This window comes from Echiichthys vipera, assembly GCF_963691815.1.
Source record: "Echiichthys vipera genome assembly, chromosome: 18".
Taxonomy (NCBI): domain Eukaryota; kingdom Metazoa; phylum Chordata; class Actinopteri; order Perciformes; family Trachinidae; genus Echiichthys; species Echiichthys vipera.
This window is the reverse complement of record NC_139843.1, coordinates 7,177,688-7,245,522: the sequence shown is the minus strand read 5'-3', so window position 1 is coordinate 7,245,522 and position 67,835 is coordinate 7,177,688. Positions and strand designations below refer to the sequence as shown.

The window sequence follows — 67,835 nt, the reverse complement described above, 5'->3', positions numbered from 1 at the left end:
GAGGGGTGGATTAAGTTTGTCCGAAGAGACTGGCAGCCTGGATGCTCATGTTTGTTAACAGAAAAGTAGACGTGTATGTTCTTTATACTCGCGGGCCAGCTCTCATAGAACCATGATATGATCTTGCGAGCCAAATATAATTTCACTGCGGGCCAGATTTGGCCCACGGGCCGGAGTTTGCCACCCCTGGTCTATAGGCTACATTGTTTTGAGCATCACAACCTCTGTGAAATGATGAAATTTTATCAATTCGGTCACAGTGAAGAGTTTATGTTTGAATTATCTTATCCACACTCAAGTTAGCATATTAGTTAGTTAGCAACTCCATTTTATCTCCATTTTTGGTCTCCACCAACTGAGCAAAATATCTGGCTCTTTAGCTGCTGAATACTATATATATATATATATATATATATATATACTATATCATTTTGAATGCATGACATGTTCATTCTTGAGTATTTCAACACTCTGGTATTGCTACTTTTATTTAATTAATACATGTTAGTAGCAGTAATCAGAGTTAATTAAAGTGAAGTCTCTCTTTATATCAAGCGTCAGGGAGGAATTTTCATTATCACTTAGGATACCAGCATGGAGAAACAAATTCATTGCCGCAGAAGAAGTTTTCATGCTGGGATTTCTTGGACTGATCTCAAGTCTGCATAAATGAGGCTCTAGAGAATCCTGATGTTTCTTGCAGCTGTCAGAGCGCCGTGCCTGCAGTCGAGTTGATGAGGAGGAAGGCCGTCTACTACATTAATACTAACCCACAAATTCCTGCTCCCTAATTAATGCAATCAAATCATCTTTGAAAGTGCTGTAAAAAAAAAATACTGAAACAAGGTTCAATGCAGACATGTTGATAATTCTCTGGTGATGATACTCATCCCATCAACTAGATCCTCTCTGCTCATTTCCTCTTTACCCCCTGGGGACTCAGTATAGGGACGCCATCATATCCCAGCTAAGTAGTTAAATGACTGGATGTTCCCTAGTGTATATATACTGTATGTCTCAGGAGGTTGGTGGTAATTTAAGAGGTAAAGCATCAGCTGAACATGGGATCCAACAGTTTTTTCTAATAATGTACATAATGCTAATTATTGGCATATATGGTAGCTGTGATCAACGCTGGTCTCTTTTGCCTATTGTTATGAAGGAGCTGCAGGGAGAAACAATATTATTATTCCCTTTTTAGTCACCTGAGAGTGAGACATATTTAATTTGTTTTTATACTCCCAAACTTTTTTTGGCTTTCGAATTAACTGTCATATAGGAATTTGAAGAACCAACTAGTGCAGGAAGGGGGAAACTCATCTCATCTCATCTTCATCCTCTTATCCGGGGTCGGGTCACGGGGGCAGCAGCTTTAGCAGGGGACCCCAAACTTCCCTTTCCCGGGCCACATTAACCAGCTCTAACTGGGGGATCCTGAGGCGTTCCCAGGCCAGTGTGGAGATATAATCTCTCCACCTGGTCCTGGGTCTTCCCCGAGGCCTCCTCCCAGCTGGACGTGCCTGGAACACCTCCCTAGGGAGGCGCCCAGGGTTCATCCTTACTAGATGCCCGAACCACCTCAACTGGCTCCTCTCAATGCAAAGGAGCAGCGGGGGCGGTGTTGGAAAGGGGAAACTGATTAGAACAAAACCAAGGGTCCAACAAAGACTGAAAGGAGGCTAGGACACCAAAAAAAATAAAGAGTCTGCGCTTTGGGCTATGACACACAATGGCATTGGAACTGGAGCTGCATTGTTTGGAGGATCACAGCATATGACGCTAGAAAAAGTGTTTTTTTTCCACTCAGGTGTTCTTTGGATGAGCCTGGGCCAATTCTTTCTCTCTTCCCTCGATGGTGCGCCACTTATTGAGCCTACTGGCAGTTGCTGACCAGATTTTACTGCGCCTGCTGTGTCACGACCCAAAGCTCAGACATTGTTTTGTTTTGGTGACTCAGCCTCTTTCAACTAGTCTTGCTTAAAACCAGGACATGTATATATAAACCAATCTGAAGTGCAGGTGGAGAGATGGGTGGAGGAGCTCAGATGAGGGGAATGAAATGATTTGACGGGAGAACAGGAAATGAGCTGATTGGCTGTGAAAAACTCTGGGACTAACAAAGCTGATTCAGAGCAGGTGTGAAGAGGAGCGAACGGTAAAACCCCAAACTCAGTCCTGTCTACAGAAAAAGGCGGAGGCTGTCTGGACACAGAGCCGGACTGGGGCATTAATCAAAGCCTGCTACAGGTTCGGTGAGCAGAGAGTTTCAATGGACGGATGATTTCACATTTTTAAGATGTTTTATTTGATGAATTCTCAAAAGCCAACAGGTTCGAAAATATGAAGGATTATTCTTGGGGGGAAAAACTTAAACACAATCATGAATTTGTATATACATTTTTTTTTTTATTTATTAACTGAGTCATCCATAAATCTTCTTGAGAGCTGTAACCAATATCTGTAGTTTGGACTTGGGTAGATAGAGGGCGAGGCAGTAATGGATGATGAAAGGTGACTAGCTGTGCACTCCTCTGACAACCCTGTCTCCTAGGGAAATGTATTTTTGTTTGTTTCAACATGTCCTCCTACCAGTGTCAGGCACACGTGAAACATGTCCAGTTATTAACGCGTGCAAAACTTCTTGGTAAGGTTTAGGTAAAGATCTTGGGTTGAGTCAATATAAGAATATATGTTAAGTAACTACGAACTTAACCTAGTTTAAGTTAAGTTTCTTAAGCTACATAACGTATGTAGGTTAAGTTACAATAAGTCAACACTGACTTTTGGTTTCACACAGGACACAAACTTACCGACCCTCTAAATTTAAAAGACTCTAAAAATCTGCTGTTTCCACCTTGACAACAGTACAGCTACACCACACGTCGTTTCCTAGCGTGCATGTGATGCCTCGTCCTCCTCTGAGAGTAAGAGACCGAGAAAAAATATAAAGTTGCCGTTGCAATGCAATCATTTTGTTATTTTCATTCTTTAAACGTCACCAAGGTTGGCATGTAGGATTGGATACAAACAGCAGCGGGTGAATGTCCAGTGTTTGGTTGACCCATGCATACACCCCCACATCTTCCTTATGTGGACTTTGTCACTCTTCATGCTACGTCACCTAGTTTCCTCCTTTGCTCCCATCATTATTACTACAGCCACTAGTAGTCGCTGCCACTACAGACATAAATACAGGTGTTTCTTTTCACCTGACTAAAAATGACAGGAAAACTAAATGGCAGTTCAGTCTGATACGCTGACTTTTGGTTTCGCACGGGACATGAACAGTCCTGTGTGTGTTTGACCCATCCATCCACCCTGACGTCCTCCTTATGCAGACATATGTCAAGAACAAACAGAACAAAATACGTTCCCCTTGAAATATAATTGAGAATGCAGTTAGCTGAATGGGCTTGTCATGCCTTTCTTTCACTCATTTGCTGGCATGGTCACACAGTAATCCTGCCGCTCTTTTCTCCCATCACGTCTTCATCATGTTTCACTGCATCTGGATGGTTAGTTTTTTATTAGACGGTACATTGTAGGATGAATTAGGATGTGCTTAGTCATATCGATGCTGACGCAGGAACAGTCTGACGTCCCAGTGAGAGTGTTTATCCCACAAGGCAGAGCTGTACCCCATCTGGAAATCTCTGTAATGACAGAAAACATGTGCATGCACCACTCGCTCAATCTGCACACCTGAATATAATTTTGGAAAGTACAAACACAACATGATGGAAGTCATCTTTTTTTAAAATTCAGATGCAACACACTGTGACCACGGTGCTCACATCCTTTCTGCGTTGTAATCACTCTGTTATATTGCTGCTAATCTGGAGCAGACACGCCCACCCCGTCAACATCCCAACCACCACCCCCACCACACACACACGCAGCCAATCTGAGGCACCATTACGATGCTTTATTCCAGAGATTACACTGTCAAATGAACACTTGACCTGCTCTCTCCAATCATGATCCACACAGTCAGCAGTCATCTGTTCTCTCTTGCATCGTTACTATTGTTTGCAATCATCCTCCACAATTACCTTTTTCCCCTCCACTGCTCTGTGCCCTTAAATGTTATATTTGGAGTTAAATGATCACTTCTGAAATATTACTTTTGCTTTGTGAGTGGTTGACAAAATCAGCCATACTCCACCCAAAACTTACTGTCATTTGCATTGTACTGTTTGCAAATGCATTGAGCTTGAATTTCATTTTCTTAACAACTGTCCCCAGTTTCCTTTGGTTGTTGGAAAAATAAGCAGTAATTTACAGAATCCATCCATCATCTTCAATCGCTTGTCCCTAACGGGGTTGCGGGGGGGCTGGAGCTGATCCCAGCTGACATCGGGCGTGAGGCGGGGTACACCCTGGACAGGACGCCAATCTATCGCAGGGCAATTTACAAAATGATTTGAATCAACAAATTCTACTTTGTTTGTGCAGCACTAAATAGAGTGATTTTATACACTTATTATTCTGCATAAACCACTGACTTAAAACTGAGCATAAAATTGTGATCTTTACCAATATCCAAGAATCTCCACATAATCTTTATTTTATACTCACTCAGGGTAATTACTTTGTGTGTATTTGCAGCTTGGTTATAAATCTACCACAGCATATGAACATTTTCTGATCCACAGTCTTTAATGATTTAAAGAAACATCTCACAACCCTGAGGATATTAAGTTGTCTCTGTCTACAATATTGTAATAATAACAATAATCACGCTCATCTCAGGTTCTAAAATTAGCAATATGCACAGTGTTGGTTTGTAAAAGAGTGGTTTGAGGTTTTATACATGTTGTTTTTCTGCTTCAGCTATACATAAGGGTTTAACAGTTCTAATTATTAGTCTTTTATTCCACTGGTGATTCAAAATATAATCAGATGCTGTTTGTCTCATCTCTGCCATTTAGAATATGTTCCTTTATGGCTGCGTGGGGGATGTTTGATTTTAATATCATACTGGCACAAGTGGGTGGCGGGTTAATGGCTGCTCTGTGCTCACATCAAGTCTTAATGATTTACTGGAGACAAAGTGATTCAAAACAAGAGGAAATAGGTAAAAACAATCCTTATGCAGTGAGTTAAAGCTGGATTATCTCCCTGGGGGATCTGCATGAATAATATTTTCGATTATAAGATGTGGTTTTATGTGTGCCCTCCAATAAACCCAGGTCTATATGGACTTTATACTAAGCTGAAATGGTCGAATGTTTAAAATGTCACTATATGCAGATGACTATGCTTAATATATTTCTACATAATTGAGTTTTTAAAAAGGAAAATGTGCATCATTTACCTTTTGCAAAACAAAATATATTTGACAAAATGTCTTTCCATTTAAGAACCAAACATCCACAAAACAAAAGCAAACAACAGCACATATCTACAAAATAGTTGTTTATAAAGGCAGCTCCATGTCCATCATTCCAGCTATAACCTTTTATTGACTGAAGGTTATTCTATCAATAGCATCTAATAACAGGGATGGTTGTCTTTCAAAGGTTCAAACTAGATATCTATTTCTAAGGGCACATAAAGCCCTGGAGCTGAAAACCTTATTAAGATGAATGATTGATATGCTGGAAGCATGAACAGTGAGGAGAGTTGGGACACATTTAACCCAGTGTTGCTTTGAAAGGAGCTTTGAATCAAAGCTGGGAGCTGTTGTTAATTATCAGAGTGTCTCTGATGGCCACAGATGAGACCGACACTCTATATGAAACCCAAAGATGTGGAGATTTTTACTTGCAGTAAGAAAGCCCACCTGCCTACTTCAAAGGTATTGATTCAATCAGGAAAGATCTTCAAACAGCTTTTCAACATTTAATTGAAAAATTACGATGCAAATGTTGAAGGTGTAGTCGTTGCTGTGTATGATGAGTGCCCAAAAATTAGGTGTTGATTATGGCAGTGACCCATTTTAAAAGAGGGTTACAGAGATGTTTAACCATTTTAGAACATACTTTAGCTATGACATTCATTTTATGTTTCTTTTTATTTATAATTACTAAAGTCCCAGTGAAATAACACGCACTATTGAGACTGTCCTGCCAAAAAATCACCCCAGGAGACCACTATTCATGTCCTGTGTAGGTACGTACTTCTAGGTTAAGTTACAAACCTGACATAGTTGCATCACGTTCCATACTCATGTACGTAAGTTACATAAAAACATATTTATTTAAACCAAAACCATAATTGTATTTAAATCTAACCAAGTAGTTTAAAAGTTTAATTAGTTTACTTTAATTAATCACCAGTTTAAAACTGCAACCTTTACGTTTAGGTATGAGGACGTGTTGATCTGCTGCCACCAGCATAGGCACTAATTTAGGAAATGCTCCTGTTGGTCTTATTAGAGGGTCAGAACAAACAACCTATGTGGTCGTATGGGTTGGAGGACGTGTTGACGAAATATGATTTACCTTTACCAGCTGCAACATTAAAGTGATGCACAAATTAATGCATCATGAAGTAGAATAATATAATGTTATTCAGAAACGGGCCCTTCTGCACAATGCTAATACTTTTGCACTTTTCTTTTTTTTACCTATTTAAAAGATCTGAGCACTTCCACCAATGTTTTAGTAATGCATGTAAATGTATTTGATCTACTGATGACAATTAGTTTAGCATATGTGCATATGTCATTAAATTAAAATGCGTGGAGTTTTACATTTGCCCCAGCCATAGAAGTTAACAGGTTTCAGCAGCAGTTAGTGTTAGCTTTTGCACTTGTTGTATTTCTGTGTAGAGGCCGATGACAACCAACCACATGGAGAGCGGCTGGCTAAGTAATGTAATGTAGTGTAATCCCAGTGATGAGGGCAGAGGACCTGTGTGTCAGTTTTGACATTCTGCTTACAGTCTGTGTGTAAGTGTGTGTGCATGCGTGTGTGGTGAATCAGAGATGTGTAGAGATGGAGAGGTGATTACAGCCATGACACTGAGGGTTGGATTATGGAGGATTACATGCATGTATACTTTCTCACACACACACGAACACACACACACACACACACACACACACACACACACACACACACACACACACACACACACACACACACACACACGCCTCATGACACAAAAGTCTAAATGCATAATAGTTATTATGATGAATTATGTCAAAAACATCATAAAAGTAAAGCAGCTTGTGTGCTTTGACTGTCGCTTTCTTTCCTTTTATTCTCTCGTCCTCTCTTGCCCTCTTTCTATCCCTCCTTTCCAGGCAGTAGGCTGCCAACATGGCCAATCCCAGGGGACATCCTCCTCCCTTTCCTTGGCCACCTCTCTTCTTCCTCCTCCTCTTCCTCCTCCTCCTCAACTCCTCACCGCTCCCCTTGCAGGCTCGGCCGCTCCTCGTCCACCCAACCATCAACGTGGCCGTGGTGTTCAGCGGCTCCAGCTATCAGAATGAGGTCAGAGGTCGTCTCAGCGGGGAAAACTTCGTTGACCTGCCAGTGGTGGTCAGCCCAGTGACCGTGCTGGTCAACGACACCAACCCCCGTGACCTGCTGACACGCCTCTGCGATACCATGGCAACGGAGAAGCTGCATGGCGTAGTGTTTGAGGATGATGTGGGCTCTGGTGGAGATGCTCAGGTAAAAATGATTTATGTATTGTCCTGATAAAACATCCTCTCCAGAGTAGCGGTGTTCAGTCTCCCACATCCACATTCCCTACAGCTACACTAGGCAGCATATTTATGAAAAAAGCACCTTTCCTGTGAGCTTAAATCACAAACTGAGCGGCAAAAAAGAAGAACAAATTGAGATGCCAAGCATGTACATCTTTGCTCAAATGAAATTACGTTGTAGGTATGACTTCTGATTGTAAAGAGACAGGAAGTGACATCAAATCATAATCACAAATTGAAATTGTCCCCTAAGGGACATGCTCCCTTAGGGGACTCTAAGCTCTAAGCTCTAAGTATTGTCACTTTAAATACATTTGTAAACATTCTTGTGTAAAGGCAAATTTGCTCTACAATACTAGTACACAAACTTGTTGTGTTACAGCAGGGGTGCCCAATCCTGCTCCTGGAGGGCCGCTGTCCTGCATGTTTTAGGTTTCTCCCTGCTCCAACACACCTGAGTCTAACGATTATAAATCCTGTGACGAGCTTCAGCTGCTTGATAATGAGCACATCATTAGATTCAGGTGTGTTGGAGCAGAGAGAAACATATAAACATGAAGGACAGTGGCTCTCCAGGAGCAGGATTGGGCAGCCCTGTGTTACAGTAACGAAAGTAGATGTGATTTGTTAACACTTGAAACCAGGACATGCAGCTTTACTGTGTATGCCAACACACTGCTGCATTTCTTGGTATTTTACCTCCACCTGTAAATTAGTAAAACAGTGTGAAACCATTGGTAGGGCTGTGTATCGCGTCAACTGCAACAAACAAACCATAGATGTAATCATAAAAAAATTGCTGCATTGAGCTACAAGAGATAAAGAAAACTCTTTTAAGGACTTCTTGACCATGACTGAAAGCTCCAGGAAACTTGTGAGTGGAAGGAACTTTCAGTCTTGAGTGACATTTTGGTTTCACCATAACAGCTTTAGTTTAAGAATTTAATCTGAGTTTAATGTCATTAACTGTACAACCCGATCAAAATAGACCGGTACCACCACTGGTGCAAAAAACTTCAACTTTGTTTCGACCAACACTGAATCCGTCTGTTTTTTTCTTCAGGTGGCAGAAGTGGCACAGATCCTGGACTTCCTCTCCACACAGACGGCTCTGCCAATCGTAGGCATCAGTGGCGGCTCTGCAGTTGTCATACCGTACAAGGTACTGTCAAAATAATGAGCCCATCACTTCAGCATTGGCCCATCACCGCCCTGGAGCTTGAACCGGGGCTTGAATAGTCTGCTATGCAACAGGGATGACACACACACACACACACACACACACACACACACACACACACACACACACACAAACTCACACGCACAAAGGTTGTGTCCCAGAGGTATTGATATAACATTTATCACCAACACTATAATTAGGGATTTAGGAAGCAAGAAAAACAGATTGGAGTAGAAAGATGAACAACAACCTGTAATATAAACCCTGTCAGCAGCAGCACCCACTCAAAGCCTCCTGTCTTCGTGAGAACTCTCGTCATTCAGCTTAAAACAACTTAAGTAGGTCAGAGCGGTGAAACCTACTTTGGCAAATAAACTGGCTGCATGCAAATATTTGGATATGAGCAATACAGACGGGTGAATTATCAGCAATGACTGCAGCCATCGACCCTCATCAGCTCCTCTAATCCCTGGCTGGGAAAAGTCGGAGTTGTGAGAAGGGAAACTTTGCAAGGGGAGTTAAGTGCTATGGGCGATCTACGCCTCGATCAATCATCCCCGCACACTTGAAGAGCAGCAGGTTTTTCCTGCTATGATTTAGCATGTATCTCACTGATGAATGGAGATGGAGCGAGTGAGCCGTGTGGTTAGATTGTAAAGAGGAGATTGATGACACCAGGCGGATTCTTAATCTATGCTTTCTCTCTACTTTTGAGTTGCAAAATGGCTTCATCCCCCCTTCCTCTCACGCTCTATGCTTTCCGCCTGTCTTCCCTTCCTTCCTTTAATTGCTTAACTGCCATCATCAACACCTTGTATTTATAGAGCCCACTCTCACACATAGGAACACACATGCAAATGAACACCCTCACATATTAGAGCACACAGGCAGCCAAATGAATGCATTCCTACACCTTTCCACCACATCCAAAACAAGCTGAACATTGTAGCTGTGCGGCTGCGAGGGCTGGATTTCAACCCCCAGGCAACATTTTGTAAACTGCACATTGCACGTTGTATTAATCAGCTTCCTGTTAATCAAAAGGTATCTGCAGATGTCACGTCATAGATGGGTATTAAACAGGAGGAGCTGTAGCTGCAGGAGGGTGATTGATTTTCTGTATTTTGATGGCGGAGCGGGAAAGGCAGAGTGAGTGTGCGAGAGACAGGGAGAGGAGAAAGATGCTCCGATGAAGCTTTGCTGACAGCTGCCTGAAGGCAGTGTTTTACTGTTAACAGATAAGTCTCTCTTCCCTCTTTCATGAGAGAAATAGTCATTCTCCTTCCCCTGCTTCTTTCTTTCCCTACCCTGTGTCCACTTCTCACCTTGTCTTATTTCACCCTCATCTACATATTTCCCACAAGTCTCTCTGTCTCTCCATCACCTTTACTCTTTGACAGATTTCAATCCAGTTTTTTTGGGCTCTGTTGTGCGCTGGCTGAATCCATTAAGGCTGTGACTGGAAGCGAGAGGCCCGCTCTCCTTTCTGCTCCCTCTGAGCTCCAGGACCCCATTAAACTGTTAATTAGACCCTTCAGGAGGCTGAGCCCCCCCACAGCTCTCATCATTTACACAGAAATCCAAACCATTAACTCTTCTTTTTCTTCTATTTTTCTGTAGCCTTGATTGACCATATTCTTCCCCCTACCCATCGCTGCTTCCTCCTGGAGGAAAAGTCCTGATTTTTTTTAAGTGTGGTACTTATCCATATTCAGTGTATTACCTGGCTACAGTAGCTGGTGGTAGCACACCCCTAGTTGGTTGAGGCAGGCTGGAGGACAGACAGGAAAGCTAAGACGGGGGCTGCAGCTAAACGTATTTTAGCCACCTAAAAAAGGTTCATATAAGTTTGTGTGAAAGCTATATTTAGAATATCTTTATATTTAAGTCATTATCTCTCATGGTCTCTTCAAAGCCACCAAACTCTTTTGACAAAAAACATATTTTTACCTCAGAGAACATAAGTTTGAGGTCTATCGGCTGTTTCAGTCGTTAATTTGTTTGTCAGTTTTGTTAGTTTTTAATCCTTCTAACATCCACACACACAATAATACAAACAGATTAGCTAATCAGGGCAGCGGTAGACCAGCAACTCCTGTGTTCTGCAATGTAAAATTACTGTTTACTGTCAATGGAGTCTGGTGGGGGCAGCGGTGGCTCAGTGGTTGGAGCAGGCGCCCCACATACAGCAGTGGCCCCAGGCTCGACTCCAACCTGCAACCCTTTGCTTCATGTTGCGCCCTTCTCTCTCTCTCTCTCTCTCTCTCTCTCTCTCTCTCTCTCTCTCTCTCTCTGTCAACCTCCAGCTGTTCTATGGCTACAAAGGCAGAAAAAAAAAAAAAAATCTGGTGGCTTTGACGAGAGCATAGAATGGCTTCAGTTCTCCCCTTGTAAAACAGGACTATCTGACAGCAAAGTAAAGCTGTGAAAATATTTTAAATGTAATGTCTAAAACAGATTTTTAGGTGTTCCTGTTTTGCTGCTGCTCCAAACTATCTCTTTCAATTCGCAAGTAGGTGTTTGTATTCACCCCAGATGTGCAGATCTCTGGTTTGTTGTTTTCACTGCAGATCGCGGCATGTTCAGTCTGGCTTATTTCACCTCTCTGCTTCACGGCGGCAAAAGACAAACGCACAGATGGGACGTTATCTCTCATACTGATCGACCATTTCTCTGACGAGCCCAAAGTGTTGAGTGACACTTCTCTGTATAGCACAAAGAGTAAAAACACTCTCCTCTGAGGCCTGCCTGTCGAAGGCCTGATTCAGCCCTCCTCCTCACACTCCCCTTCAGTCTCTTTCTCTTTCCCTCTCTTATACGCTCCTTTGTTGCCAGCCAGCAGAAAGGTTGTCAGGGATGTCTGACACAATGGGACAGGTGGATTGGACAGAGAAAGACATATGTGTGAGTGCATGATTCTCTGAGGGGATGAAAGAGTGCTTGATTATCAATAGCCTGATGATGATGAATATCTTTGATGGCGGGTTTGAAAAGAAGCAGCCTATTTATGGTTCCTGTCTCCGTGATCTCTCTATGGCAAACAACAAGGAAGAAGGGAATGAGACAGAGATGAAAAGATCGAAGAGAGGAGAGGAAGTGTGTCTTTTGTCAAGTCGGCGCACACACATCAAGCGAAGGCGAAGAGGAGGAAATGAGAGCGCGTGAGGAGCGGCTGTTAACGACGCTGTTCAATAGGGCCTGCAAGGGAAGAAATACTGCGACGTGTCTCTCTGAGGAGTCGGAAATCAGAGGTTGAGAGTGTTTTTGTCTTTGTGTATGTGTGTTCTTGGCTGGCTGACACATTACATGGCCAAAAGTATGGAGATACCCAAACATTACACCCAATATTTTGAAAGCTGGCTGCAGGGATTTTCTCCCATTCAGCCACAAGAGCATCAGTTTGTTTTGTTTCTTTATTTACACAGTTACACATTAAAAATCTGAAAGCTGCCCAGTACATCCACAGTCTGATCTGCTGGCCACTAAGTAGCTCCACTGGAGCCGTTGAGGTTAAGCTCGAGGGCACCTCAGTGGCCACAACTTGGCTCAAGGTCAAGGCTGTGTGATGATTAGACCTGGTGCTCACTGAGCGTTTCATCCCAAAGGTGTTGGACGGGATGGAGGTCAGAGCTACGTGCAGCCCACAAGTTCTTTCACACGCCAACAAAAACAAAAACCTTCCCTAAACTGTTGCCACAAAGTTAAAAGCACACAGTTGTCTAAAAAATATCCTTATGGTATCCTTAGGGGCAGATGTGGCTCATGAGGTAGACAGGTTGGCGGTTGGATCCCCAGTTCCTTCTGTCCACACGTCCAAGTGTCCATGAGCACTAAATACACTAAACTTCAAGTGTCTTGATCATTGGTGAATGTGTATATTATGTATTATGTACTTATGGGTGACTAAAAGACATTTTGAGAGAAAATTGAAAAGAGCTTTTTGTGGTAAGGCGCTATATAAATGCAGTCCATTAACCATTATGTGCTGTAGCATTAACACTTCTCTTGATGGGATCATAGAGAGCCAGTGTAAAAGTTCAGTCTGATATATCTTATTCCTCTGTGCCATGGAGCTAAAAACACATTAATGAACTGCCAGTGGCTTAGATGTGAGTGACAACACCAAACAACTAAAGAGGTTAGAGTAGTTGCTGCTATAGCTTCAATTATATCAGAACTGGAGAGTATTTCTTCAAAACAGCACTGAAGGCTTTTGATTTACCGACTGCGACTACATCATATTGTTCGTTGATCTGATTGGATAAAGTTAGACCATAATAGACGGTGACAGACAGATGTTCCAACCAATCACCTGCTTTTTAAAGCGCCCGCCCCTTTCCAAGTAGTTTCCAGTGTCGGCGTCTCAGATGATTCCGTATAAGAAACCATCTGGCCAGTCAGGTTAATATACACGACCTGCTGCCATAAATACTCACTAATCCTCGCTGAAAATAGTCCCAACGAATGCACTACTTACTCTAGACAGGAACAACATTTGCTAATAACTACGTTCCCAGCTGTTTTGGGAAATCATTTTGCCTGGTTTGTTTGTTGCTGTATTTTTTTAAACAGAGCAATTTATCTGTGACCCATTTTGAAAACGTACATCTCCAGCATGTCTGAATGCTGCCAAAGAACAGACTCTGGAAGTTAGGAAAGGAAGCATTAGATGTGGATATCTGCCCCAAATTTCATGGCAATTCATCAAACAGATCAGTCTGGACTAAAGTGATGGACCAACTGACATTGCCTTGTTTAGAAACAAGTGCAAAAATACAAAAATAGGAATACACAGTTTATTACCATCATGCATCCAAAGGTAAGCAATGAAAAGCCAGAACACAGCCCGAGTCCAACACATCTCATCTCATCTCATCTTCATCCGCTTATCCGGGGTCGGGTCGTGGGGGCAGCAGCTTTAGCAGGGGACCCCAAACTTCCCTTTCCCGGGCCACATTAACCAGCTCTAACTGGGGGATCCTGAGGCGTTCCCAGGCCAGTTGGAGATATAATCTCTCCACCTGGTCCTGGGTCTTCCAAGAGGCCTCCTCCCAGCTGGACACGACACATCCTCATACCTAAACGACAGACGAGGTGGTTTGACAGTGGCTACCATAACGACATATATGACATTTCTATTTATCGTTAAAATAGTGAAACAGAACTACTTTAAGTTTAGGCCATAAACTTCTTGGTTAGAGAAAAGAAAAGATCATTGATTGTCCTAAAATGAGTCGGTCAAAGTTGGTCCTCCCTATGTGGATTTCCGAGCTCTTATACTACATCACCTTACTTTCTCCTTTGTTCTCTTCATAATTAATCCGGCCACTAGAGGTCCCCGCTTATAAAGAGTTTTTGTTTTTTCAGATTTTTGGGTGAGGAAGGTCTGCCGTCATGTGCAGGTAACTGTCCAAATTGTATGTACTTGGAATAAAATACCTTATGCAGCTGTTTTTGCCAGTTCTGGGGAGGTAAAACCTGCACTCTGATGGAAGCCAGCTCACTGTGTAACGCTGAAAATACACCGAGCAGCAGCGAAGTGTGGCCGGCGGCGAGCTGTTATGCAATGTCTATGAAAAGTGAGCTTGGCTACCACGATCTGCAGCGAAGTACGGCCAGATAATACCTGCAGCCAAACAGTGAACACATTCCTGTGACATGTTGACATGTGTTTACAAAGAATGTCTTACCGCTTGAAACACATGCATAATTGTTGCAGCGGTTTGGTGTGTTTAGCGAGGAGTCCAATAAAATGCCTTCCTGTGTAGCTCTGACTTTACACGTTCAGGGTCGGTTCTTCATAGCAGACGTACGCGACCGCATTGACTGCCAGCAGGATGAGGGTTGCCAACACATCAAGGAACAAAAACAAAACCATTCATGGGTGCGCCCCCCCAATCCAAATATGTTTCGATACGGTTTTGCCGGGTCTGTTTTGTGACACAAAACTTTAAACCAAAAGATTGGCGTGTGAATCTGGCATGTATTAAACATTTTGGAGAGAACAGATTAATTCTCTCCGGATGCCAACTTGTATCTTTTACAGTAAATCTCTCTGTTTTCGAGGATTCATTCATTCATCTTCAACCGCTTGTCCCTGTCGGGGACAGGACGCCAGTCTATCGCAGGGCACATAGAGACGAACAGAGACAGACAACCACTCACACATACGGGCAATTTTGTTTTTGAGGATGACACAGTAAATGTTTGATCACTCACAAACTGTTTTTTTTTTGTTCATCACAGTTAAAAACATGAAATGGAAATGAAAATGAGCGATGGTGGTTGTACACTCTGATAAAGTCTGGAACAAACAAAGCCGACAGCTTTATGTGTTTGCAGTAAACAGGAACAAAAGTGCCTTTTAAGTGTGCACGTAATGGATTTTTGAAGCAAAGAAACGGTTGAGGTTGAGCATTCCAGCGTATAATCATTTATTACAACTTAAAGCTGTCAGGAGAAGATTATATTCCAGGAGTTACAGTCTCAGTCCTGGCTGCAGTCTAAGGTCACACTAGGTTTCTGACATTGGACCGGAGTGATCCAATGAGCCAGACGTGTCTCATTGGATCATACTTTCTTTTTTTAGGGGGGTCTGTGCCCAGAATGACCTGCTTTCTCTGTGTGTCCTGCTGTACTTCTGTCTCTTCCCTCCGCTCCCTCTCTTCTGTCTCTCTTGGCCTCATGGTCCAGAAACCAGAAACTCCATAAACAGGTCATGAGAAGCCCAGATTCGCTGCAGTATTCCCACTGGAAACATTTTTTTTATCGCCGGGAGTGAAAGCCCGTTAATGGCCAGGCCACCTCCAAGTTCCACAGCATGGATGGCCTAATAATTTCAGTAAGGTAGTCAGTCAAACCACTAATGCTGTGGCTTTAGATGTCAAAACAGAAGTAAATTGGTTGTTGGAGTGTTTCATTATGTACCCGGGGGGAAGGTTTCCCTCCATGGTTGGAAATTCATCTGTTTAGCACCTCTGCCAACATATTCAGGACACAAAATGTTCACAGAATTATGTGTTATAAAATTCGTCTTTGATTTAAAGGGTCATTCATTCATTCATCTTCAACCGCTTATCCCGGGTTCGGAGTCGCGGGGGGGCTGGAGTCGATCTCAGCTGACATTGGGCGTGAGGCGGGGTCCACCCTGGACAGGACGTCAGTCTATCGCAGGACATATAGAGACGAACAGAGACAGACAACCATTCACACCTAAGGGCAATTTTGTAGAGTCATCAATTAACCTAACACGTGCATGTCTTTGGACTGTGGGAGGAAACCGGAGAACACCCACGCAGACACGGGGAGAACATGCAAACTCCACACAGAAAGGCCCCAGCCGGGATGCGAACCTGGAACCTTCTCGCTGTGAATCGACAGTGCTTACCACTACAACACCGTGCAGCCCTATTTAAAGGGTCAGTTCACCCAAATTGCCAAAAAGCAAAAAAACAAAAGTGTGTCTTTCCACTTCGTATTAACCTTTGAGATGGTTTTATGTGCCAAGGCTTTGAGAAATCTGTCACTGAGAAAATATGCATCAATGCTAACCTGTCACTAATCTATAAATCACACGCAAAGACTGACTGTATCACAGTACTGCTGTCACATAAGACAGGTTCAACCCCTCTACACAGTACGTGACATTTATGATGTGTTTTTGTGTCTACCTAATATCACTTCATGCACTATATAGACTGTGAGATCAGTGTTTTTACAGTATTATCCATACTGGCGACTACAAGTCAGGATGTTTCAGCCCACTTTCTATGATAATCATTCTTGCAGCAGGCTGTGTGAATGTCGATTCATCACTTTGGTCCAGACTGAAATATTTCAACTCTTTGATATGAAAAAAAATCAACTCTTGCTCCCAATCTCACTTGAAGCTCTTTTATTTCGCCAGCGTTTCGGTCTACTGACCTCCATCAGGACCCAGTATTTTACTTCTGTTGTGTGACTTTCTTTTAAAAAGTAAGCACAGTCTGATCACTGATCACAGGTGTGTGTGGTTGTCAGAGGAAGTGACATCATTAAAGACAGGGAGAGAACCTTAACAAGCATAATCCATTTTGGACCGCAATAGACACATGTAGTAATCTTGAAAATAAGAAAAAAAAAAGAATCAGATACAAATAAACAAATATTCTTCACACCAACATCCTTTAAACACAGGGTAGCCCCCTGTGTTTAAAGGATGTTGCTTAAATCTGTCAGGCCCAGGCAGGAATGAGGACTCAGATGCGGAGGTTCGCGGATCAACACTGACCTTATTTGCTTGATGACAGGAACGTGGCACAGAACAAAAACCACAAACAAAAAAATCGCTCCGCACGGGAGGAACAAAACAAAAGTCGTCAGTAATGAAACAAAGTACAAAATAAAGTCGAAGAAACAAAAGGCAAAGTGAACAAAGTAATTAATTAAACAAGGACGCTCCAACCAGGAGGGAAAAACAATGGAAAAACGAGAATTCAAAAACACTAGACTTACTTTGACAAAACAAGAAATACTATCAACCGAACGTGGAAACAATAAACTCGAGGGCGTGAACAAGACTGTGAGAAAATACGCTGGATACATTCGACACAAGGTACGAAACAATCTGGCACGGAACAAGGGGGAGACAAGGACTTTATACACATGAGGGGAGGGGAACCACAGGTGGAAACAATGGAGAATCAGGGAATGACGTCAGACCGGTGACACAAGAGGAAGAGCAAGTGACCTGGAACGAGAGGAGAGTTATCTTTCAAAATAAAACAGGAAATTCACAAGACAAAAACCCAAAGACATGACAGACCTCACCGCGGCGTGACAAAATCCTACTTTGCCGATCATCTGCCTTTAACTCTAGCACCAGTCAAAATAGTTAGTAAAAATAATCAAGTGACGTCATTATGCAGAACAGCCCCTCTCAGTATGTAGGCCTACTGTACAGTATTGTTTGATTGTTATTACTAATGCATTAACGTATAAGCAGTTTTTCAGTGTTGGAGATGATCATTAAGTATTCCATATACTGCTCAATAGAGGCTCTGTATGCAAAACCTCACTTTGCAAAATAACTATGGTGGCCAGATAAATATAGTGGAGAAGTAATTACCACAGATGTGTAGTAGAGTGAAAGTCTTAAAGGGGATAGTAACACTTAATATTAAAGTCTTTGTAATAAACATTAGCTAATGGGTAGGTTAATTGGGCCTTACTAGTCCTTGTAAGATGCTTATAGACGTTATTATGTCTCCATAAGAGTGTATAAATGTTAATAATTGCATCATAAACATGTTTGTTATTAGATTATAAGATATTTAGCAGTTATAAACAGTTAGCTACAATGCCTTGTTAAGGTTAAATCCTTTATAATGCACTTATTAACAGTCTTTTTAAAGATAATGACATGCAGCAAAGGGTTGGAACTAACTTTACAAAAGAAGCGTAGAATGACGTACTGTATTCTGTACATGTGAACCCATAGGATGTGTGTGAGCATCTGTGTGTGCGACCCACACCAGCGTCTCCGCGGGGGGTTCAGCACGGAGTTCTCCCCGGGGGAGGAGAGGAGTGTGTGAGCAACCACCATGTCCACCGTCTTCCTGTCACATTACCATACGCTCCTGCAGTAGGACTGCTAATTACGTCTGTGTGTGACAGCCGCACTGCCAGGGTGGTGAGAACAAGGTGGCTGGGAAGTGGAGGACGAGAGGGAGAGAGGGTGAACTCTGTCTCCTCGTGTGAGCGCTTGAGTGTGAGAGTTAGACACGGAGAAGAAGGTGATTCTGTTGCAATTCTTGCTTGATTTCACTGTGAAAGGGAAAGTCGACGGCTTTCATCACATTTGCTTCTGAGTTTGTTTGATTTTTCACAATTTAAGATACTGCTAATTGGATGATGAAACACATAGTGGCCCGAGGGAGGTAACTACATTATTTGCTTGTTTAATAGCTCAGACAAAACTAATTGGATTTTAATTATACTTCTTCAAACAATGCACCTCACTACTCCCATCACATGAAATGGGACACTATAGTTAACCAGGGCTGCCAATCCGGAGCCATTTTTTATTTATTCAGTGACAGCCTGACATGGTTGTGCGCTGCTATTTTTAAAGCTATTCTGGTGCTCAGCCCAGTCAGTGATCTATCGGAGTTTCAGCCTCCAGAGGTGAGTCTCAAACAAGCTCAGATAAGAGATAAAACTGGTCGAATTGAGTGGAGGAGACTCTAGTTGTGATATTCCTGAGGTGTTCCTCTGGCTCCACAGCTCTCTGGGGCTTTGCAGAGCCTCTGAGCTGTGGGAGAGGGATGAGCAACAGGAAGGAGATATGACAGTTAGTCGCCTCTGAGGCCTGGTCCCAAATGGCACTTGACAGTTTAACACTATCTTTCTCTCTCTCCCTTTCTCTTCTCTCTCCCTCACTCGCCTCCTGCCTCACTCTCTCATGCATGACACCTCCCTTCATGCATGTTTGTCTGTATTTTAAGATCCACAGACTTCTTGTTTCCACTTAGTGTAGGAGGCTGCTGCTGCCCAGATGTAAAATACATATAAAAAAGAGAGAGCGAGAGACCCTATTACCCTGATCTTCACCTTCTTGCGCCAGCTCCCAATCCGTCGTCAGATCAAATTCAGCATATTACTACTTGTATTAAAGCCCGGCATGGTCTTGCAGCTGCTTACATCACAGGTCCACTTACAGTATGCCCTGCAGCATTGTACGCCCCCTTCAATCCAAACGCTTATTACACAGTCCCATCCAAAGAAGGCAAGGGCAGGGCATCCATATTCTGTGGATCCATTTCAGTTTAATCTGCTAAAATGTGTGTTTGAGCTTTTTCTATCTTCACCTGATTCTTTTGTGTGTTTTATACATATAAGTGCACATACAGGGAACGTGTATCAACCCATCAAGTATGGTTTTGGCGTTTTAGGGCCATGAACTGTTCAGACCTAGCAGAGAGAGCGCAGAGGCAGAGGGCTTGTTTAGGTGAATATTTAAGTCTATTCTGCCAAACTCATTGGTCCTTTATCTGAGGGTTTGTGCAAGTAAATGCATGTATATGATTGGATTTCAACATAGTGTTTGTGTCACACTGCAATATAGAAATATGTAACATAGATGTCTAGAAATGCTTGTTGCTGTTGTTTTCTTGTCAAGGTTGCGAGCTGACTCCTCGAGCCGCTTTCTTGTATGAACGCCAGACAATGTAAAACAAAACAGGTGTGTCACATTGTCAATAGGAGACTCTCTGTGTGAGACGTGTTCTACTTATTGGAAATACTCTGTTTGGCGAGGGATGGGGTGGTGCTTGGGTAGAGTGTGCAGGTTATAAACCCCAGAGCCCTTTGTCATTCCTTGAATTTGTCTTATGATTTGGACATTGCCCCTTACCGACAAATGTTCCCGTATCTCGTCTTCTCTCTAGTTTAACACTGTCATTATCATCTTTGTGTAAATTACCCTTCTTCTTCACCCTCAGATGATTCTTTTCTTCTGGTTTTGTAGAAGTCTCTTGATAGAAACGTCACACGCTGGGGATACTCCAGGCAAAGTGCTGCCCTATTCACACTCAATCAACACAGACTTTGTACTCGGGCGCTGGCAGGGTAAAATCCGTCTAATGTCCGATCCAGCTGATTCGAACATTTGAGTACTCACATACAGCTCCTCTGGGTAATGTCTAGAGACCATTTCAGGTTTTCCGTGCATGTGTGAAAGGGGCTTTTGTTAAGGTTAAAGGTTACAGTTAAGATACCTACGTTGTGTAATTCATTCAAATAAAATTTAGTGCAAGTAAATAGGACAGTTCTCAACAAGTCTCTCCTCTTACCTGTGGACCTTCACACCTGTCCACAAGACACTGAAGGTGTGCATGAGCCCTTACAGTCAAGATATAACTTACAAAAATGTTCTTCTTTATCGGTTGATGATTTCTGCTCTTTGTGTCTATTTCCAGTCTCTCTTACACCCCCCAGTAGTCCTTCCCTCATAGCCTACTTTATTTGAATGGTATTTGAAGGACATGGGTTCAGCGGGCTCTAATAACGTCCATCTTATCTGTCAACACACAGCGAGTAGGTATGCAAATGTGTGCACAAGCAATATTGGACCGCCCATTCTTGACAGAAAGAGAGCAGCAGGACTGATATCCTGATAGGGGAGACACTTGTACCAGATCGAGGCAGATTATAGACGAAGCGCTATCATTGAATGTGAGCCACAGTCAAATATTCATGGTAATTCCAATCACACATCTTTCTGCATCTTTATTGCTGTAGGGTGCAAGTGAATACGACAGCGGTGTGTTATTTCCCTCACTTCCAATTTGAAATGCTTCATATAAACTTTCCGATGATGCTTTTTCGAAACATTGCAGATATTGTTGTAGTGTAGAAAGAGATTCAAAAGGAGACCAGGGCAGCTCTCGGTTTCCTATTATCTCAGTTTTATAGTGTCCAAAAACACATTATAAATATGTATTGACGTCATCTGTTCCGGTCTCAGATATTTATGTATTTTAGAGAGCTGATTCAAGTGTAAAAGCCTAGCGCACCTGAAATTAACTCCGTCCTTCTTCTCCATTTGTCACCTCTCATCAAATTAATTGGATTTAGAAGGTTGTTCCACTTCTGTCAGGACTTTTAACAGTGATGTTTTATTGTTTTTTTTAACAAGTGAAAGTATGCTTTTGGAATGAGAGAACAAATGATTAAAATGCCTGTCCTGGTAGCGGTAAAGTTTCATCCAAATTTAATTGTTCCGCAACAGTAACAATGTTAAAGGTGCTGCTAAAATGAGAAGCAGCAGCAGACGAGTTCATTTGAAAAACCTCTCATCTGTTTGGTGCCGTTGTGGCAGAATGTTCAATGTTCGTTTGCTGATTTATTTCAAGATATTAGTCCATGAAACCCATTCAGAACTCAAGATGTATTTTCAGAAGTGCACGTCTGACTGTCTTTTGAAATAAAATATGAGAAATGCATGGACAAAAGGGCAGCAGCATAGTGAGAAGGATCAACTGTACTTCAGCATCAAGAAACTGCTTTAAATGTTGTGACAGCAAACATCCACCATGCTGAAGCGTATTTGTGCTGCTCTGGAGATGCTGTCACTTCTGGTATTTATTTGTCTATAAATCCATTATCGGGCTGCTCCCATCTTATTTGTCAATGTATCTGGTACGGAAACAGTCCCATCGCAGCCTCCGGTCCCTGAACTACATCTCGTTTGTCGTCCCGTCAGTCCGTACTGACCTTGGCAGGAAGGCTTTTTCCTACGCTGCGCCTGCGACCTGGAACCAGCTCCAGCTTTATTTCTTTAGGGGACTTCAAACTGCTTGTAGGAAGGCTGTTGAGACAGTCTGTGGGGGTCTGCACTTGTACATAATTTAACTTGAACTTATCTTGTTCTTTGCCCTTTGCACTTTGTACTGCATTATTTTACTGTTTTACTGTTTGTGTTGTGTCTCCTGTGTGTTCAGTTAGTCTGTAACTTTGTGTTTTGCTGCTGCCGACCTGAACAGGTCTCTCTTGCAAATGAGACCCTGGGTCTCAATGAGATTTTACCTGTATAAATAAAGGTTAATTAAAAAATAAATAAAATAAAATTCCCCTTATACCCTAAAGATTTCCCTACCTAAAATCCTTAAAGGCCTCTTCCCATTCTTTCACAGGCTACGGGATCGTCCTTCTTGCAGATGGGAGCGTCTCTGGAGCAGCAGATTGTCTGCATGTTCAAGGTAAAGAAAAACATTTACAATAAGTGACAACCAAACCTCGTTTGCACAACATTTGTGGGATTAAAATCTAGGTTTTCATACCAAGAGGTTATCGGGTCAAGCCTGACAACTGCAACCTCTCCGGCTGATTAACACCATATAAGGACAGTAATCAGCGGGGAATCCCTGATCTGAAATTCTCACCCAATTTCCATAAAGTAATACAATCTGTATTTATGATAGATTGTAGAAATAATTCTCCTGAGATCAGAGGGCTTAATGTCACTGATGTTTTGAGAGTCGACGTGATAATCTCAGTTCAGGCTGTGACACACCAACTGTGACGTCATTATCTCGTGGAAGCATTTCCACAACTGAGAACCATCCAGTGTGAAACTGATATTTGTATAGTATAGTATAGATATTTGTAGTATAGTATAGATACTTGTAGCATATTTGTTATGAAATGTGTTTTAAAGCTTCCTAGTTTGTTCCTGACAGTGATGTGGTCAACACTATCAATAGATCCATACATCTTTATGAGATAGAAAGGATGAATTTTTCACCTAATTACCAAGACTTAAATTAGAACATTGTTGCCACTTTTATGTCTGTATGGGAAATATAGCTGGCCAGTTAGCATAACTTAACATAAAGACAGGAAATAGAAGCAAACAGCGAGCCTGGCCCTGTCCATGGGTAACACAATCCGCCCACCAGCACCTCTAGAGCTCTAGATTTGAATCCATACATAAACAGATGTGTGAAACCAACAACTTCTTGTTTCTGGCTAAGCTAAAAAAAGCTAAGCTAACGTCCCATTGGCTCAAGCTACATAGACGTGAGAGTACTGATCTTATCATCATCAGGCCTACATTTTATAACCCCATTCACTACCTTGAATAAAACTTCTTTCTTTATCCCTATTTCAGCTCATGGAGGAGTATGACTGGGGTGAATTTGCGGTGGTCACCAGCTTGCTGCCGGGCTATGACACCTTTGTGGATATAGTTCAGTCCTACACAGATACCTCCTATTTCCTGTGGAATCTACAGGATATCTTGTCTCTGGAAATGTCCGTTGGGTCAAATGACGCAAAGACGAAGCGCATGCTGCAGCAGGTATATAGATATAAGCATCTCATTTTATATCCATCACTAAGTTTGTGTGCAGTCTTAGGTAGTTACTAGGTAGTCTTGCACCATTCAAACTTAAACAAATGTTGTGGTTTTAATCGTGCAGCTGTTGCAATGTGTCAGCAGTCAACTAGCATGAAGCATTGATTAAGCATCACTAGCTGTAACATAACTGCCAGTATAACAGCTTTAGGGGATTAAACAAAACTCTCTGTACTTTTTAAATGTAGGTATGACTTTGTTATATTTATATCTGTAGCTATATATGATCATATGTGTTCGTGCAGTTCAGAGTGAGTGGGAAATACCTGATATAGCTACTAACTAAACCAGTTATGTTGTCATTTACAAGGCCTTTTGGTGCCAGGTCAGACATGTACACCATATTCCATCCTGTTTCAACAGTTACACTGGCAGTTACTGGCTGTAAATAACAAATAATGTAAGAACTAATCTGTTATGATGCATCTTTTAATTTAGTTATGCTCTAATTTTGTGAAGCTTAAAGGGATAGTTTTTTTAAGTGGGGTTGTATGAGGTACTTTAGTCAGCGTATTACCTGCAGTAAAGTAGAAGAAGTTTCATTTTGTGACTTTTTCGTTTTAAAGGGTAACAGCCAAAATACATGGGGAACGGACAAGCAGCGTGAGAAAGCTAGGTGCAGCTGTGTTTATTTTACCTGCTCTGTCAGTAGCATGTGGATGCTACCAGCTTCTCTTGCATGCATGTTCATTTTTGTTGAGTTAATGCAGGAAGCTGTGCTGTCTCAGCTGCCCTCTAGTACAATAAGGTATTAATCATTTCTTAAACAGATTGTAATTCTTTTTTTTTAACACAGTTCTATGTAGCTTTTACCTGTTGGAGGGCTGAATAGCCAAGCGTAGAGGAAAACAAGATATTGCCCATGTACCAGCTTCAATTGGGTTATAATGGGCGTTCTCTGCTGCGGACCTCCTACAGCCTTGTGGTGCTGCATACATAACCCAAGTTGTTTGGCTGTTTGACAGATTGAGGCAGTGGTAAACTATTTGCATCAATGAAGTTGACGGCTTCAGTTCCCCCTGCGTTACTGAAGCCTGAAACCTTGTTTGACACAAGGTAAAGCAGTGAAAATGTTATACCTGTATATTATAAATATTTTAAAATAAATATAGCATATTCCTCAACTGATATAGATATTTTAGGTGGGCCTTTTTTAAGTATCTAAAATATTTTTCGCTGCTGCCCCTGTCGACAACATTACTTAGCTTTGTGCCTGTCCGTCTGTCTGCTTCTCCAAACTGGGAGCGTGCCGTCCACCATCTAATGTAGGATACACACTCACATATATAAATATCTCATACAACCCCATTTTCTAAAAATCCAAATGATCCCTTTAAATCGCTACTTAGCAAAAACTTTATAACCAGGCTGAAGTTTGAAGTGAGGAACAGCTGGTGCTCCAGGCTCTTGATGACCTACAGCAGTGCTGCATTTCAAGGCTGTTTTCTCTCTGATGAACTTATTTTCTGTCTCTAGTTGGACTCCCAGGTCCTGCTGGCGTATTGCTCCTATGAGGAGGCGCAGTACCTGTTTCAACAGGCAGCTGAGGTGGGTCTGCTGGGGCCAGGCTACATCTGGATCCTTCCCAGTCAGGCCGTGGGCAACCCCGACAGCCCTCCACCTGACAGCTTCCCTGTCGGTGTTATTGGCGTGATTACAGACCAGTGGAGGAAGAGCTTGCGGCAAAGGGTGAGGGAGGGTGTCGCCATTGTGGCTAAAGGGGCTGAAAGCTTCAGCAAGCACCAGGGTTTTATTCCTGAGGGACATGGGGACTGCACTAAACTGGCTAAACACTCAGACAACAACACTCTGTTCAGGTGAGTCTCACTTTTATCAATAATCACAATTTGAATGAATTCCAGATACTTAGAGCGATAATGATGCATGGGCAGAATAGTTCAGCTACCTGGCAGGAAGTTAAAGTATGTTGCGCCTCTTTTCTACGTGTTCGGAAATGCAAATTGACCTGGATTCATTATTCACAGACCCAAGGATATCAAGGATGTATACTATAACTGAAAGCAAAATCACTCAGCAGGAACACTCTCATCCACCAATCAGCAACCTCTCTCATCCCCTAATGAGCTACCTCCAGTCTCCCACGTTAGATTAAGCCCTCCGGGGGAGCTTTAGGTTTAATTAGGAGGTGATCATTGTATGTGTTTATCTGTGTAAGTGAATATGCAAAGTGGTTTAGAACCAAAGTCCTTGATTGCATGCTACGTACTTGTGTGCAACTTTTATGGTTCTGTGGGTTGCAGACACATGCTGAATGTGACGTGGGAAAGGAAAGATCTGTCTTTCAACAACCAAGGCTTCCTCTCCAATCCTTCCATGGTCCTCATCGCTCTGGACCGGGAGCGACTCTGGGACAAGGTACACCGAGCACCAGAAACTGGATCACAAACACCAGCTGGCACCGATGGCAGAGGAACAATGAAATGTTTGTTCCTATTGTGTGCCCATATACTGCATATACAGGAACAAAAAAATTGTCTTGAGGTTATTTTTAGGGAAGAGGTTTAGGAGAAACCTTTCCCTCATAGTTATGATTCTGTTAACAGCTGGCCATGTAGTCTTGGTTTACATAAAAGGCCAAATACAGATGAGAAGATGTCATCCTGGGCAAAACTGAATCCCAATTGCTCCCGACTTTGATATTGAAATACTCTTAAAAATGCAACTATTCTCAGGCGAATTCTGAATTTGAATGAGCATCCATTTTTTTCCCCTTATCATCTCTAAGTGTACTTTATTAGCGATAGACATCAGAGATAATGATATCCCTGAACAGTGTAAGTGCGGAAGTATGCAGATGCTTAGAGCTAGGTAAGATCGATTTCACACATTGTTGCGTTCTTGAGCTTGTCACCAAAGAAAATTACAGTGCAAGCTACGGTTTGAGCGTTCCCGCCAGGTGCATTAAACAACAAGCTGACCCCTTCTGTTGGGGTTCACTTACACTAAAAAAACCCGCGGCTGACCTGTTTGAATAGGCTATAACTAAACGTGTCCGTCTGCATATGTAAGACACTTCATTACCTCTTCATTCGGACACACATCCCATCGTCTGGTTTCTTTTTTTCTGTGCAGAAAGCACAGAGGTACAAGTTCATCCACAGATGCCAGGTCTGCTCATGAAAACACTCAGATTAGCCGTATATTGCCCCCTTGAGGACTGACGTTTGGTACCTTCTTGTAAGAGGGCATGCTCGGGATGTTCATTGGGGGTGTGCGTTTATACCAACTGGCCCAAGCGCTGTCATTTGCCTGGAACATGTTTCCACCCTGAGTCACACTGAATCTAATGTGTAATTCATGTCTTTGTGTTCAGATTTGACTGAGCTATGCCGCTGAGAAGGAGGTTTTTGACACAAGTTACTGTAATCAGGCTCCAATGGGTTTTAAGTGTCTTAATAACCTCTGTGAGCTGTGTGTCACAACCCACTGCTGCAGCTCCAACTGTGCTGACCGCGTTAGTGAACGAGCTAAATCAGCGAGGCGAGAAACAGAACAATATCTTCCGGATGTTTTTAGAACAACAACATACTCACCATAAGGTGATGGTTCCTCTCCGGGAACCATCACCTTATCGTGGTGGAGAGGTTTGTGTGTCCCTGTGAACCTGAGGGCTGTGTTGTCTGGAGCTTAATGCTCCTGGTAGGGTCTCCCATGGCAAAGTGGTCTCAGGCGAGGGGCCGGACTAAGAATGGTTCACAAAGACTCGATGGACAAACAACAAAGAGGAAGAGAGACCCTGCCCGGAGGAAGCCCGGGGCCCCCGTCTGGAGCCAGGCCCAGACGGAGGGCTCGCCGGCGAGCGCCTGGTGGCCGGGTTTGCCACGGAGCCCGGCCGGGCACAGCCCGAAAAAGTGACGTGGCACCTCCCTCCTCTCCATCCTGTGGGCCCACCACTCGCAGGAGGAACCACTTGGGTCGGGTGCGCTGCTGCACGGGTGGCAGTGAAGGTGAGGGGCCTCGACGGACCAGACACGGGCAGCAAAAGCTGGCTCTTGGGACGTGGAATGTCACCTCTCTGTCGGGGAAGGAGCCGGAGCTTGTGCGGGAGGTGGAGCGCTACCAGTTAGATCTGGTGGGGCTTACCTCCACACACAGTCTCGGTTCTGGAACCGTTCTCCTGGATAGGGGTTGGACACTATTCTTCTCTGGAGTTGCCCAGGGTGTGAGGCGCCGGGCGGGTGTGGGGATACTCACAAACCCCCGGCTGAGCGCCGCGGTGTTGGAGTTTACCCCGGTGGACGAGAGGGTCGCCTCCTTACGCCTGCGGGTGGTAGGGGGGAAAACTCTGACTGTTGTTTGTGCATATGCACCAAACAGCAGTTCAGAGTATTCGGCCTTCTTGGAGACCCTGAATGGAGTCCTGCATGGGGCTCCAGTAGGGGACTCAATAGTTCTGCTGGGAGACTTCAACGCCCACGTGGGCAATGATGGAGACACCTGGAGAGGCGTGATTGGGAGGAACGGCCTCCCTGATCTAAATCCGAGTGGTCGTCAGTTATTAGACTTCTGTGCTAGTCACGGATTATCTATAACTAACACCATGTTCGAACATAAGGATGCTCATAAGTGTACGTGGTACCAGAGCACCCTAGGCCAAAGGTCGATGATCGATTTTGTGATCGTATCATTTGATCTGAGGCCGCATGTTTTGGACACTCGGGTGAAGAGAGGGGCAGAGCTGTCAACTGATCACCATCTGGTGATGAGTTGGATCAGAGGATGGGGGAAGATTCTGGACAGACCAGGTAAACCCAAACGAGTAGTGCGGGTGAACTGGGAACGTCTGGAGGAGGCCCCTGTCCGAGAGATCTTCAACTCACACCTCCGGCGGAGCTTTTCTGGCATCCCTGTGGAGGTTGGGGGCATTGAACCGGAGTGGGCAATGTTCAAAGCTTCCATTGCTGAAGCTGCAGCGGTGAGCTGTGGCCTCAAGGTCTTAGGTGCCTCAAGGGGCGGTAACCCTCGAACACCGTGGTGGACACCGGTGGTCAGGGAAGCTGTCCGACTGAAGAAGGAGGCCTTCCGGGATATGCTATCCCAGAAGACTCCGGAGGCAGTTGCAAGGTACCGACAGGCCAAAAGGGCTGCAGCCTCTGCTGTGTCAGAGGCAAAGCAGCGGGTGTGGGAGGAGTTCGGAGAAGCCATGGAGAAGGACTTTCGGGCGGCACCAAGGTGCTTCTGGAAAACCATTCGACATCTCAGGAGGGGGAAACGGGGAACCGTCCAAGCTGTTTACAGTAAAGACGGGACGCTGGTGACCTCAGCCGATGAGGTGATCGGGCGGTGGAAGGAGCACTTTGAGGAACTCCTTAATCCGACTAACACGCCCTCTTTTGTAGAGGCAGAGCTGGAGGCTGATGGGGAATCATTGTCAATATCCCTGGCGGAAGTCACTGAGGTAGTCAAACAACTCCACAGTGGCAAAGCCCCAGGGGTTGATGAGATTCGTCCAGAAATGCTGAAAACTTTGGGTTGGGAGGGGCTGTCTTGGTTGACACGCCTCTTCAACATTGCGTGGAAGTCTGGGACAGTGCCAAGGGAGTGGCAGACCGGGGTGGTGGTTCCTCTTTTTAAAAAGGGGGACCAGAGGGTGTGTGCCAATTACAGGGGTATCACACTACTCAGCCTCCCTGGTAAAGTCTACTCCAAGGTGCTGGAAAGGAGGGTTCGTCCTATAGTCGAACCTCAGATTGAAGAGGAACAATGTGGATTCCGTCCTGGACGTGGAACAACGGACCAGCTCTTCATTCTCGCAAGGATCCTGGAGGGGGCCTGGGAGTATGCTCATCCAGTCTACATGTGTTTTGTGGATTTGGAGAAGGCATATGACCGGGTTCCTAGGGAGATACTGTGGGAGGTGCTGCGGGAGTATGGGGTGAGGGGGTCACTTCTGTGGGCCATCCAATCTCTGTACACCCAAAGTGAGAGCTGTGTCCGGATCCTCGGGAGTAAGTCGGATTCGTTTCCGGTGGGGGTTGGCCTCCGCCAGGGGTGCGCTTTGTCACCAATCCTGTTCGTGATTTTCATGGACAGGATTTCAAGGCGTAGTCGTGGTGGGGAGGGGTTGCAGTTCGGTGGGCTGAGGATCTCGTCTCTGCTTTTTGCAGATGATGTGGTCCTAATGGCATCGTCGGTCAGTGACCTTCAGCACTCACTGGATCGGTTCGCAGCCGAGTGTGAAACGGCTGGGATGAGGATCAGCATCTCTAAATCTGAGGCCATGGCTCTTAGCAGGAAACCGGTGGATTGCTTACTCCAGGTAGGGAATGAGTCCTTACCCCAAGTGAAGGAGTTCAAGTACCTCGGGATCATGTTCACGAGTGAGGGGACGATGGAGCGTGAGTTTGGCCGGAGAATCGGAGCAGCGGGGGCGGTGTTGCAGTCGCTCTACCGCACCGCTGTGACGAAAAGAGAGCTGAGCCGGAAGGCAAAGCTCTCGATCTACCGGTCAATCTTCGTTCCTACCCTCACCTATGGTCATGAAAGTTGGGTCATGACCGAAAGAACGAGGTCGCGGGTACAAGCGGCCGAAATGGGTTTTCTCAGGAGGGTGGCTGGAGTCTCCCTTAGAGATAGGGTGAGAAGTTCAGCCATCCGTGAGGAACTTGGAGTAGAGCCGCTGCTCCTTAGCGTTGAAAGGAGCCAGTTGAGGTGGTTCGGGCATCTAGTAAGGATGCCCCCTGGGCGCCTCCCTAGGGAGGTGTTCCAGGCACGTCCAGCTGGGAGGAGGCCTCGGGGAAGACCCAGGACTAGGTGGAGAGATTATATCTCCACACTGGCCTGGGAACGCCTCGGGATCCCCCAGTTAGAGCTGGTTAATGTGGCCCGGGAAAGGGAAGTTTGGGGTCCCCTGCTAAAGCTGCTGCCCCCGCGACCCGACCCCGGATAAGCGGATGAAGATGAGATGAGATGAGAGATGAGATGAACATACACTCGTGTCTTTAACCTCAGGTCTCTCCCACCTCTGACCTGCACATATATAATCTGACTGGAATGAACTTTTGGCCTGTTACATTGGAGATGTCAAGATACATTTTTGTAATAGGCTGGATACAATGGATGCAATAAAACATGTAGTTGATCCCAAAATAAGTCCCAGAATACTCTGAGCAGCACCAATAGATGATAATTGAAGTGTAGGCGGGATTTCAAATCATTACTGTTGTGTGTGTTGGTGTGTTTTCTGATGAGGCCATTTCCTTCTCTTACATCTGTTTCATTGTCACCAGGCAATTCTCACTCCCTTTAACACACACACACACACCCACACACACACACACACACACACACACACACACACACACACACACACACACACACACAATCACACACACACCGACACACACATACAAACACACACACACACTTTTCAAAGCCCGAGGGTGTATTGAAAACGCACGACTAAACAGAGAGACCTGAACGTAATCTCACAGCTACAGTTGAACTCATTTATTTCTGGCCTGAAAAGACCAACTTACTTTATCAATGTCACCTCCTGGCTGGTGTGTATGCATGCGTGTCTGTATGAACACAGACATGTAATAGGGCTGGTTTGTAGGGTTTGGGTTTGTATGTTTATGTGTGTGTAGCTCTTAAAGTCACACTTGTGCAGCCAACACTTCATCCGTTCCTTATGTCCTCATGTGTGGTGTATATGCACAGCTGTTGTTCACGCACTATCCACAACAAGAAACCATTTACAACAGGCGTCCGAATTCTGAAAGTCCTTCTCAGTCACTGGTTGTTCTTCCCTTCGTCTTCACATCATGTAGCTCATCTGTAACATCAGGTCTTGTAGCACCTGCTCTTTTCAAGTCCTCCATCGTGAAACCCTGACAGATTTACACGGTGTAGTTCCTCAGCATTGTTTGTACAACGCTGCTGGGTGACATTTTCGGCAGGAAATGCTCTCTGTGCTGGATCCCTCTCCTAAAGTTTGTTCCCTCTTTTCTTCTTTCCCTGTTCTTCTCACCCCTAGAATCAACATGGAGAGTAAAGAGTATTTCAATAATAATAATGATAATGAATACGCGCAAATAGACCAACTGTAAATCTATTTTCACAGGAAAAGTGTGATCATGTGGAGATATCTCAAGTCTTTCAGCAGATGCTTTTATTTGCTTCATTACAGGGTTTCCTCTAGAAAAGTTCTCAGGTCCAACCTTAAGTGAGCCTTAAGGTGGTTCTGAGCAGAACTCGGAGGAGCGGATTTGTGATTAGAATGAGAATAGCCCATCCACCTTAAAGCCTTGACCGTTCATGTTTCTTGCTTTGGGGCTAACTTCCTTCACTATAATCTGCCAATAGCAACCGAGACATGCTGACTTTGCTTGGGTCTTTAGGACTTGAAGACATTAATCACCGACAAATATATTGTACGCACACTGCACTGCTGTGTTCGCAACTTTACTGCTAACTCCGCTACGTCACTCAGACAGAGAGTGAGGCAGCATAACCAGAAATTATAGCAAAACTTATCTCAGCTTAGTGGATTTGTCTCTCTTTCTCTGCTACTTGTTCAACACATTTAAGTTTAAAAACCATGTCAAAAATACACCGGAGGAAATGCTGGGTCACACACGCTCTTCTATGTCATCAGGGAAAGGTCAACTTTTAAAGAACAAAGTCCTAAATTGGGGGATTGTAGGAGCTCCTCATTGCTAGTTGCCAGCCACAATAAATTGGAAACAAAGAAAACACAGAAAGCAGAGAGTGATAGGTCAATGGCAAGGTAGGGACAAAAGTATACTAGGCCAGAAACTGATTTAACTTTAAAAAAATAATACAATACCTTTAACGCAAGATAGTTTGCAGCATCTTGTCTCAAACCATTGTGCATTGAAACCACTTATAAAGCATGATATCCTACAGAATAGTGTATCCCTATTTACTAAATAACTAAGCATGTTCAGCGCAACAGTGCAAGTTCTTAGCCATGTTTTTACAAGCAAAGGTTGTTAGTTCCCTTCAACTGCCCCGACTCCAGAGTTTTGAACTGGATGCAAGGAGCAGCGGGGAGCAAATGTGAACGCAGAAGAGGGGTGGGTCATTCTGGATTAGCTGCAGAGGTCTAACGAGGCCATGATGACAGCATCTGTTGGGAGCAGGGGTTAAATTGGGATTTGTTGAGTGCGAGACGGGGGACTGTGGTTTGAAGCAACCTGCCACAAACTATCTTTCTACTACCTTTCCTTCGACCTAGCTTTCTGTGCTTTCTGACTGACTGGCAAGTGCACTGAGGTCGCTGCTTCTTCTTCTTCTTCATCTTTTTTAAGTGGCATAAATAAACGTGAGCACATTGCCCCCATTTTAACTGCGCTACATAGGCTGCCTGTTTGTTTTAGAATTAATTTTATAACTCGTTTATTTATTTTGAAGTCTCTTAATGGCCTCGCCCACCATACCTCTCCGAGCTGTTAGAACCATTCGCGCCTACATGCCCCCTTAGGTCAGCCGACCAGCTGCACTCAAAGGGGAAAACCCACCTGTTCTCCATGGCCTTTGACCCAGTTTTTAATTGATGTATTTAAATCTGTTATTATTTATTTATTGTGTGACTAATTTTTACCTTTGCGCTATGTTTTAAATTGTTTTATTGGTTTTATATAGTATTATTTTAAATGTTATTTTTTCTTGTTTTTATTCTGTTTCATTTTATGTACATTGTGTGTCTTATACCGATTGTATATTTTATGTGTGGTGTAGTACAGCACTTGGGTCCACTGTGTTTTTCAAAGTGCTTTATAATGAAAGTTGGTATGGTTGGTATCTTTTGGTAGGTAACCAGCGTAAGGGTGCATTACTGCCACCTTGTTGATCTGCTAGGTAGCTTTAAGGAAACCCATCGACTGACTAGGAGAAATGAATTTGAGTAAATCAAGCTTAGGTTTAAAAATCTTTAGCTTTTCTTTTATTTGTATGTCCATCAAAATAGCAGCAGCTTAAATGCTACAGCCCTAGGGTGAAGGTTCCTGTCTGAAAAATAATGTGCTAAATTGTGATATAAAATAACACAATCTCCAATAATCAATAACAAGGTTGGAACCCTCCCCATAGTGGTAGAAAGATGAGCTTGCATATGCTGATGAGCTCCATGAGAGGATGAGACGTCCCATAACAGTTCTGTCATTCGCAGATGATGGAGAGAAACAAATCCCCGTCTTGCACATCATACTACACCTTCATGCAAATTTGTAAATCATCCATGTATGAAGAAGGGAGAACGTTAGTATGAGAGAGAGCAGAAGAACAAATCAAGAGTTTGGTGTGATAAGGAGGTCTCATTAAAGCCGCGGGAGTTTCACGTGCAGTAAGTCAGAGCTGGCTGAGCTCAGTAGGGCTCATTAGGTTGAGTTGATATGACAAACGGTCCTGGCTCACACAGAGAGGGTTTCACCGACATCGGCGGGATTATTCAGTGTGTGATGTGACATTATACAGCCGTTCTGGTGCGAAGTGGCTCCCTGTGACATGGAAAAACTCAATCTATTGCTTTTTAAACAGTTACAGCTTCAAGATTTTTTTTTCTGTCTGTCGGCATATCTGTTCCGGTCGATTCCAGTCAGTTCAGCGAGCTTAATTAGCACAACTTTGTGTTTTATTCATTATTAAAGAAGTTCGACAAGACATAAAACCTCACATAATAAAAGCCCTTAACACACGAATGGTTCCCATTTATGAACAGTGACATTTCAATTTGTTTATTCAGTTGAAAAAAAATAGAATTAATAATTGAATAATCAGTCAACAAAATGAACACAGATTGAAGGCAACACATGCTTGGATGTATTATTAATGTGGTGCAGTCAGTCGGCTCTTTGTTTTATATTCTGGCTTTTTTTTTTACTTTTCAAAATGTCTTCCTCAAACACTTTTAAGTCTCCTCTTTCATGCATTAATGAACTATACTCTCCTTTCATCTTCTAATCCTCTTCCTCCAGGTCAGCATATGCAAATTCCCCTTTAGAAAAAAGAAACGAAAATCATTCATCCCTGAGATGTAGGGAGAGGCAAGACAGGTGAAGAGAGAAGGGGTTGATATGCAGAGAAGGTCCACGCTGAGATTCAAATCACAGTTTTTGTCTCTCCCTCTTCAGGTGGGTACGTTCGCCCGAGGGATCCTTCAGGTTCGCTACCCGGTCTGGCCCCGATATGGCAGCTTCCTGGAGCAGGTGTCCGATGACCGTCACCTGACTGTGGCCACGCTGGAGGAGCACCCCTTCGTCATCGTCGAGAACGTGGACCCGGGCACCGGCACATGTGTCCGCAACACGGTGCCCTGCAGGCGCCAGTCCAATCAAACAGAAAGGTACACAATGCCTACATGGTCTCATGGGAGGGCGTATAAATAGCACGCCACTTTTCATGACTTTTCGCGTGCATGTCTACGCATATTAAGCTTTTCACGTGTCATTTAACGCCCGTAGTTCCCCATACACTTCTATTGTGAGCTTTTCGCATGTCATTTAACGCCTGTCATTTCAGCCATCCTTCACATGAAATATTGATTTTAAAAAATAACTCTGACAGAAAATTCCACCACTTCGTTTTTCTCCGCAAGGTGGCGGAGAAATACGAAGAAACACGTGGGTTTTCCCTCAATGACATTTGTGCGTCAGATGACAACGCCATCTCTGCACAATACAAGTCAATTGAGACTACATGGTGTTAAATGACACGCAACATCATGAAATGCGTTGTAATTATACGCCAGATGGCTTGAGAGAAATAACGTGTCATTCACGCGCCTTTTGGTGATACCAGGCTGACAATGCAGACACAGATACGGTTGAACCCCGGTATTTTTTGGGGGGTAACGCACTTACAGTGAGTACCTAAAGCTGGTATTGTAAATGTAATGTTGGTCAGGTTGGTAATCTTGTTTACTCATTGGCTGATAAAATTACTTCAACTCAAGGTCCACTTAAGCCAGTCTATGTCAGACTGTACATCATCAATTGTGGCCTTCATCAAGGTCATGCGCACTGAAACACATTGTTCCCACATCTTTATGCTACAAATGTTGCTGCAGTTTTGACCTCTTCAAAACAAAGGGGAGGATATTGTGAAGCTGGTCTTGGTTCAGGGAGAAGAGGGCAACAAGAATTCCTTAATTTGAGGTAAATGCACTTGTATAGCGGTAGCATTACGCTAGCGTGCCAGTGTATAGTGTGTCATGCTGTGTTCTGTTTGATTTTGTATTTAAATTTGGATTATAGCAGCAGGTATATTCACAGTGGATGTTTTCCCTATGTTTCTTTCGGATTTGTCACCTTGGCTCAGGTAGCGTTTAACGGCACAGGGTCCTACACTCACTTGTACCGACACTTTCGACCGCATGATTCTGAGCATCGCCTCATCCAGGTTGACTGAAACGTTGAGCTTGACAGTTAATGCTTGACTTCATAATTAGCAGCTGTCAAAACAACAACAATATGCAAGGTCCATTTTGTCCAGAAGCTCAAGAACAAGATCTTGAGATTATTTTGTTAGCTGCTGCTTTTTCTTAAAAGGTCAAGAATTGTCCGTCAAGCTCAACTGTTTATTCTTCGATCAGAAAGTTCCTGATGTGAATGAAAATTTACATTTTGACAGATTTGTTGGGGCAACGTTGCCAATAAGCTGCCAGCGTTTAGACATCATTATTTGGGAGCTTTGGCCTCTTTTTGTTAATGAAATGGTTTGTTTATTTTCTGCAATAATCCAAAATCCCATTGGGTTTTGGTTGAAGAAACCGAAGGTGATGCTAACTTCCAGGTTGGCTTACAAAAATTTGCCATTTCTGCAGGTAGCTACTGCTCCTTTGCTACGGTCTCTTCCTCCTTCCTGCCCCCTTTAGCTCTAGCTCATGGGTGTCAAACTGATCCAGTAAAGGGCCGTGTGGCTGCAGGTTTTCATTCCAACCAAGCAAGAACACACCTGACTGGACTTACTCAATCACCTGAACTGTCTTCACACAGTTGATTTGTTGGACCAGGTGTGTTTTTGATTGGTTGGAATGAAAACCTGCAGCCACACGGCCTTTTACTGGATCACTTTGACACCCATGCTCTAGCTGATTACCAAACTACTGGTACGCCAGCACAAACACCACAGACACTGTTATATTGCGAATACAGAGAGCTTTCCTTGGCTGTGATAACTTTCATCAACAAGTTGTGTACTTGTTTAGCAAGGGCTTGAATGTTACGGACCTTCATTTATATGTAAAAGTCACACACTCACAGCTTTGAATATTTCAAATGATACCAAGTTCATCTACACAGACGTCTGCACCCTCCCTTTCTGTTTCAGTGCCCCAGTTTGGTTCTGAGTAGACACCGCAATCCTCCGTGCTTCATTAAACACAGAGTAATTGTGTGTGCTGAGTGTCTAAGCACTTTAAAAACACACTTCCCGTGTCAAACACAGAGCCCAGCATGGCAGAAAACAGCCATTAAACAGCTATTACCTCTGACTACCTACAACCGGGGCTCGTCCGGAATACGCGACGTCTTTATTATGTTCAAACAACCACAGACAATAGAAGTCAGTCACTAATTTAAATGCGCTCTGTTGTAAAAAATTGTGTCAACCACTTTGGTTTTATTGTTTCCAGATTGACAACAGGTGCACAACAAAACACATAATATATTTTACGATGTGATACTTTAAATATGTGGTGGTCTATGAGAAATCCTACTAAAGGCACTAGCAGAGTTCTGTCCGGGAATATCTATATATCTATATCTATATATATCTATATAACATGACATAACACTGTCATCTGAAGGGCTTAGTTACGTTCAGGATCATATAAATGGTAAGAATCTAAGGCATTTCCTAGTTTTGCTACTTTCAGCCTGAATGTTTTTTTAAGTAAGGCAGGAGCCAGATACTTTTGGTGACTGTTTTTTTTAAACTCACCCTAACCTAATTTCTTATTTTCATAAAAGAACAACAACATCAACAACTCAGGTCTTTGTCTCCTTGTTCTGGATTCTCCATATTGTAAATTATTCATTTTCATCAATAACTTGCCTGGTAACACCTCAGGATCTCTGTCTAGAGTTTGTTGTTTGCATTTTGAAAGTCAGTTCTTTGCAAAAGGCATTTGAGACAAAGTCTGATGCTTAAAACCTGTTGTTCACGGACATTGTTGTTCATTCTTCTAAGACTGTGTAAAATTGTGTATTGTTTTATTATGTCATTTTAATTTCAAGTGATTTTCTTTGTTTGTCAGTGTGAACTGAAATGTCGATTTGTCTTTTTATGGTTTTCTTTCGGGTGTGTGTTCATATTTGAGACATCTACTGAGACTAGACCAGGTTTATAAAAGCTTTCATGTTTTCTGTGGACAAAAGCTTACTGCGACTGAAAAACTTAGACTTGACTTCCAGACCAGCATTTTGAATTATGGACTTTAAAAAACAGGCAGAATAAAGTAAGAATAAAAACACGTTCTCTGATAACCATGTGTGATCGTGAGCAGAGGATACAGATTGTTCAGCATACCAAAGAGATGCAGGAATCACATAAAAACAGAGAAAACTAGAAACTTGCTGCCAGTTCTGCACCGTTTACTGCCACACTCACCGCAACTTACTGCACTGTAACCTTCACCCCTAGCTCCTCTCTGCACTCTCGAGTTTGTTTTTTTCTAACCTAAAGTTCTTATTAATGGAGCTGCCTCACTGGAGGATTATCTCTCTGCTTCTTATTGATCACACTACTATGTATTTATGCTGGCATGTTGTTTCAGCTTCAACATGGCGCTTACCCAACAGTAGAACCATACAGGTTGTACAGCCAGCTTCATTGGCCACGGTATATGGTCCTACTGGAAAATCAAACTTGATAACATTTAGTAACTGCCTCACATTGTCCATCAAAATAAATCCAGTGCACGTGCAACCTTAATGCATCCTTAAGTTAATTTAATTACCACATTAAATCATGAAATCAGCAGTCTAACAGATGTGTTTAAATTATAATAAAGTGTCGCCCAAAATACTTTGAAAAAAGTACAATAGAGAGGGAAAGAGTCATAGAAAGGATTTTGCATTAATTTATGTCAAAATTACAGTGTGTGTGTGTTTGTGTGTGTGTGTGTGTGGGGGGGGGGGAAACTCAACTCGACTAAAGTTTAAAGTGATCAAAAAACGGAAAAAAAACTTGGATGTTCTCTGAGATTCTAACGTTGAAAACCTTAAAACCTAAACTTTTTCCTGAGATATAGGAGAATATTGACACAGCTGTCAGTGGTAGTGAACTTCTCATCGAACACTTGGGCAGGAAAGCAAATAAGCCTTTTTACCAAAATGTGGTATTCTGTTTTAAATTTAAGTGAATATGAAGTTATTGACTGTGTGTTGACTTTTTCCCCCAACAAGACTCACATGTACCAATGATAATATGCACACACTGATCACCTTTTTATCACCCGAACAACAGAAAACAGACAAGTGGACCTGTAAATGCCATGTTGGATCCCACTTGAGTGACTCCACATGTGTGTCTGTTATGCAGATTGCGGAGTAGTCCATGGCTGGCTCATTAATTATAGAGAGAGAGAGAGAGATGTAGCGGCTGTTGTTGGGCGCGATGGCACATTGATCGCCAGTAAAGAAGATTTATCTGGCCAACACGGGGACATCTGTCATAGCATGGGACAATGTTATCCCATCCTACCCTCTTTCTGTTTCTCTTTCACCGTTCCTCTCAGGCTGGCATGTCCCATTTGGACGTTGACCAACAAACGGGGAAGGAAAGAAAGAGGGTGAGAGGACTGCTGCTATATGAATCAGTTAATCTAGCTGTGGGGTCTGAGCAGATTCCCTGCAGAGCAGATGTTTAGTGTGATTACAACTTTTTTGTCTTGCTCATTAAAAATCTTTTCGTTGGACAGATGATGGCCTCCTTTGCCAGAAAGCTGAGCCCACCTCTCTGCGCTGATTAAGAGTAGGAATTCCACCCCAAAATCCTACTTGGCTTCGGGATATAGGATGTCGTCCTCTAGCGCAACATACAGCGACCAGATGCTTAATTAGTTGACGGATAATTGGCAAGAAATTTTATATTTATTTAATAAAACATTGTCTGTTTTAACCAATGAAAAGTATTAAAAAAAGAGCTTGTGACTGAATCTTGTAACACCACCGGATCCTCTATCTGTCAGCAAAACCTCACATTACTAAAAAGTTATGGTTTTGGATTTCAATTGTTTCCCCCCGACAGCAACAAAAAGTAAGGTTTCATATCATATTTCAATAATTTCCCTCGGGATAAATAAAGCTTCTTGAATCTTGATATCATTGTAAATTAAACACATCATAATTATTTGTGTTATTGTTCAGGGTAAATATAATTTGTTTTAACATGCTAACTGGCTAACTAGCATCTTGTTCTAACATGCTAACTGGCTAACTAGCATCTTTTGCTGGCATATCGGTCTTCCGGTTTCCCTCTTTCGATGACAAATGCAGACTCATGGATGTATTAAGATACCGACGCCTGCTGGTACGGAGAGTCATTTCCTCTCACGCAGGCGCAGAACATAGACCGTGTGCTGGTTGGCTAATTGGCGACACAAGGCGATGTGAGGTGACGCACATTTGCTCTCCATAGCCACTAGTTGGTTTGCTGAGCCTTTAATGGAACTACAGTAACATATTTGCTTGTAGAAAGATCGTGTTTAATGTCACAAAAGCATTAACTTCTAGGGTTGGTGATTCACCACATTGAAACCCATCCTTCCCCACATAACGTCCTGTACTGGCACTTGGAATTAAAGCATTGGAAGTAAATTGTGCCGCAGTATTAATATACTGGGCTGCTTGTTATCTTTGAGTGCATTCGAGGCTCTTTCTCACTGTTTGGTCCCTTTGGTCTAATTAAGGCAAATCAGGATGCCACAGCATACATTTATTTTATGGACAATAATTTTCGTGCATCTTTGATTCAACAGGAATTCAAACTGACAGTGTCCCCATTCACATCGTCTGTATATTATATTTCCCTCATCGTTCTTACATGATCACAGTGGTGGTTATTTCAATTATCCTCCTCCTCCTCCTCCTCCTCCTCCTCTTCCATCTGTCCCCTTTGCTCTTCCCCTTCTTTCTTTTCCTTCAAACCGAACCCTGCCGCACGCCCTTGTCAGGCCGCGTCTGGCTGTTCGCCGCGTGTTTCCTGTCCACCGTTCACCTGAGAATCCCTCCTCTCTCTCAGCTAACTCCCTCATGGTGCTTCCCTCCACGCTGCACTAGTTTCTGGGCATTTCAGAAGAAAACACCACACAACACAACCGCTGCTAATCCTCCGAGGACACTGTAATACATGTGTGCATATGTTTGTGTGTGTGTGTGGTGGAGAGAGACTACCCAATTTGAGCGTGTGTGTGTGTGTGTGTGTATTGTTAGTGGAGTGTGTATTATGACGACAGGTGGCCAGCTCCTGCAGCAATTAATTAACACAGCGTTTATCGGAGCTATTGACTCCGTTGAAAGAAGCGAGCCTTTCAAAAACAGTTCAAATTAGTCTGAAATTAACTCTTGAGCTGCAGAAAATAATCAACTTGAATGATAATTACTCTATTGACTCCTTTTCATTCAATGTCTCGCTCTTTTATTCGCTCGTGTGTTCTTTTTTAATCGCTCTGATGCTGACTCGCTGGGCCTATCACACACACACATGGCTCCAGTTTGGCAGAGAAGTCCACTTCAGTCTGATTCTAACTTTCAGTGTTGCTTTTTCGTGTCGTGTTGATTATTTTTTCTATTCTATTTCGTTTCTCTTTCCTTCTGTTCTCCTCTTCTTCTTCTTCTACACCCCATTAGGTAGCGAGGCCACGGAGAGGAAGTGTGCCTCTCACATGGTACACACCTTAATGGCCTTTGATTAAAGGCCATCACAGTCACTCAACCATCCACTGTGGGGGCTCTGTATGACACTGCCCCCATGTGTGTCAGTTTTCAGTTTTTCTGACGTCTCCTCCATCTCCATCGGCACCTTGTTAACAGACATTGATTTTGGCTAATGAACCAACCATCGCCTGCCCTTCACTACGCTGCCGTAGACCATGGTCACTGTCAGCATGAGAGCCCACGACTATTTAGCACCCACTCTCTGAAACAAAGCAAAAACAACAGCTTTAGAAGCTAAAGATAGTCCAGGCTGCCAAGGGGAGGATTTTATGACCACAAGATGTTTTTACTGTACATGCTTTTTCTCATCCGTCTTCCAGTATCATCGGCCACGTAGAGTCCTACACCAAACTGTGCTGTAAGGGCTTCTGCATAGACATCCTGAAGAAACTGTCCCGTACCATCAAGTTCTCCTACGACCTGTACCTGGTCACCAACGGGAAACACGGCAAGCTGATCCACGGGACTTGGAACGGCATGATCGGGGAGGTGAGACTGAGGGCTGAGTTATTTAAAGAACAGGGTTCCTGTTCCCGTCTTGGAAAACCTGGACATTTAAATGTTATTTTATCCTGGAAATAATCTATGTTGTCCTGGAACATTTTAATTGTATTTTAGCTCCTCACTCAGATCGTCTAAAACCCAATTTATGCAATTCAAGACCGTTTATGGACCCCAGTATGCAGAAATATTCAGACACACCATTTTAAAATAGAGAAAATAACACTTTTGTACTTCATTCAGATATCTTGAAGTCAAAGGTCAAAGGACCCATTTGAAAATGGTCATACCAGTTGATCCCTCGCCAAAATTTGGCCTTATTTTGGAGTGTTATTTAGCCCCCTACAGCCCCTTAAAACTGCAGTTGGTGACCTTTACCATAGCCCAAAAAAGAAAGTGAAATGAAAGGGTTGATGTAAGAGCTCCTGAACTCCAATGGGATATACTTAATTAAACAGCTGCCAAAAGATTCTTCAGTAGGAAGAAGGGAGAAGGAAAATGTGTGAGAAGAGTTTTCGTGCATTGAGACCAGTCGAGGATCCCATGCTCCTCTACAGACTCTTAATGGCTGAAGATTAAACAAGGCTGTTTTTCTGTTTGGGCTCCTAAAAAGTCAAAGCTTTGATGATGCGGGGTTTCCAACAGTCATGTTTTATCCCCTTATCTCACGCTTTAATTGTAAAATATGAAGTAATTTGTACTGCTGTCAAACAGATGTAGTGGTTTAAGTAGCTCAAAGCTGTGCACGAGTACATCACTTGAGTAGCTGTATGTAATGTAGTGACTACCCATCTCTGCGCTCCGGTGCAGTTGGTGGATGACAGTAATGATGCACACACAGTGTTTTAAGTGACACTAGCGTTGCGTGGCTGAGGGAGTTTCTTTGATGGGTTTTTATCTAGGTCAGGGGTGTGAGGCCATGCATACACATAAGACGCGAATACGCACTTTTCTCGCACACCAAGCCACATCAAACACGTCTGCATCTGAAAGTGAAATACCCTGAACAGGTGTTCCTCAGGAGAGCCTTCTTGCTTGTGTTTCTGTGCCCGCAGGCGCTTTGACTAGGTCCGTATCTGTATATGTGTGTGTGTGTGTGTTTGTGTGCTACATTTATATAAACATATTTCTCTGCAAAGTTCCTGCTTTTCAGAAAAGCAAGCTTGGATATGAGCACTCCTGAGATGCAGCACTCTCTCTCTCTCTCTCTCTCTCTCTCTCTCTCTCTCTCTCTCTCTCTCTCTCTCTCTCTCTCTCTCTCTCTTCCTCTATGTTCGTATGGTGACACATATTTTTCATATCTCTGCAGACAGTCGTTATTAGAGTCATGTCTTACTGTAGATAACAAAGTGTTTGCTGCATGTTGGAAAATGATTGCTCATGAAATTCAGCACCTGCTCTCTTTTCAGCAAAGAAGAGCTTGCAGTCTGTTCTTTGTGACACTGGGAGGTTGTGAAAAAATATAGTCATTCAGGTCTATTTTACAGAATTACACAGAAACCAAAAAAATATTTTGGAACATATAAAGGGCATGTTTTTACACTGCTGTTTACTATCAATGCCTCCATGCTTTATTGTTTTTTGTGTCTCCGTCCTTCTTCTCTCAGGTTTTTTATAGACGAGCTGACATGGCCATTGGCTCTCTCACTATCAATGAGGAGCGCTCGGAAATCATCGACTTCTCCGTCCCGTTCGTTGAGACGGGCATCAGTGTCATGGTAGCCCGCAGTAACGGAACAGTTTCTCCATCAGCCTTTCTTGGTAAGAAAGAGCCTTTGTTGGTTCAAACCGGCCACAACATCCATTATCCTGGAGTGTGATGTACAGTATGTGTCAGCCATTGTTGCTGCCATCTTCTTTCTCGCCACTTCCTCCCTAGATGGCTTACTAAAACGAGTTCTGTCTCTGCAGACGCTTCAGGAAACTTCTCATTAAGCTCTTATCCCGTCGATAACTGTGGCCTACAACTAAATCCCCTTACGCACCACACACACACCTAAATCCCTCTTCCAAACCCCAAACAACAAAATTCAGCACAAAATCCTGAACAGTGTATTTCTATATTCTCATTTTCTCATCTTGCTATCCACCTGCCACATGTGGCGACCCTGGTCACAGGCTGAGGTTTAGAAGCAGGAAGTACAAAAGAGATTTTAATCCGTTATGATTGTTCCTTCACTCCTCCTCCTCCTCCTCCTCCTCCTCCAGAGCCCTACAGCCCAGCAGTCTGGGTCATGATGTTTGTGATGTGCCTGACCGTGGTGGCAGTGACAGTTTTTGTGTTTGAATACTTGAGTCCAGTCGGCTACAACCGCAATCTGGTCAGTGCCAAAGGTGAGTTTAAAACCTCTTTGTTTCACTTTTACTGGTAGAGTTTGTTCATCTTGAGTACAGTGGATGATAGAGAAGTGAATGGTCACTACAGCTTCATTACTCAAGAGAGAAACAGGAGACAAACTCGAGTAAAGTCAATATTTATCCCACAGATTCCCGTGTATATCATACTTTGCAATGTCTGCTGTTTTTGAGTGTAACATGTCAGGAATAAATTGAGGTAATTTGTATTTACTCGATAAAAGAAATAGCCAGAAGCTGTTAAATAAAGAAAAAAGACCCGTGAAATGTACTTAATTTTCCTCTTACAAAGCACTTCACAGTAAGCCTGCATGCATGCCGCTGAAACCAGCCCCGTCTGCACGTCCTGCAACATTAACAGTTCCTCAACATGATTTTGGGGAGAGGGCTAATCAATCCCAGAATGCAGCAGTGACAGAGCATGCCTCGTCTCCAGGTCCGAAAGGTCATTTTCCTGTTTTAATTAGCATTCGTCGCTGCGCTAATCGAAGTGTGATTGATGGCGGTGGCACCCTCCGTTGCTGCACATGAGCAACGGTGGCAGAGAGCAATGGGAACGCTCTGAGGCTGTGAAATTGTTCTGTTGTTTGGAAGTTTGCAGAAGGGCATGGGATGGCTCATGAATACTTACGTGGTGAGAAATAGACTTGTTTTGCTTGATGAGAGAACGCGTAGAAACAGATATGTGACTTAAAATCATCAATCTGACGGTCAATAAATCTGTGGCAAAAGACTGACTGTTGGCTGACTCGAACTTCTAAAAGAAATGTGACAGAAATTACAAACGACATGTTTTGGGCCTTAAAACACAGGACAAACACTTTTTACTTCTTTCTCGCCTCCTGATGTAGAAGTTCTTTATCTGGACATGCAACATGTTCAGCTCAGGAAACACACAGAGACGTTGGACATCTCTGCAGAAGCATGATTTTAAAGTATATCTTGTGATATACACATGTCTCTGCTCCTTTGTTGTCCTATCCTATGATAGGAGTGTGACTAAAGTTACTGCCTTACCTTGAACGTCACCCAGTTGAACGCTAACTTATGTTTTGTATTTAGAGTGAACTGCCCTCAGCTTTGGGTCTATCTCTCTTCCAGCCTTTGCTCACAGAGAGGACAGTTTCCTTTCCCGCAGGAAATACTTTGAATATAACCACGGAGAAAAGCCAACCTTGTCTGCTCTAATCTTTGTTGACCAACTTCTTCCATAACAGAAACAAATTAAAAGACACACATTTTCTCAAGTACCTCTGGAGGTGTCTTTCCATGAAGATAGTTTGGGTTTTAGATTTATTTTTGCTTCAATTACTTTCTTTGGGGGAAAGAATAGTCCCAATTAAAACAAGACTTTCCTCTCAAGAAACGATGGCAGCTAATGAGCTAAGAACACCATATGTTTACATTTGATCGAAAAAGACCACTAGTAAATGTAGGAATTAATGAGGGGCAAAGAAATAAATAGTGTGATGCTGTTTCAGAGCCACAATATCTGCAGAGGAACGAGGTTGATGTGGTTGGGTGGTTCAACAGAACATCTGCCTCTGCTGTCTTCTTGCTTCCTACTGACAGTCAACGTGTCTTTATTGTCACCATGACAGTGATTGACCTTAACCAATACCCAAGCTAACCGTAGTCTATTGTCCTGCCCGTGGATAGGCACTGGTGTGATTTTGGTGATCCCAACACCTGGGCAAATAAAACCAAAACGATCTACGTGTCTACATGTCACTAGACCACTGAAATGTGTTTTCTAACATTTATCAAAACTTCAGTATCAGTGTTTGTTTCTTGAGTGTGTCTGTGACTCACCCCTTGAGTAACTTGACTATTGCCAGATGAATTTCGTTCCACCTTGCTTCACTCATCCATCTGGGATCTCTCCATTAGAAAGGGATTTCAGCGGGCTGGGCCTTATCAAAAATCCTTGCATATGATTGGCTAAACCACATGTCAGTTATCTTTAGTGACGTGCTACTACAACCACTCACATTGAAACCAACCTGTGACACAGAGCGACGCAGGGAAAAGCAAAACAGAACAGCCAACATCGTTTCCACCAACAGAAGCCTTCAGAGCCGTTCTCTGGTGTTCTTTTAAAGAAGAAATATTTGCTAGATTGTAAAACACTGATAAAACAGCAGCACCGATGTTGATGCCTACTTCCTTGATGCAAGCCGCCATTGTTGTCTTAATCACAACAGTCGTTTCTCCGCTACGTCAAATCTAAAAAAAAAACCGCAGTCCTGATTGGCTCAACCATTTTTTGCGGATCCTGATGTCCCTCTGCAATGGATCGATCCCAGATAGTTAAGTGTAGCTAGGAGGAGTCAAGGCGGGATGAAAGTCATCTGCCGATAGTCAGGTTACCCTGTGAGCACATCACTCTCTTTTTGTACATGAATCCTGGAAACAGTCCTCTAAGGACATTCTACTATAGAGCCTCTTCTTCTCTCACTGTGGGCTAAATATGTCTCCATGTAAAATGTAAGTCCTTGTTACAGAGAAACAGCCCCTCTGACTCCCTCCTCCCTCTGTTTCATCAGCTCCTGGTGGTCCGACGTTCACCATTGGGAAGTCAGTGTGGCTGCTGTGGGGCATTGTCTTCAATAACTCGGTCCCCATTGAAAACCCTAAAGGAACAACCAGTAAGATCATGGTCCTGGTCTGGGCCTTCTTTGCTGTCATCTTCCTGGCCTCCTACACTGCCAACCTGGCTGCCTTCATGATCCAGGAGCAATACATCGACACCGTGTCTGGCCTCTCTGACAAGAAGGTAAGAGACTGAATAAACAACACTTCTAGCACAGAGCGCAGACAGTCCGTGCCCTATCTCGCAAAGATAAACGATTCGAAAAACAACTAATGTTTCCGCCCCGTGATTTGGATCCACCACAAAATATAATGGGTTCCTCTGGCCGATGCCTTCCACTCAGAAATTCAGGCCACCGTTTCTGTGATCTTGCTGACAGACAGACAAACAAACCGAAAACAATAACCTTCTTGGCAGAGGTACTGAGTGATTTTGAGGCGCGACAGATATTCAAAGTCCACGCAGTCCGCGCAGAGCAGGCTGTTTTTTTGTGGAGCTGTGAGATATGATGCAAACTCTGTGTTGAAATCCAGCTCCATCATCTCCGCTAGTCTCTGTTCATCACTCTGCATCGACCAATGAACCATGAACACAAGAGAGACAAAAGACTCGCCGAAAGCCTTCAAGATGCAGTCAAGTAAAATGACTTTGTGTGAACGTCTCTGTCTCTTTCCTATCAGTGGGGAGCCCGGCGGCATGAATGACTAATCAATTACTGCCTTCTGTCAATACAGATGGTGTCTGAGTCTCCACTTGTCCTGTCAGTATTTCGGTCCGTCTATCAATATTCCCCCTGTGCCGTCTCCATCTCTCGACTCACTCACACTGTTAAAACAAGCTTGCGAAATGTCAAGCGATTAAAAACAGTCAAGCCACAGAGGAAAAACAACACCCACGGACTTTCTCCACCACTTAAATGTGTGACACACACTCACTAAACCTGGAAACAGGGCCTCAGAGGAGCTTTACAAGGACGCATTTCATTCTTCACAGATAGCGAAAACCACTCCCCGGCAGGGATCAGCAGCACCAGCTTAGTGATCTATGGTTGTATTAGCCGACTATATTAACTTTATGCAGATGCATTATATCCCACTAATATAAATTACTCTGCACAACACAACCTCAGCTGCCCCTTATTCCTGAGATTCCACACAACAGAGGATTAGGCGGGTTTAGGTCGTAGGCTGGCTGGGTTCGCATCTCTCAGGTTTAAAGGATAAGGCGAGGGTTATTCTATATTTTATTCATCTTGTCAATAAATGCCACGAAAAGATGAAAATCAATGTGACAGTCTTTCAATACTTTCCAACCTCCCTCACCCTGTCTGACTAATTCCTGATCCGAAGCAGAACTGTGGAAAATCATCCCAAATCTGACGTGCATGGATCTTTTTTTTTCTTCCTTCGACACGAGGATAGTCAGAACCTGATCTGAATAGACCCGAGGGATAATCAGAGCGGATTCAAAACGTGGTCGACCCAAACAGAGAACGCCAGCCGCATAATGCACCACCAACTAATGAGCATCCCCAGTTTGTTGGTAATGGTTTATTTTACCTGCTGTATGGAAAGAACTATAGGGGAAATAGGAATTAGAAGTAGCATTTAAACCAAAGTAAAGGTTTGCTGATTTTACTAAAATGGAAGGAGTGTCCGTCCATCTGTCCGTACATTTTATACTCAAGCAACAAAAACATGTTTTGAATGAGCAACGCATTAGTTATTATCAATGTAGACACATTTTTCATGTTCATAATAGTCCCTAGGTTTAAGTTGTGTCAGGAACACAGGTGCAAATTAACTGTTGAGCTAGCCACAGCACATTGTCATCGATATTGTTGAATGTCAATGTTGATTATTGTTCTCTGTCCCTTATAAATACACTCTGGCAATCAATTGGCATTCATTAATTGGCAGAGAGTCAAGAGTGTGACCTCTCTATTTTTCCTGAAAGTAGCAGCAGATTAGTACTTTACAGGAGGCTTGTTGGAAGTGATCCAGAAATTACCGACTTAAATAAAGTCAACTAATCCCACAGTTCCTCAAACAAACGTATCCTTTGCATTTGTTGGGGACTATTTCCAGCCGCGGATTAACACACATTTGATGCTCTAGTCTAATGCATGGGTGTCAAAGTGATCCAGTAAAGGGCCGTGTGGCTGCAGGTTTTCATTCCAACCAATCAAAAACACACCTGGTCCAACAAATGAACTGTGTGAAGACAGTTCAGGTGATGGAGTAAGTCGAGTCAGGTGTGTTCTTGCTTGGTTGGAATGAAAACCTGCAGCCACACGGCCCTTTACTGGATCACTTTGACACCCATGCTCTAGTGAGTATTTTAGATTCAGATTTGACTTGTCCATCACAAGTCCAATGGGCACATGTCTTGTGATGTTCGCCATAAGTAAGAAGAAGGCGCAGAGTAAAAGCATACCCAGGATTAAAACACACGATGATATTCTAACTTTTGCCTGCGTGGACAGTGATCGAGGTAGTAAAACTTAAGGTATCCATTTAATTTGTCAAACTCTGACCTCTGAACCTTCATATAAGCTTCAACAAGACTTTAAAAGACCCTTTGTGTGCATAAAGACTTAATTTTTGCTCCCCATCAGTTACATTGAAATTGCTTTTGGAACGAATATCTTTGCCGTCATAGGAGAAACAATCACAGCGAGTAATACATGCGCGTATCTGCTCTTGACTATTGTGTTTTTTTTAACACACTTTCATTTTTAATCTTCCCTCTGTGACATTTTCTTTTATTCAAACAGCTGATTATATATAAAAAACAGGCATGTAGCATCTCAACTGAATCGATAGCAGTTGCAGCTGAAGAGTGATTATATTAACACACACACACACACACACACACACACACACACACACACACACACACACACACACACACACACACACACGCTCACACACACACACACACACACACACACACACACACACACACGCGCGCGCGCTCACCCACTCACGCTCACATTTGTGACTGGCCCATTCATTTGCGCCCAGCTCAAAAGGTCAATGCTGTAACCAAGATGAATAGAGCTTTCCCGTTTACAGTCTAATTTGGCTCTAACAGACGTCTCTCTGTTTCATCCTGCATTAATACGTCAGCCTGTGAAATGTGAACTTCGATCGGGCCCAGATTGAACGGGATTAGGATCATCTGTGGGCAGTGAAATGATCCAAGCCGACGCTCCGCGTTGACCGATATCGGATTTAATCAAATGCGGCGAGCTGAATGGAGTCCTGTCCATTTAAACAACATCGAGTTTGGCTGCTGATTTATTCACTCTGAGAAAAAAAAGAAAATGGATTGACTCTAAAATGGATTTCATTTAACTGAGTAGTCCCTCGTCCTTTTCACTCCCCCCCCCCACCCCTTTTCTTTATTCTGGTCCCCTTTTTGCTCTTCTGTTTGTCCTCGTCTCCTATTTTCTCATCCCCCATTCATTTGCTCTCATATTTTCTTCCCTTTCATCTCATCTTTGCTTTCCTTTCTTCTTGTCTCTTTCCTCATATTTGGTCCTGTTTGCGTTCCTTTCTTCTCCTCTCCTCTTTCATTTCCTCCTCTCCTCTTTTTTCCTCCTCTCCACTTCCCTTTCCACCTTCCTTACCTGTTTTCCTTTCCTCTTTTATTTCCTTTCTTTGTTCTCTCATTAACTCTCCTTTTACTTCCTCATCTCTCTTTCATTTGCTCTCATGTTTTCTCCTCTTCCCTTTCATCTCATCTTTTTCTTTCCTTTCTTCTCCCCCTTTCTCTTCTCCTTTCTCCTCGTCTCTCTCCTCCTATTTTTTCCTGTTTGCGTTCCTTTCTTCTCCTCTCCTCTTTCATTTCCTCCTTTCCTCTCCGCTTTCCTTACCTGTTTCCCTTTTCTCTTCTATTTCCTTTCTTTGTTCTGTCATTTTTACTCTCCACTTACTTCCTCCCCTCTCTCCTTTCATCCTCCCCTCATCCATTCTCTCCTCTCATTCCTCCTTCTTTCTATCCTACCCAACTCTCCCTATTCCCTCTCCTTTCCCCCTTTACTTCTACTCTTTTCCATTCCTCTTTCCTTGTCTCTTTCATCCCTTTCTCCTCTTCCTATCTCATCCTCCCCTATTCTCGCTCCCTTCAGTCTCTCCCCTCTCCTTCCATTTTATCCTTACTCCCTTCTCTCTCTCACCCCCCGTCCTTCACACCAAACTCTTTCTTCTCTCACTTCCCTCTATTCTCTTGTCTCCCTCTCCTCATCTCTCCTCCCCCCTTCCTCTCTCCTCTCATCCTGTGTCTCCCTACAGTTCCAGAAACCACACGAGCATTACCCTCCTTTCCGCTTTGGGACGGTCCCAAACGGGAGCACGGAGAGGAACATCCGCAGCAACTACCCCGACATGCACACACACATGATGAAATACAACCAGAAAGGGGTGGAAGAAGCTCTAGAAAGCCTCAAAACCGGGTACAGTTTCATTATATTTGAACTATACGACACGATTAGATAAGAAGTTATATTTAACTGATCCTCCTGCCAGTGAAGACACGAGACACTGCAGTAATAATTATCATAATTTGGATGATACAGCAGAGATTTGATGCTCTTTGTGTTGAAGCAACTATTTGTGACTCAGGCCGATGTGATGGGTGTATTTTTAGTTGAAATAAAAATCAGTGCAGCTTATTTTGTAAAAAAAAAGTGCTGTCAAAACATCCAATCTTCTATAAAAACACTTGAAGTGTGCATATTTTGAGCCCATTACCTACAAATTGTGTACACTGTACTTTTATTGTTTGATTGGTTTCTTTGTGCCAGTGTGGAAAAAAAAGGAAAAGTACTTCCAGAGACCTGAGACTTTGTTTATCCATCAGTGTGAACATTTTGTCGCGGTGCAATGTCAGCCAGTTCAGCTGTTATCAGCCAGTTCAATCACAACCATAGATATGAGGAGGCATGGCCCTACGCTACATCCTAGCTGGCTCACTAGGCCGTTATCATGTATTCTATTAGTGACCGCCATCACCCATCTGCCACCACAGCCCTGTGAGATTACACAGTATCAAGTTGCTGTTCTTAAAGACCCAGAGAAGAGGAAGGTTGGGGTGCAGGGTGGGTTAAACAAATGAAGGACTTTTACCTGGGAAAGAAAAAGTCACTTGTGACTTTTTTTAAAAATCAACCTAACACCACAAACATTAGTACGCCAAAATACATCCTACAATCCTAAATCCTTCTGAACCTTCTATGAGCTGGAGCAGACTGACCTGTTTCTTTGAGGCTGATAAACATTAATAACACTCATTCAATGGATTGTACCGTCCTGATCAGGTGGCCAGTTATCGCAGACTGAAACATCTTGTCACAGCCATTAAAGATAAGGTTTAACTTGGCTTTTCATGTTAAATACTGAGTATATAGTTTGGTATTCAAATGTTAGTTAAATATGGAGCTTTGTATTAGTTTCTTACACTGAAAAGCCAACACATCTCAACAATTATTGGATTGATTGCCATAGAATTTAGAAAGTCACCAGAGTGCAAATTTTAAATGCCTGCAAAAATAATGCCTTTCCCATCAGCCTCACCTTATGTGTTAGTGCACAATAGCTAAGCAGACTCTGCTCACAGCTGGTACTGCTTCATGTAACTTGGACAAAACGCTTCTGAAAAAAAATCTGACTGATCTGATCTGGTTTGAATACATGCTAAATGTTCACTGTGATGGATTAGTCTCTGCAGGCTGACTGTGTCTCAAATGAACTGAGAGCAATAGCAGCCTGCAAGGTAGGGGGAATCTAACAACCTCTGGTATGATTTTGAAAGTGGTCCACAGCAATGTCAAGTATTCACCGTTTGTATTTTATTGGCTGAAACATGCAAAACCACTGAGTGTAGGGTAATTTAAGAGAGGAACAAACATGATTCAAACACGTTAGAATTTGTAAGATTTTGTACTAAATTATGCACGCAGGAAGCTGGACGCCTTCATCTACGACGCTGCTGTTTTGAACTATATGGCCGGGAAGGATGAGGGCTGCAAGCTGGTGACCATCGGCAGCGGGAAAGTGTTTGCCACCACAGGGTACGGCATCGCTCTGCAGAAGAACTCCCGCTGGAAACGGCCTATTGACCTGGGGCTGCTGCAGTTCCTTGGAGACGGTGATCCAAACCATTCACAACCCATGCCTGCACACACACTCGCACTGTACACTTTCCCGTGTTTAATCTGTTTGTGTTTGTTTCTGACTCACTGTTATGCCGTATGTGAACCATGTGATTGGCGTCAGTCCAGTTCAGTGTGTGCTGTGTCAGCAGGGAAGTGGACTTACAGGGAAGAGTTAATATCCTGCACAACAGCAGGGAGTGTTAGGGATATGATTATCTCCATTACATCCGGACACACACACACACACACACACACACACACACACACACACACACACACACACACACACACACACACACACACACACACACACCCTTTCTACCTATACACACACACACACTCACCATGAGGGCCGCCGGTGTTGAATTAATAGCCTCCTTCCTCTGAGAGATTAAGAGCACCCCCTACACACACTGACTCTGAGCTTTCCATGATGATATAAGAAGTAGTGTGTTTATGGTCAGCGAATGCTAACTGAGAGATAAAATGGGCCGTGTTCCCTGGAGGCCACCGGAGAGAGCGGAGCTCAAAAGGTGGCCACCTGTTCTGGAGGAGGAGCTTATGTGGTAATGATAGCTAGTGGAGGTCTGACTGCTGCACTGTAAATTCATCTTTTTTCATTTTTAGCTGGACAAGGACACTAAACATGAGAACATATGGTCTGATAACCATAATATCAGATGTATTTTTATGCCAAATAGTCTCAACTGGCCAATTCTGTCACTTAATCTTATTCGAATGTTATCAGCAGATTGAGTGAGCGTTATCAGCTGTTATCACAACCATAGATATGACCTCCTAGTCTGCTCAGCAGGCTGTTATCATGGACTTTACTGGTGAGCTGATAACCCATCTGTGTCGCTCTCAACTGCTCGACACGATGACGTATGAAGAGGGACATGTTAGGGAGTAGAAAAGACAAAAACTCCATGTAAGGAGGCAGGTTGGGGTGGTGAATGGATTAAACAAAATGGAGGCCGTTGTCCGTCCCACGTGAAACCAAAAGTCAAAGTTGACTTTTTTAAAAGTTACATCGACTACATAAGTTAACTGTCTTATGTAACATTACCTATATAATGTTACAGCCACAAACATTTAAATTCAGAACACAATCTTTTCCTGAAACAAACCGCATCATTTACCTAAAGTTGACCAAGTAATGTCAGTTTTGACTGAAGTCACAACGGGTTTCCCAGAGAGTTAAAAAGGGACGCCAAGGGGTCCTGACGAAGGTAACGGCATCCGTTAGCATGTGAATAGATGACAACAGCCTTCCGAACCTACTAGTAGGTGTAGAAGGCTCCTTCTAACCCATTTCTGTGAGGCTGATAACTGATGATGAAACCCATTCAATGGAGCGCATGAATGCTCCGCCTCAGTCCAACAAGTCATCACGCGACGGGAAATATTCTGCAAACGTTCCTGTCATTGGACAATTGAAGACTGTTGTATGAATGCAGTATCGGGTCAAAAACATTCTGCGCATTTTCAATATCAATGAGCTTTTAATTACCTTTACTTTGGCTGACATGAAGCATCCATCTTACTTTGATACGTCCAACCCTTCTACATTATTCGCGTTAGCTTCAGAGTTTCCCAGACATAATTTAAACTTGGTTGTTGTTGGAAGTCGTACTTTGGAAATCAACTGTAATGTTACATTAAAAACAGGATAAATGTATAAAACAACGAAAGACGCAATGAGAAGGATGTTTGTAGTATAGGCCTGGCAGAGCATCACCCATAAAGATACCAAGTGTTTGCTGATGTCTGAGTGATTTCAATGTCCACAAACCGCAAAGACTTCCATTTCATAGTCAACACTTTAACCTCATAATCAATGTTTCATTTCAAATCCAATGTGGAGTTCAGAACAAATGTTTAGATTATTCTAAGCCATTATATCTCTTTCTCTTCCTCACTCTGTCAAGTCATCTCATACTCTCTCTTTCTTCTCCCTCTCCTCCCTTAAACCTCTGTCCCTCCAGGAGACACCCAGCGTTTGGAGACTGTGTGGTTGTCGGGCATCTGCCAGAATGAAAAGAACGAAGTGATGAGCAGCAAGCTGGACATTGACAACATGGCGGGTGTCTTCTACATGCTGCTCGTGGCCATGGGTCTCAGCATGCTAGTCTTTGCCTGGGAACACCTGCTTTACTGGAAACTACGACACTCCCTCCGCAAGTCTCAAAAACTTGACTTCATGTTGGCCATCAGTAGGGTGAGATCTTCAAATTAGTAATTTGATTGATCAGTTGTTTTTTTTTAAAAAGCCGGGTAGCATGTTGTTTACGGATCCTCAGTTGTTGATTGCTGACTGCTTGGTTTATGGAAGTCGGATTGCAAAATTGCTTCACTGATTTGAACATTGATTATTTAGTTAAGAGGCTGATTGGCTGGCTGTAATTGGATAAGTTAAGTAACATCTCAGTTGAGTGATTGAAAGATTGGCTGGTTGATTTATTTTCCACTCTAAGTGGTTGCTTGCATGATTTTTTTGAGTGCAATAGACTGTTTCACATGAAGTGGCTGTAATGTGATGATAAATATGCATAAATTGATGCATATTTGCATGTAATTACATGGTATCATCAGAGGGCCTTGTTAAAATAATAGCTAAAATGCCACTGCTTTGTTATTAAGAATGAGATGGGAGGGGAGAGATAAAAGGAAAGAAAAGCACTAATTCTGGTGTTTGCTTAGCATTTAACTTTGATTACTTAATGTTCATTTGCAATTAGCCTAAATCAGTACCCAGTTTATTGATGCCGTTGTTTGCGAATGTGGCTATTGAAGCAAAAAGCTCTGGCTGAAGTGACAGTCACAGAAATGTCTATGGACTCCAGCCTCTATGCTCCTCTGCCGTGTAATTACACTATTGTGCCTGGATCGGGGTTTATCAGATTAACGGCTAAATGACTATCTGATCATTAATCCGTATGGGGCGGCCCCAAGGGCCAAATTAAATTTGGCTCTTTCAGGATCTCCCAGCCAACTGTAAGCAGAGAGCAGTCATGGGATTTGGCTGTTTGTCCATGCAGTCAGAGACGGGACTTTAGGCGTGTGTCCGTGTGCCTTTATTGGGGCAATCCTCTCAGCTTAAACTGTTTTTCTTTGAGTCCCGGGAGAATGCATAATGAATTTGTTACTAAGTCTTGCCTCAGTGATATAATGAGATATTAATGAAATCAGTTTTTATTTAACTGCCAGTGGGATTTTTATTTGTTAGTAGGTGGAACGTCACTTTGAGATGCACAAAATGGTTGAAATGCATCTGTGAAATTTTCCCCTTAGGAGCGTTAGGTTGAGTCAAGGTTAAATAGTTTGTGGCTAATTATTGATTTCATTACAAATGATTTGGTGATTTACTTCTCTTTTCCCCTGTGTCTTTTTCCACTATTTATTCTCTCCTTATTCTTTCTTTACCTTCTTCATTCTTTGACATTCTGTTTCATCTCTCAGGGCATTTACAGTTGTTTCAATGGAGTGGAGGAACCTGGGCGCTCATCTGGTTTGGCCAAACCTGACCTCACCTCCAACTACGCTCAAGCAAACATGCTGAAGATGCTTCGCACTGCCAAGGACCTGGTTTCCACTGCCAACGTTGAGAACTCTCTGGACAACGCCACCAAGACCATAGAGCAGTTGAGTCGTCATGGTGGCAGCTTGCCTGTTCGTATTCCACACATCTCCACAGAGGCGGTACCGGGAGGATTTGCTTATATTACAGAGAATCACTGCCCATTGAGCCCACCTCTGACCGCTGTTACCTCTCTGAAACATCAGAGGGGTGTTACCAGGCCCACGCCACTACGCTACACGCTCCCGACTCGCTCTTCTTCATGTCTGTATGACCAGCCACTTCCTGTGTCCAGCCTCAGCAGCCCCCACCTGGCCGTGAGTGAACCGCTTCCTCATCAGCACCCGCACCACTACCAGACAACTGGGAGACTCTACGTAGACACCCATTCTCACTCTCCCTTCATCCCCTACACTGATCTCCAACTTCCTGATATCTACGCCTCTCACCCGTTCTCCTCGCCTCAAAACCAGCACGTCCAAGCGGGCTTTTCCCGGCGGAAAAGGAGGTCCAAGAGTTTCCAGTGTGATGATGGGGATGTAGAGAGGAGAAAACCCAGGGGCCAGGAAAAGAATGACACAAGTCCCATCTATCTGAGTGAGCTCAAAGCCAACCATCTCCAAGCCAACCACATCTCCACCCCCAGCGTTGACAGCATCTACTCAGGGGAAGGGATGTGTCCTCGGGTAGAAAACTACAGGTCCTGGCCCCCAGAGGACCTGGTGCTAAGAGGAAGACGCAGGCATCGCCGCCCCTCTTTCCTTAAAGCTACATGGGGCAGCGAGCAGATGCGCCAGCTGGATGAATCCCAGTCATCCCTGTCTAGCCAATCACCTTCCACACTGCCAGACCTGTTCCCATGCATTCTTACACCAACCACACCTGCAAAGCCCTACAACCCTGCCCATCTTCGAAACAACCTGTGCCTCCCACGGAACCAGGCCTACCTCCACATTAGGGAGGACCAGAGGAGGCCCAATGGGCGTAAGAGCCAGAGGCTGCGCTACTCCCACTCCGCCCACCTCCCCACATACGGAGAAGCTGTGCGACATGGGACTGGGTTAGGGCGGGGGATGGTACGGAGAGCCACCAGCTTGCTCAGCAGACAGTACGCCCACTACCTGAACTCATACCCTGGACTACCCCACTACCACGGCCCCCTAGACCTGCAGCACCACAGCCAGGCCTCCAGCAGCCACCCGAGCCCCAGCCCAATGTGCCAGCTGCTGGCTTGTGGTGGCAGCAGATGTGGAAGCCAGCGGGCTCTGCTGTACCAGGACAGTGTGTATGGGGGCTATGGGGTCTATCAAGGATCCCAGACTGGATCAGAGGCCCTGGCAGGTCAGGGAGCAGGGGGTAAGCCTGTTGGGAGCCCCTGTGTACTGCGTCCCTGGCGACGAGTGTCTAGTCTGGAGTCAGAGGTCTGACGGGAAACAAAAAGGACCTCATAAGATGGATATTGTGAAGTAACAGAGGACAAGAAAAAAAAAATCACCACTGTGGGGAGGGGGAGTGGTTAGATTAATGTATGGGAGAGAAGTTATGACTTGAAGTAACTGTTAATTTTCTATGTGACTTTCTGTGGTGAAGAATAGAAGTTTGGGTCTGCTGATACAGATGTTTAGGACTTGTTGGTGTATTCTACAGTAAGATAAGAAGACTGCACTGTTACCAATTTATCCTCGAGAAAGGTGCAAAAAGCTGGGGTCGGCAAGTTTTGATCACTTGCTACTTTCCTACGACGCTTGTGTGTTTTCTGTGCTTTAATGTGCACTAAGATTTACAACAGTCCATGGTGTTGGCGCATGGTTAAACTATAACCAGAGTTTTCAGGATATGTGTATGTTGTGTATATTTTGTCGTGGACGGTTGGAATTCAGTCTTGGGTGTCCTCGAGTAGATGAACTGTTTACAGCTGGGGAGAAACAGCGGAAGAATAAGGGATTGTCTCTTTAAATACAACCTCCAAAAACAAGCAGACCACTGTAGCAGGGTTCGTGAAGACAGCTGCGACAAACATGGGAAGAGTTTAACTCCAAAATAAGACATTCAATACTCAAACATTTTGACTCCAGACACAGAAGAGCAGCAGTTTTATAGAATGAAATAATCATTTTGGAACATCTGTTAACGAATTTCCAGGTAACTTCCTTTAAAAATGCATGATGTTTTGGATCTAAACTCTTCCAGTCATCATTTAGTGATGAGTCAGAGGAAGCAGAGACTTTGTGGAAGAAGTCCGTATGAACACAATCTGCAAAATGACGAAAGTTTTGGGACAGCACTGACCAGCACTAGGTGTCTTAAACCATGGACTCTTGTTCCTCACGGAGTCTCAGTACGGGGCTGTGGTACAGCACAACATCACGTAGGGCCTCACAATAAATGAATTCTGCATCTAAATACTATATCGATATAGAGAAAATGTGTTATTTGAGGCTGGTTAGTGTCATATCCATGTATTCTACATATGATAGGAATTTATAGTCACTATTTTCTAATCACACTTGTAGCACATCTTTCTTTTTGTAAAGCTGTTGCCGATTTAGTTAAATATTTCTTATTACTGTATAAACTCTATCGGTTGGCCTGTATTAAGATTTTCATCACTTTCTCATTTCCACTCTTTTATATCCCCTCATCATCCTTGTTTTTCCCGTCCCTGCTAACTGTTAAATGATCAAACTTAAATGAGGTAATTGAAAGCTATTCTAGTATCTATATTACCTGGCTCCCTCACCCTGTAATTAATCACTGAGACCAATCCAATTAAAGAGTCTTTTTGGATGAACATGCATATGTGCCTCTTCTTTGTGGAGCCTTTATCTTTCCCTCCGTGCCGACTTTGGAGAGAGAAATTGTATTTTAATGGAGAAATGCAGTCTTAAAAGGAACAGTTGGTCATTTTCGGATGGTTTAATTTTCCTTCATAAATGTTTTAATTCATAGCTCTTCTGTGCACAGCAAAAAAAGCCGTAATTCATGTAGGCCATTAATTTGGGCCACCCCAAAATAATGTCCCAGAATGATCACTATCAAATGTTTTATCAGGCTATAACTAATCAGAACTCGTGTTTAGTCTAATTTTGGGTCAAACAGAACAGGATTCGGGACGCTGCTCTTAATTTAGGAATGTCCCAAATTTGTAAGGACGTCTGCTCATCCTAGTGCAGAATCTTCCTGTTTTTGTGCAAATTTAACAAACGAGATATAACATTTGAGCTCATAAGGTCAGTGCATTTTGTTTCATTTGGATGGAGCCAGGCTAGCTAGTTTCCCCTTCTTTCCAGTCTTTATGCTAAGCTAAGCTAACCAACTGCTGGCTGTCGCTTCATATTTACGGCAAGGATGTGAAAGAGATATCAATCGTCTCATCTAACTCAAGCTGAACTTCTGTTTTAAGGTGAAAACAGATGATGAAAAAATGGGGTTAGAAAGAAAAGAAAAAGGAGATGAAGTAGACGATCCGGTTGCCAGTAAACCCCTCCTTCTCCTCCGATCTTGTCATATGGAGGTGAGTCCCCTGCTGCTGGTGGCTGACACAAAGACACAGCATTAAGGAAACTGAACCCAGTGCTGTTGAGGTTATTCTTTTACTTCAAATCTGATGTCAAACTTTTGAACTCCTTACACGGTTTTTGTCAGGTTTGTTGAACCTGACAGCGTAGAAGTCATTACACGTCTTAAAACTTCTGTCAGCGCTCGCCTGAAGCAAGTTTAACGTAAAAGATAAGCTATTTCAAGGTGACCTGTTGCCATGGCAATTACTCTCTCTCTCTATGCTGTTGTCATGACGAGATAAGACTCCATTGAGGAGGCCAGATGAGTAATGTTGGAGAGTCCGAACATTGAGTGCTTTGATTTTTCCATTACTCTCTGCTTTGTTACTGGAGCATTGCCTAAGATTGGACCATAACATTGATTTAATCCTCCGCTCTGCTACTGATCCCATACTTTTTTTTTTTTTTACTTCTTTTCATCGCTAAAGAGCAGAAAGGGGTTTCAACATGCCTCTGTAATTAAGACATGTTTCCTGGCTCAACCTAAAGCCTGGATTTACGCAGGTATAGGGGGATTGAACAACTATCTGATAGTGAGGCTGGAAGGAAGGAAAGTACAGTAACAAGGAGCTGTCTCCATCCACATTACACAGCCTTTTAAATGGGTCATCATTCGTGACATCTTCTGCTTTTAGTGTTAAGAAACAACGACTGAACAGAATTTCCCATGAAACAGTGGTGGATGTTTTTTAAACCTGCTTATTTATAAAAAGGTGCAATTCAATTATGACAAACCCTCCTTAAAGGTTGGGAAAGTAAATGAATCTGAACTCAAATTTGTGGTTTTGAAACAAATTTTCCAAAAATCACCACACGCCCATTCTCAAATGTGAAATTTGTCAGTTTGAATATTCGAACAGCATATTAAGAACGAGTTGAATTATAGATTTCAATCATCTATTTGAAAAAAAACAAACTAACTTCAGTTAAAATAATCAGTTGTGTTTCATCCCTTGAGCACTTTGCTTATCAATGAGTGAAATAAGTAGACCGTCATCACATAGAGTAATTAGTGAATTGATTGATTGATTTAATTAAATAGAGAAAATAAGCTTGTTTTTGCACTTGCATACTAAGAGGTGACTTACAAGCAAAAATCCTGCATGAGAAGAAAAGAAACACTTAACTTGCTGTTCAGATTTACATCCACTGTTGGATCACTTCACTTTGTAGAACAGATGGAAATCTTATTTGTTTTAAACGTATATGCACTTTTGATCAAAATGCAGTAGTCACTGGATGTTCCCATTTATTTTTTTCTTTTACAAACTAGTCTGAAAAGAAGGGAGTGTCTTTATAGCGTAGTCTGTATATAAAGATGGATGAGGTGTCTCAATTTCCTCCCACTGTACAAAAGTGAAGCCGAAACATCCTGGATACGGCCTCTGCCATCTTGTAACCTTGCAACCAGAGCACATAGTGATCGCAGTATCAATGTCCCTCCTGTACACCTGTTTCACCCTGTTTTTATAACATTACAACCAAACTTATAAGAAAAATGAACAATTGAACAAACATTAGCATGATAAGAATATCTAAAATCACAGAAACCATCGTTATTTTTAAAAATTATTTGACGTGTGCTTTGATTTCTTTAATTCTCCTTATGTCCCGTCCGCTTACACGGAGGGGGCGGGGCTACTGCAGATCCAGATGTTTTGGCTTTACTTTCTGGGAGCCGTCAAGCCTTCCATCTTTATATACCATATGTGCTTTGCAGCGATAACTCTGGTTATGATTTTAAAGCAATCGGCTGTTAAATAAAGTGGTCCCTTGATCATCTCCTTTTGTAATTATAGTGTAGTTACAGGGTATATTAAAAAGTATCATAATCTCTTTTTTTGAGTGTCTGTTTAAGTGCCACATGTAGTTTCACTCTTTTTCATACCATAACTGTTGTTCCTGGATATTATTCAATATGTACTGGGTCATTTATAAAAGTATTTACAGATTAATCTAGTTTTAGGTTCCCCTTAACATTTGTACTTCTTTACTTATCCTCAAAGCAATTTCAGTGAAAAGCGACTGGACTTGGTTATTTGTCTAGGAAGACGTTTCACCTCTCATCCAAGAGGCTTCATCAGTTCATGTACGCATCTGACCAGGCTGGGACTGGACCAAGACCAGGACCAGGCTGGGACTGGACCAGGACCAGGACCAGGCTGGGACTGGACCAAGACCAGGACCAGGCTGGGACTGGACCAGGACCAGGACCAGGCGGGGACTGGACCAAGACCAGGACCAGGCTGGGACTGGTCCGACTAACTGGTGTGAGATCCAGGTATTTAACCTTTCACAAGGCCGATGATGTCACTGGAACCCTTTGTGCTCCAAGTGCCGACGACCGTTGTTAGAGTGACAGTCGTTGGTTGGCAGTTGGTTTCGACTTCGTTAGTGCTCTATTGAGTCTTAACGTCCGTCGTTGGAGTGAGGAACAATTGTTTACAAAAGGCCTCCTGTGACTCCAACGAAGGTCGTTTAGACTCAATAGAGCACTAAGAAAGTCAAACCACTTCCCACCAACGACTGCCACTCTAACGACGGGCGTTGCCACTCTTGGTTGAGAGGTGAAACGTCTTCCTGACAAATAACCAAGTCCAGTTGCTTTTTACTGAAATTGCTTTGAGGATAACGACGACCTGGACACATGAGAACATTCACAGGCTTACTTCTTTACTTGTTCCTACTGTAAGTGCCCAGTACGTATTTCTTTGGTACCCCATATATGCAAAATATTTACTCAGGCTGCAATCTGAAGCATCACTCAATGATGACAGTGGAGGTCAGAGGCATTTTGCATGTTCAATATAAATATTCCAGAGGAAGATGCATTCATGAGCTGTACATTTCACCTCTTCATTACACACTCATCGCCCAGAAGAGCTCCTTTGTGCTGCTCCAGGAGAGAAAAGGAAGTCATTCATTTGAACAACCATTAGACAGTAAACAAACACAATACGAAGCCAGCTGGGGCTCGATGTCCAAGAGAATTTAACTGTTTTATGTCTGTGCAGCTGCCAGTTTTTAATCCATGCACAGATCACATAAGTGTCATGGTTGTTAAATCCTGCTTTTTTAGCCATACTGGCAGCAACCATCACTTTGGTCCAGACTGAAATATCTTGACAAATGTTGGATAGATTCATGAGATGTGGAGGATGAATCTTAAATGAGATCCACTAAATTTCTCCTCTAACCCTACCATGAAGCTGATATGTGTGGTTTGAGTGAAATGTCTTAACAGCTATTGGATGAGTTGATCTGAAATGTGGTTCAGTCATTTATGTCCTCTTCAGGATAAACTCAGATCACTGAAGTCAATATTTGATCAAAATTATGACCAAAAACCTGTTAAATGATGAGACATTTCTTAAGTTGGATTTTGTGTTTGGTGATTGGAAAACGTTAGCATGCTAAAACAAGGTGGTGAACATGGTGAACATAAAACCTGCTGAACATCCGCATGTTATTGCCATAGTGAGCATGTTAGCATATTCACGCTAGCATTTACCTGTAGACATACGGCTCTTTTGACTTTAAACAATATTTATATGCAGAAGTCAATTTTGAAAATGTGTACAAATAAAACCTGGCAGTATCACTCGCAGGTAACCAGCTGGTAATGTGGGTTTCATCGTGTAGTCTACTATATACTGTATATATACAGTACAGACCAAAACTTTGGACACACCTTCTCATTCAAAGAATTCCACCTGACTTCTGCACAACACAACTGAACCCCATTTACAAGGCAAGAAATCCCACTTATTGAACCTGACGGGGCGCACCTGTGGAGTGGAAACCATTTCAGGTGACGACCTCTTGAAGCACATCAAGAGAATGCAGAGTTTGTGCGGAGCAAAAGGTGGCTACTCTGAAGAAACTAGAATATCAGGCGTATTTTCAGTTGTTTCACACTTTTTCGTTAAGTACATATTTCCACATGTGTTAATTCATAGTTTTGATGCCTTCAGTGTGAATCCACAACGTCAATAGTCATGAAGAAAGAAAGGGAACTCTTTGAATGAGAAGGTGTGTCCAAACTTTTGGTCTGTACTGTATATATATATTATTTCAACACATTCTCACTCTGTCACAAATGAACACTTGTTCAGGACCCTTTGGCATCACATTTCAATGTGCAGCGTAGGCTTAGAGTAAGACAACTACTTGGTTAGGCTTAGGCAACAAAACTACTCACTATTAGCCCATGTTTGTTATGTAACTTAACGTATGTAGCCTTTGTAAGAATTCATAAGTTTCATACAGGACATGGAAAACAAGTCTCCTGGGTGAAAGTGTTTGTATGACCCATCCATTCACCTTGGACGTTGTTGCTCTTTTTTTACTTCGTCATCTCACAAACTTGCGGTCAAGCAGTTGCTCTGAGCATCTAACAGCGCCATGGATTGGTTTTACGTTGAAGGTAGTCGAAAACCCAGTGTGTCTCATACAGACGCTAAAGAATGCCTCGTGCATCGTTATCAGACTCCGAGCTGCCGTATTTGTCGAGTTGGGAGTGAGAGGGGAGGTTGATTATTTCAGTGTTTTTCTTGAGAGCATTCATAATGAACACTGATTAGGATTCACTGCAGTCACGAAATGCCTGGACAGATCAGTGTGTGCGTGTGTGTGTGTGTGTGTGTGTGTGTGTGTGTGTGTGTGCGTGTGTTTGTGTGTGTGTGTGTGTGTGTGTGTGTGTCTAGGTTACATCTAGTGGTTGCATCAGTATTGATGAAGGCCCTGTCTTGTCAAAATGATGAAAGATGTGAGTCGTGCATATAAAAACATCCACGGAGCACCTGGGACAGGCTACATCAACACACACACAAGCACACACACACACACACACACACACACACACACACACACACACACACACACACACACACACTGATACACTAACAGACTCAATAATACATACATAAACATTTACACATTCAAATCTATTTCTCTGACATACATCCACACCCACAAACACACTCTTATTTTCAATATCTCAAAGTGAAGACAAAGACGAAGGAGGAGGGAAGTGAAGCAGAGATGAACAACAATTAGGCACCCTCACCAGCATATGATTTAATATTCATGTCAGGGGGACACAGGAGTCTATAAGGACCGCCCTCCAAGATAAAACATTATTCATTTATTCACCTACGTGCACACAGACACACACAACTTCATAATTTGCCACCGGGGATGTTCAACTCTATTATCCAACGTCTTTTTTAAAGAAGAATTATGTCAAAAAGTGAAACAAAAAAATGGGATCCAATTGATCGTAAGCACACAGATGCTGCCGGTACGCAGATAAAACAACAAGCAGCAACCTTGACAGGGTTGTGGGCAACCAGAGGGCCGGAGTCCAGTCTCCTCACACCTCCCTGCCTGTGAATAAATTGCTTCACATATCGCGGCAGCAGCTCCAGATGCTCTGAGTCACCTTGAGACAAAAGGCTGGACTGCCCGTCCCTCACTGGTGAGAGGGAGGGAAAAGACAAGATAAGAAAAGAAATCAGGAGAAGCAGAGAAATATTTGGGACAATGGCAGAGGGTATTCGGGAGGAGGAAACTAGAGATGGCGAAGGAGATGTCCGAGTACGGTCTTTAAGAGGAGATAGAGAGAATAACAGAAGGGAGGTGGAGAGAGAGTAAGAGGGCGAAGATATCAGGCCGGCTGATAGGAGAAGAACTAGGAAGTCAGCCGAGAGGGATAGAGAGATTTATTTGGGTTTGTTTGAAAAAAAGGATTATTTTGCAGGATGAGGAAAACCAGAAAATATTGCCTAAAAAGATTCCAAACCTCATTTCTTCACTGAAAATATGCAATTTATTTACAATGATAGCCTTATTAAGGGGGATACACAAAGCAAACAAACAACATCATTACTATTTCACTGACATACATGCAGAAACGCGGCGTCAATGACAGCCGCTCTGCTTGTTTTGCCTCCCGCTCTCACATTAACTAAATCATCAAAGCAGTACAGCACTAAGTGTGACAGCTGTCTGTGCATATGAGGACACATTTTATTGTGCTACAGTACGCAATTAAACTTTGCACCGGACAATCTGTTGTGTGTGTGTGCGCGGATGTGCGTGCGTGTGTGCTGAAACCAAGCTCCTATCCAAGACGATTGGATCTGCCAGCCAGCAGGAACGTTAATTACTTCAGCAATCTTCAGGCTCACTTCCCACAATCACTTCCATCTCTGGGAAGGGAATGAGCTCGGCCATTCAGGAAGCCCAGATCCAGACCGAACCTCCGATTCAAATCTGTTTCGTGCAGGAAGCAAATAAAATGAGAAGAATACAAATACAGTCCAGAGCATTTTCACTAACAGTTCTTCTTCTAGCTCTCAAAAACATGTTCATTTCCACTGTCCAAAACAGCTGGGATAAAGATGGACGCTATATTCTTTGATGTAAATCTTCATTTCTGGGGACGATTTTGGTTGTCAGGGAATTTTAAGTGACATAATGAGACAGATAGCATCTTAATTAGCAAACCAAGGACTTACTTTTAGACTTTTAGATTACAGAAATAAGTGTTTTATTCCTCTCTTTTTTAAATAAACCAGGCTACCATTTCTATTTAAGATGATATGGAGGTGAGGTGAATTTTCACCTTGCACTACTTGTGGAAGTTTGACCGAGGACTCATTTGTGTTACTTGCGAGATGCGCCAGAGAGGATAAGGGGCTCCATATGCTGTAGATACCAATTTTTCCGTCAATTATTTTCTGTCAGTACATTTCTGATTCAACAGCGTTACGACGTCAGGAGAAGCTCAACGCCACACACTTTCACACTTGGTTCTAGCTCAAGTAAAGAAATGTGTGTTCTTTGCGCTGCCTGGTGCAAATTGCGTCTGCTCACATCTTTGTGATTACTTGTTTACGTATCGTGGCGTGCAACATTTTGCTTCACATTTGATGTGAACACAGCACAAGTCCAATATTCAATCTTTCAGTTCTGTTTTGGTAGAGGGAGGGAGAAAAATCTGTCTCTTTAGCTGCTGTCTCTCTAGATGCTGTGCCCAGCAGGTACTGTACAGTGGAGTTTAAGCTTTGTCACTGAAAACAGCTGCCTACTGCGGACGAAAATTTGATTTTGAGAGCATTGAGAGTGAACCAAAACAGTGAAGTTACAGTCACACAGTTAAACAATGAGGAGCTATACAGCTCGGTAGAGCCACAGATTCAGGTAATATTTCTCTGTAGCATTAAGAGGGACATCCTTCCACACTGTCATTTGATACATTATTTATAAAACCATTATAAATTATGGCAGCTTTAAGGTTGAGGAACAAAATTACTGAGTATGGGGTTAAAATCATTGCTTTAAGGCAAGGCAAAAACTGTAGTTTGGGTTAAAAAGATTACTCAGTTAAGGTTACTTCATTGTCATTGTTACAAAAATAAAC

At 43.1% G+C, this 67,835-nt stretch overlaps 1 protein-coding gene across 1 annotated transcript; it reads left to right on the top strand.

Moving 5' to 3' along the window:
- Window positions 1-7,268: 7,268 nt before the first annotated feature.
- LOC310960765 (glutamate receptor ionotropic, NMDA 2C-like) lies at window positions 7,269-58,276 on the top strand (the record flags this gene model as incomplete). Its single annotated transcript, XM_083932563.1, has 15 exons — window positions 7,269-7,625; window positions 8,724-8,822; window positions 22,514-22,579; window positions 23,491-23,679; window positions 25,213-25,553; window positions 25,998-26,112; window positions 34,854-35,065; window positions 41,981-42,149; window positions 43,769-43,922; window positions 44,370-44,495; window positions 47,063-47,292; window positions 51,408-51,568; window positions 53,075-53,262; window positions 55,258-55,490; window positions 56,732-58,276. 15 exons carry the CDS (start codon window positions 7,269-7,271, stop codon window positions 58,274-58,276), a joined length of 4,185 nt encoding a protein of 1,394 aa, XP_083788689.1.
- Between the last annotated feature and the right edge of the window lie 9,559 nt (window positions 58,277-67,835).